The sequence below is a fragment of the Pinus tabuliformis genome, chromosome J, assembly GCF_031772625.1.
Source record: "Pinus tabuliformis cultivar Carrire ecotype Pingquan chromosome J, CPIR1, whole genome shotgun sequence".
NCBI classification, from domain to species: domain Eukaryota; kingdom Viridiplantae; phylum Streptophyta; class Pinopsida; order Pinales; family Pinaceae; genus Pinus; species Pinus tabuliformis.
Window position 1 is genome coordinate 1,325,960,406 of NC_142295.1, and position 72,089 is coordinate 1,326,032,494.

Sequence of the window (72,089 nt, forward strand, 5' to 3'; positions counted from 1 at the left end):
GTTCACCAAGTGTAGCTCCCATTGTGAAGGGTGATAGGTTCAATTTGAACCAATGCTCGAAGAACGACTTTGAAATGGAACAAATGAAGAACATTCCATATGCTTCTGCTATCGGAAGCCTAATGTATGCTTAGGTCTGCACAAGACCTGACATTGCATTTGTTGTGGGAATGTTGGAACGATATCAAAGTGATCTAGGTTTAGACCACTGGAGAGCTACAAAGAAAGTAATGAGGTACCTTCAAGGAACCAAAAACTACATGCTTATGTATAGACGGAGGGACAATTTGGAAGTAATTGGCTACTCAGATTCTAACTTTGCTGGATGTGTTGATTCATGCAAATCAACATCAGGATACATTTTTTTGATGGCCGGTGGAGCTGTATCATGGAGGAGTGCCAAGCAGACCTTGATTGCCACTTCCACTATGGAAGCCAAGTTCGTCTCCTGTTTTGAGGCTACTTTACATGGTGTATGGCTTAAGAGTTTCATTTCTGGGCTTAGAATTTTGGATTCTATCTCTAAGCCATTGAGAATGTATTACGACAATTCAACTACTGCTTTTATGGCTAAAAACAACAAAAGTGGGAGTCGAAATAAACACATTGACATTAAGTAGTTAGCTATAAGAGAATGTGTTAAAGAAAAGAAAGTGGTCATTGAGCACGTCAGCACTGAGTTGATGATCGCTGATCCTTTGACTAAGGGCATGCCACCGTTGAAATTCAAGGATCATGTAATAAATATGGGACTTGGTTACATTATGTAGTTTCTCATTGTATGGACAATGTTATTTTAATGAAGTTCTTAATTATTGTGATGTTTCCTCATATTTATGTGCACCTTAATTTGATTTGAGTGAATTCACCTGTGTAGGACCAAGAATAAACATAAGGTTTATTCATTAAGAAATTGTTGCCACATAAATTATAATAGAAATAAATACATAGTAATACATGGAAGATAATACTCATCATTAGAGGACTTATCACCATGATTCATGTATCTATTACTTAATACAGATTATCAATGGGTTTTAAGATGAGACATTAAGATTGGAAGTATGGACCAAGTGGGAGAATGTTAAGCTCCCTCTCCCAACGGCCACCGATAATCTGGAAATCAACTGCAATCATTTCCTTAAATTATGGAAACCAACTGCAGTTATTTCCTTAAATTACGGAAACCAACTGCAGTTAAATTAATTTCTTGTTGGGAGCTCCTGGAGTGGTCCATTACTCCCTCTGCAGTTCTCTACCATGATCTGTGGAACACTTGACACATAGCCAATAGAAGCTTGATGGAAGCTTGGCTATAAATACTTCTGTTTGGTCCCCAAGCTCACTAACTCAATCCCCTTCAGTCTTACACCATCAAATTAGAGTGTGCAGAGCTTGGAAGTGCCTGAGTTCCAAATTTTCTGTATTCTTTTTCTTTCTGCTTGCGTGAGGATTGTGTTACGATATTTACCTTCATGGCTGTCTACATACCAGGGGCTTCAATGTGTTGTTAGGTTTTGGGCCTCTATAAACGTCGCCCACAGTGGCTAGGAAAGTAGGAGGCATGGATAAAATGAGGCTTAATGCGGCTTTTGTTCCCGAGAGTCGGTTGTTCTATGCATTTTCATTGAATTCGAGAAGTTTGAACGAAACAGACAGGTTGAAGAAAATATTCTCGTCAAATAGGAGACATCCCAAGTGTGGTTATATTGGAGAAATCAAGAATCTGCATAATGCACAGCTCACAGCAGAGGCTGAATTGATTCGGCAAGTCTGGAATCAGAGTGTGAGTAGCATCAATGGCCGGAGGTATGATTTATCAGGCATTCAAGTTTTCGATTCTTTTAAGTGTTTATTCCGAATAATAGAATCGTTATTAAGCTTACAATACACCATTATTTTGAGATGACTACCAATTCCCAGAGCATATGCCCAAAGGAAGCTCTAAATTAATGAAATAACCATTCCAAAACAATATGTGCCTCTTGTCAGTGATCTTTGGACCGTCAAATAATACAGGCCTATTTTTCAGCCACCGCATGAGTTCTTATCTAAAGGTGAGTTATTCATACCAGCATTGAACATAGGACTCCCAAAAAATCCACGATTATTCTTGAATTTCCAAAACTCATCTTTTGGCCATTGCTTTTGAGGTTGTTGCTCCTGTAAAGAATGCCACATCTCTCTGAAAAAGCCTCTAGGCAAGAAATATATGCTGAACTATAAAGTTATGAATCTAACACCAATACCACTACAAACCATTCTTCTTATCATCTTCGCATGCTCTTTGGAGCCACACCCATGTGAAAACTCTTGTTTGGGAGTCTTGGTATAGCATGATCAAATGTCTGGAAGGACTAGGCAACCTCTGTGTGCCTTGGTTGGGCTGTAGCCTGGGTCTGGGCAAGTATGAGCATACCAATATATATTAGCTGACCTAGTGCATAATCCTTGCTATAAATTTTCTTCCATTCTTGGAATCTTGATCCCAAGCTGTCTGCACACTTAGGACCAAGATCAAGAGGACTGATATAGAGAGGAGGAGACTCCAGAGGACCATAATCCTATACCCAAGAAGAATCCAACTTGATTGAGCATGAGCCCAAGCACCCTTGACGTCCTAAGAAACAATATTTGATGAATCAATACTATCTACAATTTATAAGAATCGTAATTGTTTCTCAACATAGTTGATGCTTTAATTGGACCAATATTGATTTTTTTTAATATTCAAAAAATGTAGATATGTATTACTCACAAAGTTACAAGATGAGTCATGAAGTACTTTATATGTGCATACAAGTGAATCAGATCAGCAGCTGCATCATGTCGGCTTCTTCATGATGATGGGATGACTCGTAGCTCATCTCTTAGCGTATATGCCAAAGCAAAAACACTGAAGGTTGGCAAAAAATGGCAAAATACATACCAGTTAGTTGAAATCAAACATGTAGATTTTTTTGTTTGTGGCTTAGGCAAAGGTGCTTTCACTGAAGATACCAACAGAAGCTTACATTGTTTACTTAAGAAGCCTACACGAGATTTATTATATCTTACCACAATAAAGATGCCCGTAAGCCCTTTTCTACATTTTTATAACCACTAGGGTCATGCGCATGAATTTGTTGCTTCAAGTGGTTCAACTGTCCTACGTCAACATAGGGTCTCATACATCCTAGTAACTCCAAAACTAATGACTGCTCTCCCTTCCATAGTAATGAAACTAACTCTGCAGCCTTGAGCTTTCTGAGCTTTTGTTGGGTCTTGATGGGTTTTTTTTTTCCAAGGAAAAATCGTAATTTTCATTGATATAAGAAAATTACATATTGTAGATGTAGTGTGGCATATGCTATATAGTGAGGTTGTTGGCCTATCAAAAAAGAATGTATCAAAAATGATCTGTTGATTCTCCACGCAGGGAGAACGTGTCTTCTGTGATTTTCAAAGAGATCAAAAAACTCCTCGCAGGGAGTACAACTGTCTGTCTTATATATATAGCAAGTAAATCGAAATATAAATATGTACTGATAAATTAAGCAAAAATATAAAGATATAAATCAAGCTCCTTTGGGCCAGTTATGTTATGTAGTCCATATATAAGTGATAGTAATATTGATAGTATTCACCGTCCCTCTGTTCTTGAATCATCCATATACCACAAAACTTGATGAAACTTTTTTATTATATACCTTAGCTTCAATTCAACCATTTCAGTTATCCATAATCAGATCAAAACATATTGATTACATAGCATGTTAGATTTAGAGGATAGTATTTTAAATGTGAAAACATTTCACTCACCTTATCAAGAGTGATCGAAAGACTCTGAAGTCTTTGATGGTAGACTCCCTCTGTCTATCTCGCAAATAAACATATAGTTAGGTCATCAATAAAATAAAATAAAAATTCCTACGGATAAACTAGTTCCTAAACATTGATTCTTCTTAGTCTTGTACTAGAGATTAGAATCTTTGCATTACTTTTTTCATATTTAAAGAGAATTTCAATATTAATTAATTATTATTATTATTATTATTTATTATTATTATTTAATTTTAAAGTCATGGCCAAGCCAAACACCAAATTGGTATATAAAACCATTTGTTTGTGAGATATGCTTTAATATTTATTCAGAAAGTCTGTTTCTTTAAAAATGTATGAACCTCACCTGGTTTAAAACATCATGCACCAAATAAGTCTACAATAACCATATATTGAAAAACAAAGCTTATAATGTAGAGCAATACAATTCAAAACGCACCACATGAGCTGAAAATGCCACAGCCCAATCAGGCAACCCAGACAGCAGGAAAGTCCCAAGACCTGCACAACGCAAATCACTAATATCTTCTTCAGCGATAGAATTCGTTGTGCAAGCTTCAAGAAGCAATTGATGCCTATGTAGTAAGCCATGTAATTCCTTCGAGACCTGACAGGCATCAGATGACAAAAAAATGTTAGTATATTATGTCCAACACCATCATCTTAGTATACTATGTCCACTATAATCACCATTATATCATGTCACTTGCCAATTCCAAGAGTAAAAAACAGAATGATATATCAACTAAAAACATATGTTTGTTGTTAAAGATAATGGAGAATATCCTAGAATAGGTAGAGTTGGTTCACATAACCTCAGGATAGGAATTAGTTTCTATTTCTTAGGATGCTATTCTAACTTCCCTAAAACCATGTTTTCTATTTAATATGTAATGTGCATGAACAAAGTAGAGCGTTCTGCAGAGCCAGACTCTCTTTCGTAGAGCTGACCAGTGGGTTTTATTTTATTAATACAAACATTGCCATTTTTATCATGGTATCAGAGCGTCAGGGCTGAGGAACTTGTACGCTGGCTGGTGGGTGGTTATTTGAACCGAGATCATCGCAGTTGTGAGGAGGATAACTGTGACAATTCCGAGATCGTCATTGGTTCTGAGTGTACCTCTGCGACGAGGGCACTGTAGCTCCTTCGTGCATATTTTTAACTTTTTCATTGTAGGAAAGACATGTACAGCTGCGATGACGTCGCAGAAAAGACAGGCATATCTGCGACGATCGTGGAAGCCAACAACAAGGTTGTGGCTACGAGGGGAAGCCAAGAACAAGGCTGTAGCTGTCAGAGAAGCTGCGTGGGGAAGCCAAGAACAAGGCTGTAGTTGACAACAGAAGGTTGTCTGGAGGCTGAGAAGAAAGCCACGATGATCTGTGGGTGTGCTGCAAGATCAAACAACATTGAAGAACAATGATCTGTCTCTGTCACAGATCTGGGGTAAATTTAACATCTTTTACCTGTCAATTTTTTCTCTAAATCGCCAAGATGAATAACAATATATTTGAAGCATGCATGAATGAGCATAACAAGCTTGATGGTTCCAATTATGCAAATTGGAAGTTCAAGATGCAGACTCTGCTAGAAGCGCAGAGTGCTTGGACGATTATGAATGGGGATGAGCCGAAGCCCGCGACTGAATCAACATCGATCCCAGATTGTGAGAAATGAGAAAGTAGAGCGAGGACAATGTTAAAAATGTTAGTGAAAGACTATATGATACTGCACATCAGAGAAGGTAAGTCAGCTAACGAGATCTAGGGAATTTTGAAGGAATTGTACGAGATCAGGAATTCAAATCGTCTTTTGTTCCTCAAGAGTAAAACCCTGTCCCTGAAGATGGAGGAGAGTGAAACAATTGCTTCATTCGTAGCAAGGATCAAGGATCTGAGGAACAAACTAGCAGATATTGGTCATACAGTTGACGATACAGATATTGTAACCATTACAATGAATGGTGTCACTGATGATTATCAAATGTTCATCACTGGGATAAATGCCAAAGAGAAGATCCCGCATTTTGAAAAGATGATAGGTATACTAATGCAGGAAGAAGAGAGGAGATTGACTCTGAAGCCCCAGAGTGCCGATCTTGCATTGATGGCGAAGAAAACTTCTACAAAGGGAAAGGAGGTCCACAACAGCAAAACGGAGCAAGTTCACAGAAACGGCCAAATCAGACTCAAGGTATGCATCCCAATAAAAACTACTCTGAAACTAAATGTTTTTATTGTGGAAAATTGGGTCATATTTCCAGGGAGTGTAGGAAAAAGAAATATCATGAAGAACAACAAAAGCCAAAAAAACATGTAGGTCATCTCGTGAATGGTGATCAGGGGTAGAATTTCAGATTGTTCATGGCAGATCGCGATGAAAATGTTGATGCAGACATCTTGTTAGGCCCCTATACTACTAGTGTAACCCCTTATTGTTATTAGTATAACCCACTTATTATGTTGTTGTACCCATGTAGTGCCCATATTGTTACTATTGTGCCCCATAGAAGCCCACTATTGTTATTATTGTGGCTTTATATTATTATTGTTAGGTCGGCTGGATTATATTGTGACTCCTTAGACTCTTATATATAGAAAGGAGGTTTTGTCATTTGAATCATCCAAGAATTGTTCATTTATGTAATGTAAAGGAGGTTGCCCCCTCGAAGAGGCTGAATTCTAAGGCGTGGATCTCTCTTTTCTATCTTTTTGTGAGCTGGTTTCATAACATTTGGTATCAGAGCTTTGGATTCTAGGGTTTCGCTGCTCCAAATAGGTCATCGTGGAATTTTTGCTATAATTTTTTTTCTGTGACGTTTCAGAAGTCTCAAAAAAAACCCATTTGAGAAGAAATTGCGCTGAACCTTGGGTCCGAATTTTAGAGCTTTTCGCGCGACATTTGCGGAGATATGATCTGAGAAAGTTGGTCTTTTTGCAGACTCCCGAATTACACTCAAAACAGGTGACCTGGGGAAAATCGTCATAACTTTCTTTCTGAGCATCGGATTGAAATTTCGCAAGAAGGTACAGAAAGAGGACGGACTGTAGTTTTCTTTTATATATTTTTCAGAGTCAAATCTTGAAACAGTGACACGTGGAACTTCATACAAGTTCGCTCTACTGAACTAGTCTACAATCAGGTCACTGCGGGAGATTGTGTATAACTCTTTCTTGGAGAATCCAATTTGGATCAGACTAGTGGCATTGGAAAGAGGACACATAAGGCTACTACAGGTTGCAATTTCAGAACTTAAAGATTGAAAAGTACAGAGTTACAGTCGTTTCAAGGTCGAGCTCCTAAAATCAAGAAAAAGCAAGATGAGGAAGTTTGATGGCAAGGATCCGGTAAATTGGATACTTCATATGGAGCAATATTTTGATCTACATGGTGTACAACTGTTACAAAAGGTATTTATTGCATCTTCATATTTAGAACCAGATCAATTTTTATGGTACAAAGGGCTTTGTTCTCGTAAACAATTTATCACTTGGGCAATTTTTACGGAAGAATTGATAGCACATTATGAGGATACAAAAAGCAACACTTTTTTTAGCCAATTGATGAATCTCAAACAAAAGGGTTCAATAATGGAGCACATTGAGGAGTTCCAAAAATTGAACATAAGGATAAAAGATATTCCAGAGGAGCATAGGATTGATGTGTTCATAGGGTCTTTAAAGGATAATATCCAACATGATGTGCGCCTTTGGGAACCTGATTCATTAGAGAAGGCATTCAGGTTAGCAAGAAAAATGGAAAGCAAAATTATGGCAAATAGGAAGCATACCATTCACAACTATAAAGATGGAAGTGTTGTTGCCCATAGTCTTCCACAACCTACAAGGTTGACACCGCAACAATTGGAAGAAAAAAGAGCAAAAGGGCTTTGTTACAATTGTGATAGCAAATACACAAAAGGTCATAAGTGTGCTGAGAAGAAATTATTTTACATAGAATATGAAGAGGAGGAAGAAAAGGATCAAGAAACATCAAAAGAAGAAGATATACGCCAGGACCCCACCCCAGAGAAAGAAGAAATGAATCAGACCATATCTTGTAAAGCATTAGAAAGAATTATCACTCCTCAAGCTCTCAAGATAGAAGGACATATCAAGAAGAAAAATGTGCAAGAAGTGAAAGTTCACATCAAGAAAAAAGAAATGAATCCAACCATATCTTGTAATTCATTGTTCGAAATTACCACTCCTCAAACTATCAAGACAGAAGGACATATCAAGAAGAAAAATGTTCAAGAAGTGAAAGATCACATCGAGCATGAAGAAATGAATCCGACCATATCTTGTAAAGGATTGGAAGAAATTACCACTCCTAAAACTCTAGAGATAGAAGGATATATCAAGAAGAAAAAGGTTCAAGCAGTGAAAGATCACATCGAGCATCAACAACAAGTTCTCCAACTTTTAAAGGATAACGCCACTTCGGTGCAAAATCAAATGAAACAACAGGTAGATAAACATTGTAGTGAAAAATGTTTTGATGTAGGTGATTGGGTATTTTTACTGCTACATCTCAAGCAAGCTATTTATGAGAAGGAAATGTTGGCAATACTACATGCACTTAAAAAATGGCGACCTTACCGAATGGGAAGACTCTTCAAGGATGAGAATGTGGAAGCATTGTTTTGTGCTATTTATATTATCCAACTAGATTGGATAAATGAATCAAGGGATGAATGGAAGAAGGACGAAGAAGTATGGCCACTTATTCAAAAGTTGCAAAAGATCCCAATTCAAACAATATTGCCAGAAATTGAAGAGGAAGGAAAAATCATATTGGAACCTGGAGCAATCACAGAAACAAGAACCCCACAGCTACGAAATCGATCAATTTTAGAGTATCTCATCAAGTGGAAGAACTTACTCGCTGAAGATTCCACATGGGAGGACAAGAATTTTCTACAGAAGCATCAAGAACTACTCAAGCGTTGAGGACAACGCTTTTTGAAGGAGAGGGGCATGTTAGGCCCCTATACTACTAGTGTAACCCCTTATTGTTATTAGTATAACCCACTTATTATGTTGTTGTACCCATGTAGTGCCCATATTGTTACTATTGTGCCCCATAGAAGCCCACTATTGTTATTATTGTGGCTTTATATTATTATTGTTAGGTCGGCTGGATTATATTGTGACTCCTTAGACTCTTATATATAGAAAGGAGGTTTTGTCATTTGAATCATCCAAGAATTGTTCATTTATGTAATGTAAAGGAGGTTGCCCCCTCGAAGAGGCTGAATTCTAAGGCGTGGATCTCTCTTTTCTATCTTTTTGTGAGCTGGTTTCATAACACATCTAGTATGTAGATTCAGGAGTGTCAACACATATGACAGTGAATAAGCACTGGCTCAAGGATTTTAAAGAAATCAACGAAGGCGCACAAATTTACCTAGGTGATGACAGAAGTCATCAAAGCAAAGGGTGTGGGAAAGTTTCTGTCATTCTACCTAATGCTAACATCAAACAAATTTATAATGTTATGTATGTGCCTGGTATAACAAAGAACTTGATTTTTGTATCTAGGATTACAGATCAAGATTTGAAAGTTGAATTTTTAAAATCTAACTGTTACATTAAAGATCTGCTAGATGGCATGAAGACAATTGCTACAGGAATCCAATAGGAGGACTATACAATTTGGATGTGAGACCTGCACCGGTTCGAGCATTGACAGTAGCGAGCCTAACTACAGAAGACCTTTGGCATCAGAAATTCGGCCACATCAACTACAATGATTTTTTTGTTATTACAAAATAAGGAAATGGTAAGAGATCTTCCTATGCTAAACCAAGTACATAATGACTATGATGCCTGTACTTTAGGAAAAATGCATAGAGAAGAATTCATTGTTAGAGTAGAAAAGAAACAGAGGGATATACTAAAATTAGTGCACACAAACCTTTGTGGACACATGCGGACAAAATCATTACGAGGTGCACTGTATTTTCTACTGTTTATTGATGACTGTACAAAGTTTTCTTGGGTGTATTTCTTAAGTAAGAAGAGTCATACATTCGAATACTTTAAACAGTTTAAAAATATGATTGAAAGAAAAACAGGGAAAGAGATAAAAATTCTCTGCTCTGATCAAGGGGGAGAATACAGGAAGGATGAGATTATCAGATATTGTAAAGATCATGGAATTTTGTAGCAGTTCACAGTACCCCATACTCCACAGCAGAATGGAGTAACAGAAAGAAAGAACAGAACACTGGTGGAATGTGCTAGAAGTATGCTGAAAGGTAAGAATCTTTTGAATGGTTTTTGGGTTGAAGTAGTGAATACTACGGTTTATTTGAAAAATAGGAGTCCCACAAAAAGTCTTGAGTCTAAAACTCCTTTTGAAGCATTATATGGATATAAACCTGCAGTAAAACACTTAAGAATATTTGGATCTAAAGCATTTTCCCACATTCCAAAGGAAGATAGAAGAAAATTAGATTCAAAAGCCATCAGATGTACTTTTATAGGGTATTGTTCGTCATATAAAGCATAGAGATTATTTAATCCCTCTAATCACAAGATTTTTGTTAGCAGAGATGTTAAATTCCATGAGCAGGATAATGAAGAACCTGATGAGCACTATGAGGAATGGGACATTCTGTACTTTGTGGAAGAAGAAGCAGAGAACAATCAGGGTCAGCAGCAGACTAAGGTAGAGGATGAACAACAACAGTAGCAATAGCAATAGCAGCAACAACAGCAATAGTAACAACAACAGTAGCAACAACAACAACAACAGCAGCAGCAACAGGAAGAAATAAATGATGATCGAATAAGGTTTGAAACCACCACCCCACCACTCAGGAGATCAGGTAGGAAAGCTCAAATGCCTGCAAGATATAGGGAAAATGCTTTTATAACTAGTATGATGAATGTGGTTGAACCGTCTAGTTATAAAGAAGCAAATGAAAGTAGTGAATGGAAAACAACCATGGAACAGGAATATGATTCAATAATTAGAAATAACACTTGGGAATTGGTTGAAATTCCTAGAGGAAAACAAACCATAGGTTGTAAATGGTTATATAAACCGAAAATTAATGCAGATGGAACTATAGAAACGCTGAAAGTTAGGTTGGTTGCAAAGGGGTACACACAAAAAGAAGGGATAGACTTTGAAGAAACCTTCTCCCCTGTAGCTAAATTGAACACTATTAGAATGTTAATCGCTTTAGCTACTAAGAAACATTGGAAGATGCACCAAATAGATGTAAAGTCCGCATTTTTGAATGGAGAACTAAAAGAAGAGGTTTATCTAGAGCAACCAGAAGGGTTTGTCCAGAAGGGAAAAGAACATTTAGTCTGTAGATTGAAGAAAGCACTTTATGGACTAAAACAAGCTCCCAGGTCATGGTATGAGAAAATTGATTCATTTTTTCTACAAGCTGGCTATAATAGAAGTAATAATGACCCTAATATTTACACCATGAAAGATGAACAAGGGTGCGTAGTGTTGATTTCATTATATGTAGATGATTTGATAATTACATGTGATGCTACATATCTAATTGATGAAATCAAGCAACAGATGTCACAGATGTTTGAGATGAAGCACCTTGGTGAACTCAGATACTATTTAGGTCTCGAGATTTGGAGAGATTCAGGTCAAACATTTATATCTCAAGCAAATTATGTCAAAAGCCTGTTAGAAAATCTTAGAATGGATCAGTGTAAGCCTGCACCGGTACCATTGCAACAAAACATCAAATTGCAGTGTGAAGATGGCTCAAAAGCGGCGGATGCAACACTTTACAGATAGCTGGTTGGGAGTCTAATCTACCTAACCACCACTAGACCTGATTTGGCTTATGTAGTTAGTGTGCTAAGCCAATTTATGTCTAAGCCACTTGAAAGCCACTGGAATGTAGCGAAGAGTGTTTTAAGTTATCTACAAGGTACTGTAGATTATGGAATTATTTACACTGACTCTTCTGATGTTAGATTGGTAGGATTTGCAGATTTAGATTGGGCAGGAAATGTAGATGATCGCAGATCTATAACAGGTTATGCATTCAGTCTTGGATCCGGGGTGATCACATGGAGCAGCAAGAAGCAGAACACAGTCTCCTTGTCCTCAGTCGAAGCAGAGTATCAAGCCATGTGTGCAGCAATGTGTGAGGCAATTTGGTTGCGGAGACGTCTCCAGGATGTTGGGGAAGAATAGATAGTCGCAACAACAATCAGATGTGACAATTAGAGTTCAATCAAGCTAGCCAATAATCCAATGTTTCACAAAAACACTAAACATTTTGATACTCAATTCCACTTTGTCAGGGAGAAAGTGCAATCCAAAGAAATTCATCTGGAATATTATAATACATGTGTAATGTTCTAGACATTTTCACTAAGCCTCTTGGAAAAGTTAAGTTTCAAATGTTTAGGGAGATGTTAGGCATATATGTGAACCCATTCTCCATTAAGGGGGAGTGTTGAAGATAATGGAGAATATCCTAGAATAGGTAGAGTTGGTTCACGTAACCTCAGGATAGGAATTAGTTTCTATTTCTTAGGATGCTGTTCTAACTTCCCTAAAACCATGTTTTCTATTTAATGTGTAATGTGCATGAACAATGTAGAGTGTTCTGCAGAGCCAGACTCTCCTGGTTCAGACTCTCTTTTGTAGAGCTGACCAATGGGTTTTATTTTATTAATACAAACATTGCCATTTTTATCATTTGTGTATGTCCATGGGCATGATGAATTCACAAAGGGATGAGTACTTTTTTTTTTTTATCAGAATTTTGATTGTACCTTTTGAAGAGCTCCTGCAACTGCAAGATTAAAATAACTACCCTTGCAACCATGACTACCACATAGAAGTTCTACATATTATTGATTTTCTGCAGATCAATATAGAAAAACTTAGACAAATAAAAAAAATATGAATCACTTACCTCTGTCAGAGAATTATAATCAAATGTGATTTCTTCTCCATATTGTATAGGCCTTAAAGTATATATGCCTATCTGGTATTGGCCATCGACAACAGTAACTCTGTTTAAGAGAATATCATAAAACCAATCAATCAAAGGCATGAAGATCAACGGTAGAAGAAATATCTCTTCTTTTCTCGTATTGGTATGGTCACATGTGAATTTCATAAGGGAAGCTTCACTAATATAATAATCATAAAACAACTGCCACTGTAAAATTCAAGTATACTATTAGCTTGACCCACAACATTTTTGCCCAGGAGCGCCTTGAATATGTAATGGTGTTATTGAAAGTTCTTAATGATATTTAAAACAAGTGCAAATAATATTTCCAATTAATGAATTCACAACTATTTATATTCTTAATCCATTGATCAAAATTTTACACATCGAAATAATCATTCCAATATGAAGGAAGCAGAAATATATCTACAAGAGCCAATTCATGAATTACATATAGAATTTTCCAAGCAAATTTAATTAATCAAATAACATATAAATCTAAAAAAAAAGAGTGTAAATTTACTGGCCATTTCTCATCATAAGTAAACCTTTCAATATTAAATTAGAGATATACTAAAAGTCTAAAACTAACAATATGTGGAATTGTGTGTTCCAATGTGAACCTATCAATATTACATCACTATCATAAGATACAGTCAGATAATTTTATTGGTGTCCACAGATGACCAGAAGAATAGGTCAATACATCAAGTCACAATCTTGATGTGAAAGTGCCAAAGCTACCCTCGAATGACAAAAGAATACGATATACGAGTGAAAATAACACTGTGTAGAAAAGTGTAAACCCTAGAAAAGAGCCACTACTCGGCTTCGAAAGTAAAGGTGGATGTACATGAGGGAGTGGAGCTATCCCTGTCCTCATCTATCATTGGGAAAGTACCAATGCAAAGCCTGATAACATTTTCCAAAGAATGTCCACCACTGAGAGGGCCTCACTGGATGATCCTAAAAGGACCCCAGGAGCTGTCAGAAAGAGCTCTCCTGGCATCTGAGGTTGAAGAGAAAAAATAAGTGATAGGCATCATACCAGTCAAAGAATATTGTTTGCAACTAATGAATCACGCAACTATTTTCTTGCATGAATTACTGAACCAAACCCTAGTGCTGGATGTGCATACATCAAACCCATGGTTCCAGTATAATGTAAACATAAATTCATATGCAATACTAAATATTAAATTCACAACATACATGAAAGGTACTGCCAAGCATTATGAATTAACAAAAGAAGCATATCAATCTTGTCTTATCTAATACCCCCATGAAGGGCGTTCCCCCTTATTTCTCACTAGTTTCAACTGATTAATATGAGCTATAGCTAGCAAAGAGAAAAAATATTTGACATGCTATTCTATTTAGCACCAGGACTCTAAAATTATCCAGATCAGTTTTTCTATGCTATGTTTACTCAAGACAGGATTTGCCCATGACCTGTTTCCTGATTGAACAGTCTATGAGAAAAATCTGGGACTCATCCCAAGACAGATCCCGTCACCAATGGAATTATACCATGTGCATTTTCTCATCTGTATTTGCACTTCTGAAATTATCACATGGTTTTGTTCGGTTCATATCACTTTTGAAAATTCCTATTAAATTCCTAATGAGCCACATATGCTAACATCATGAAAATTTGATGTGTATTCCTAATGAGCCACATATGCTAACATCATGAAAATTTGATGTTCTGATACCCATTTCTGTATCCACACTTATGAGTGATATCCATAAAATACAAAGATAACCATTTAACCAAATGCTTGAAAATAAATATTGTTGCATCTAATCTTGAATATTTTTCCTGATTGAAATTTCAACATTTTGAAAATTCAGCTTTCAACCAAACCATAAAAATGCAGTTTTTTGCATCTAAGCATGGACATTTTTGGTTGATAGTGAATCCAACTTTTGGAAATAATGAAAAAGAATGAACTAGAGTCTGGAAAAGTTATAGAGTAACACCACCAATGTTGAATAGATATTCAAACATAGCAAAACACCACTCAACTGCATATTCTCTTTGAGGGTTACACAAAGGTACCAGTAAAGGTAGAACTTTGTGGTGATATTCAGTACTGTAAAACCTAGATAAAATGAACTGAATAATAATAAATACAAAACAAATTTTGCAACACAGAAATAACATGCATTGTTGCATGACTGCACAAAAACAATAATCTAACAAAAACATTTTCATTTCTAAGTCCTATCATGTGATTATTATTAGTACATGGAAGTCCAAGCAACTAAGCAGTAGTTGATCGAAGTCTATATGTTAATTTCTTTGAAACTTTGCACACTACTTACATGAATTACTAAAAACAAGGCAACTAAAAACTGAAACCAAATTTACTTTCACCAAGATACAGAGTTTCTTAACTTTCAACATGTAGTAGAAAATAATTGAGATAAAAAACACATGCACACAAAATTGACACGCTTGTTTTACCCAGGAAACCCAAAAGGGAAAACCTGCTTTCTTTGTTGTGGTATTTTATTGATTGTTCTTTGAGCAAGTGGATCTATAACAATTCACGTTTCTACTGCAACCAACAATCTATCTTTGAGAAAGCGCTGGGCTTCTCCTCACTATTATCAGCTCTATAATTGTTCTTGGCCTTGCTCTTGGCTCTTCCCTACACACTTGATCTCTGCTGAAGATAGTCTCGACCTGCCTTGAGAATATTGATCCCTTAGCTCCACAATCCTTGCACACTTTTACTCCAAAATCCTTGCACACTTGGGGATCCTAAATCTTTGTGCACTTAGGCTCCTAAATCATTGTGCACAATTGCTCCTCAACCAATGCACATTCTACAATAAAGAATGATCTGTGATCTTGTGCCTTCGTCTTTCTCTTTATAGAAAGAATTGGATGCATGCAAGGAGGCCTAGTTGAATGCTAGTTCACACTACTTCCATGAGTTTCCTTTGTTAGTTAACCGGAGCAAGTCCCCATTACACTTGGACTAGCTCTCAGTTAACTAGCTCGAGTTCCTCCTTGAATTACTCTAGTTGTGATTGCGAGTTAACTTAGAACTCAACTCGTTTTCTCTCCAATCAACACTGAAATCTTAACTTGTTCTAACTCAATTTGTCACTACCACCTCATCTTGTAGTATAACTGAAGAAGACTCCAACTAACTGAAGCTACAAATCTACGCATGCAAACTTGATGACCATTCCAGTAAACTGGAAATCAACTCATCGAAACTAAAGTCTAACTCGTGAACTCGCATAAATGCTAGAGAAAGAGAAAGTCAAGGTCTTCATTGGCTAAGGAACAAGTCAGAAGACCTTCCATCGTTACATTTTCAGTACTCCCTCTTAGCAAGGAAGGGATTTTGTACAACTCCCAACTTATCTTTGAAAAACACAAACTTGCCTTTGACTAAGGCCTTTGTCAGAATATTTGCAACTTGCTCATATGTTGGAATATATAGTAGCTTTGCTATTCCTCTCTACATATAGTCCTTGAGATGATGATACCTGATTTAGATATGCTTGGAGCGATCATGAAACACTAGATTCTCAGAGAGCTTAACGCAACTATGATTTTCATAATGGATCACAGTGAATTCCATCCTATTGGAAAATGTAACTAGTTTCGGTCTTCATAATTGTCAACGTACTCATGTCATTATGTATATCTTATGTTACAAGAAAAATAAGAAAGAAAAATATTATTTCAAGCTTGAGTTTCATGCTCCATTTGTTGGTCAATCTAAGTCAAGCATGCTCTTCATGCTTCTAGGGTTTGTCAAGTCAAAATAATATCTTTATTGAGTCAAAAGAGTCTATATCATTTGTATAAGACTCTATTAGGAAAGTTGTAACATGTAAAATATATTAATTATGAGTCTAGAAAGTTCTACAAGCCTCCTAGCACAAGTTAGCCTAGAAGAGGCTATTCGAGCTATGAAAACCCTATAAATAGAAGTAGCTTCGACCTCATTTAGCACCGGTTCGATCATCTCAAGAAAGAAGTTTGATCTAAACCAAGGAACATCAAGGAAGCTGGAGCGAAGATCAAGGAAGCAAGAAGAAGAAATAGTCTATTTTTGGGCCATATTCTCTCACATGTGAGAAGGATCTAGGGTTTCTGGTGTTGCTACAAGGCTGAAATTGCATACCTAATTGTAGGTCTGAAATTTTGTTGTAGGAAGGACTAGAATTGGAGGTTAAAGTCTCCAATAGAAGAAGCAAGCTAGAACAAAGGAAGGAGACCTAAAATCTACACACATTTGTGATGCTAAGGTTTCTAAAGGACCGAAAATTTGCAGGTTGAGTTGCAGATCCAAGTTGTAGGGCTGAAAGATGGACTAGGGTTGATTTGAAGGAAGTTGACCCTTATTGACTTTGGAAGATTCTGTCCAATTGGATGGTCTTCTTGGAGGGCTGACTTGGTGCTTGGAGGAGAACTTGGTCTAGGGTTTTTGATCTTGGTTTTATCATTTGAAGCAGATTCTATAAGAAGAGAAGAGATTATTTCTAGAGTTTCCCCTTGGAGGGGTTTTGCCCTGGCTTGGAGCTTAATATTTGTGTCCATTGTCTTTACTATTTTTGTTCTTGATAATTGTTTGATGAGAAGATCTAATAAAGAAACATAAGAAGATAAATAAAGTTCACAAGAGATTATTAAGGTTAAGGAGAAATTGAATTAATAGCTGCCTTACTGTATTCTCCAACATGGTATCAGAGCTAAGGTGAACAAAAAAAGGCATTTTAAAAATCATCTTGAAGGGATTGTTTGTCAAGAGGAATCATTTTCAAAATGAAACATATAGATAAGAAGAAGATCTATTGACCTAGAAGGAAAATAACTACATCAAGTTTTCATTGAAGAGGACCTCATCTTCAATCTCTCATTGAAGGAAGGAAGGACAAGTTCTTATTGAAGATTCACTAGTCCATCATCTTGAAAAAGAGGAATCATCAAAGAATCTTGGGATCATCATTCAAAATTTGAATCTATTCAAAGACACCATTGTTGAATGCATCCTAGAAGTCATCATTCTAGGGCATCATTGAAGTCTCCTTGAAGGTCTTGAAAACATCAATATAGTTGGAGACATCATCAAAAGGGAGGACTCTTGGTTGACAAGTAAGTATTATATTGTCTTCTATGTCTCAATCTACAAATCATATGGCTACATTCTACAAGGAAAGAAACAAACTCATTGGATCAAAAAACTTCCTTGCATGGAAGAAGAGGATTGAATTAGCACTCACTGAAAATCAAGTCATGGAATATGTCCTTGGTGAAGTAGTTGTACCAGACAAAGAAAAGACTCAAGAGTTAGAAAAATACAAGAAGGGAGAAGTAAGAGCACAAAGGATCATTGTTGAATCTATTAAGGATCATCTTGTTCCCTTTATTGTTGATTTGAAGACATCCAAGGCTATGTATGATAAGTTGGTAAAGTTGTATGCTATAAGTACATCAAGTCAAAAGATTTCCTTGAGGAATCAACTATATAGAATAAGGAAGTCAAAAGATGAAGACATGACCACTTATCTTATGAAGATCTCACAAATAAGGGATCAATTGCAAGGGCTTGGGTATTAAATGCTTTTCCACCTGATTGGAGTAGTTTTGTTATTAGCATCTATTCAAAGAAGGACATTACACCTTGTGATGAGTTTTGGGCTCAATGTATCTTGGAAGAATCAAGGATCAAGGCACATGATGACACTGAATCAAATGAAAGGTCTCAAGCTTTTAATGCAAGATCCAAGAAGTTGAAGAAAGGGAAGTTTGGAAAGTCCAACAAGAAACAAATATGTCCAAGATTCAATGCTTTGGTTGCAATGAGTATGGACACTTTAAGAGGGATTGTCCAAAAAAGCAGGACAACAAAAAGGAAAGAAGCGAAGCTCACATAACTGAAGAAAAAGGAGAACCTGAGAAGAAGCCGAAAGGAGAATATCCCAAGGATCTTTACCACTAAAGGAAGTTCCATCTCGGTTATATTCTTTATGAAATTTGTCTTTCTTTTATTAAATAGCAAGTAGAGTAATATGCATTGATAAAAGAGTCTTGGTTGTTGTAAACACATGGCATCATAGAATTAAGCATGTGATGATAGAAGAATTAGAGTCTACTTGATTAAGTTGCTTTGGAAGGAATTATATAGCTTTTAAGAAGGAGAAGATTGGGACCATATTGCATATTATAGTTCATCCAAATTCTAACATCATGTTAAAGGTAGTCATTTTTGAAAAGAGGGATCATTAAGATCCTATAAGAACCATCATTTTGGGGGTTTCTTGGAAAGAGCATAATGACATGACTAGTATATATTTGATCTAGTATGTAAACAATACCCTTGAAGGATGAAGGAATGCAAATGGTCTAACTGAAGAAGACTCCAACTAAGTGAAGCTCCAACTCTACATATGCAAACTTGATGACCATTCCAGTAAACTAGAAATCAACTCATTGACACTGAAGTCTATCTCATGAACTCACATTCATGCTAGATAAAGACTAAGTTGAGGTCTTCACCGGCCAAGGCACAAGCCAAAAGAACTTCCATCACTACATTTTCAACACTATAGGAAGCAATCTCCACTTTAACTTACACTTACTGATTAGCACTATGAATTTGTAAATTTCAAGCTCATATTCTCCAGGCCATATTAATAGATACCGCAAGACCTGTGATAAATCAAGATGCTATGTTTTTAAACAATTCCTATAATTTTCTTAACATGTTAGAAATTCCAAAACAGATACGCATTTCACCCTTGAAATCATGTTGTAGGCAAACATCTATGCAATCATTTAAATGCATTAGGCAAAGTATCCCAAAAGCTTGCTCATTATTATGTTCTTACAAACTGTTCCAAAAATGCAATGTCATATATGTGCACCACCGATACTAACATGCTAAGCATAGAAGTGGCAGAAAGCTTACTTGGCTTCACAATTAGGTCAACAAGAATGACAAATACGACTGGCATAATTACCCTTGTGCATGGCATTAGCTACAAATAAATCATATCCTGCACCATCAGCTTGCAAACAGACACCATAACAAAATAATTTAATGTATAGATTAAAGCACTTGTCATCATGAACATTTCAATTTTGAAAACCCTTTGTAACTCTAGACCATACTATGAAAAAATAAGCAGTCCAAATCCTTGCCTTTGGTTTCTCCAAAAAGATATTATAGAACTCGGGTGCAGGGTATTTACTGTTCTTCTGCAAAGACTTGATTCCATCCTGCTTTTAAAACCACCTCCAAGCAGGATAAACCTACAACAATGATGAATCATGACACTATTAATCAATTATTTTTATCAAATATATATAAAAAAAGTAAAAACATTGGAAACAATCCAATACTAAGAATAAATAGGCATGACTCATTAATCATAATATATGACAATAAGAACTATTTTATAAGAATCCTCTGTTCCACTTTGAAATATGTGCATATTGCAAACCCTGCTTCCTATGAAGATACTAGGTAGTATCCTACTTTAGTGAAGTTTTTGTTAGATTGCAGAACCAGAATTTGACCCACAGTAGTATCCATCATGTTGATTGAAAATACCATTTTACTTTTGTTGGTTACCGTAGGAAGTTGTTCAAACTTCATGCATTATTTGTCTTAATACAGAGTATCATGTTCATAGACTCTTGACAAGACAGTCACAACCAGAAAAATCCTTAAATGAGAATATTGTGCTACTAGTACAAGTATTACTTATTGTAACTTGTGGAAATGAGTGTTGGCTGGTGTAACTTGTGCAAGTGAATATTGGCTAGCTAGACTCCTTAGCATGCCACACCACTCAACAAATCAACATCACCAGAAAAGTGGACCATTGATTAATCTATTCTGCAACTTGGCCATGAGGCTAGATAAATCCTTATTTTTTCCATATTCTTTGTGAACTTGTATCATCCACTCTATGGTATAGAACAAAGCAATATGTAATAGCAAACCTCCCCATCTTCATAGAATATAGAAACAATTCTCCTTGATTGTAAGCCATCTTAAAATCAATTATTGTGCCAAGAAGTTAGAATATTACACAACCATAAGTATAGGCCCTATTGCCAACACTTCACCAATTTTCAAGTGAAAATTTTGATATTCTTCAAAATAAGAACATTAGCCAAAACATTCCCACATTTCTGAGTCAACCAACCTTTCAACCAATCCTTAAACAGTATCTGCCTTTTTCTAAAGGGGATTAATAAAATTAAAAAATATTAAATGGATAAACCAAAAAAAGAATAAAACATCCACATATGTATAACATGACCATATATTCAATCAAATTCTCCAATTAAAAAATATGTGCAAATGGTTAAATTTCCACTTTGAGAATTCGAACCTGGCTGCTAAGTTTATAGTTCAAGGAAAGCCTTTATGAATAACTAATTTGAAACACTAACAAAACATCCATTGTCTTGTGTATGATACTGGAACCTGGATTTGAAAGCATGGATTTTGTAATGAAAACTTGGCTTTAGGGAGCTTAAAAGAAAAGCAATGAGTATTAAAAAAAAAAGATATTGCCATGTAGAAAATAAACAACATTTAGTACTCTTGATATATTTACTTAAGCAATTTCGAACAATAAAAATAAATATCACTACAACCATAATCACCATAAGACATACCTTGCCCAAGAACTCAACTACAAGTTCATCATTCTCAACGCTGCACTTTTTGCTGCAAACAACTCCAAGCCCCTCATAAAGGAAATAAACATCAATCACTACTTTATATTGAATGAAAATGAGGTGGATATTTTTATATAAGCTTCAAAGACTTATTTCAGACCTTCCTATAAACAACATATTTATCAATGCATTGATGGCTCTGCGAGGCCTTTAAAATACCTTAAAAAATGTGTGCATATGACTATCACAAGCTTTTTCAGCATCTTCTATCATCCTTTCAAGGAAATTTTGCAGGATACTCCATGGGAGTATTTCTAGTGCCTGTAAAATCCTTAACTTTTTCATTTAGAACCTGAAGAAGTACCTGCAAAGTTTCTACCATGGCCATTAGTTCCAATGATGATAAGAATTTTACTATAGAAGCAACATCATTAAGCAAGAAGCATAACAATTTCACATACCTCTTCGATTATGGCATGCTTCTTTTGAAGGGAGAAGTTTGACCCTTTTGGCATGGTTTCTAATAGAATATTATGCGTACATGGATCAATGCCATAAACTTCCTACTCCAAAACCTCATCTCCAAGTCATTTTCTAGGTTTGTACTCTTTTAATTTTGGAATTTCAAGATGTGTAGACTCAATTTCTCTCCTATCTTTTGTTGCAGTAAGATTTTTTTCATAATATTTGGGTAAACAAACCCTCATTTTTTAGCTTAATTCATCCTCGTCTGCCACTATAACATACTCTTCAATCACCTCATATTTTTGGGTAACTGGAGGAACCAAACTTGCACTTGTCATTCTAGCCCCCCACTCACGAACACCAGACTGAGTGTCCAGCCAGAGCCCATCACCTTCCATTGCATATTTTTGTTCACCAAAGTATCCATCTTCACCTTCAACTCCAAATTTCATATCTAGATCAGAGTCTTCCATATCATTGTTATCATCTTATTTCTCTTGAAATTGCTCCTCCAGGAAGCTCGAACTCTCTGATGTTTCAGTCTCTGAATCAGACCAACACCTTTTCTTGTTTTTTGAAATTCTCTTGCTTTCACGGTCTGACACATCCCCCTCAATTGAAACACTTCAATCATTCTAAGACATGTCTCTCCTCCTCTTGGTTCTCTTCGTCCTTGTGTCTACGACCCTCATAAGTCTCTTCTTTACATTTAAACTCAAAGAATATAAGGCACCTTGAGATTTATCCTTTCCTAGTCTCAAGATATCTTTTGCATGTGCTGACTTCTGATGGTATGTGTCCACAAAAGTTAAATTTCAAACTTCTTTTCTAGGTTGGATATGTAAAGATGAGCTATTTCGAATATTTCCTCTACTGCAAGATGTGTTGGACTATCTCTCTTGTGTTTTTCATTGACAACCAATGAAAACACAATAAACAATAGAATTGTTAATAATCAATATTTAAAAAAAATGCTCCAAATGGAAACAAACCAAACACAAAGAGCATTTCACCTTCCAGCACAGTAATTAAACAAATTTCCTACAAAAAAGAACTAATTAGATGTAAAAAAAATGAAATTTATTCATATTGGACTGCTTTTCTTCAGAAGAATAAAACATCATCTTGAAAGGAATTTAAACCCGCCCGAATATCTCCAGAATAACTCCCACCTTTGATTTTGTCCTCAATCTCTGCTGCATGTAGACTCAAGAATGTAAAATCTACTCGAAGGAGACTCTTCCAAACTAATAGAGGTAAAGTTGAAATGAATATACCTCATGTGAAAAAAAATTCTTCATATTGACACCCATTATTTCCTTCAGGGTAGTTGCTACTAGCGAGATGCTTCTCAATTCTCTTATCCAATCCCCTATGATATCCAGTAGCAGACTTCGTATAAACCTCTTCCCTCAAACTATCATCCTCAAGATGGCATTTAGCAGATCTCCCACTACTAGATAGTTTGATGCGATTAGGATAATGGGAACACTGGTGGATAGCACTTACAATGACTTTACTCTCTACTTGAAAATCATCCATGTCCATGGGATCTCCTTGATCAGTGTCGTGTGGAGGAGGCATAAATATATCTCTTCCTGCATAATCATCTGACATATCAATATCCAGAGTCCTAGAAGACTTACTTATTCCATAAACTTTGTCATTTATTTGTTTAAGGCTTTTGAAATTTGCAGTGTGTCTCTTCACTTGGATCCCTGCTGCAGCTAGGACCAAAATTTGACATGGATAAACCTGTAATTAATAGGAGGAACATTAAAAAATATGAAGAAAAAAGGAACAACAAGAAATATGTATGAGAAATGTTTTGGAAATAGAAACAAATGAAGGTGTACCTGAACGTGAAAAGACGTAATTGATACTAGGTTAATATGTAATTGTGTTACTGGATATTTCACCTAACTTCACTTTTGAGGTCTATAGGTCAACATGTTTATTCATGTGATTTGATGTGACAACATTATCTGATGTGGAAGTAGGTGGTGTTAGTAAATGACTGAAAATCCGTGTGTCCATGGAGTTCTTTGATTGCTTAGGGGCCATCCAAGTATCCAACCTCTCCCCTATAACTGTTGAAAAATCCCTACTCTTATAAAATTTCATAACATGTTCATGTAACTTCCCTCTTGCATATGCCACAAACTGAGGATAAAGTGTATGAAAACAAGTATCAACGTGGCTTGTTGAACAACCCTCAAGCTTAGACTGCTCTAAAATGCTACAAATAGGATTAGCGGTGCCAAGAGATTTGAACGAGGAATCAACAGGTAAAATTTCCTTTGAATGAAGAGTTGCAAATATGTCATGTGAAACTGGAACCCAAGTATTATCAGTCTTCCTGTATACATTGCTACCTTTATGTAGGTTGCCTTCAGAAACAAGCATTTGAAGCTCTATGAATGTTAATAGACCCTTTTCATGGCTAGCACCATCACAATAATACCACTCTCCCATATGTAGTTTGAGATCATTTACATTTCTCACATGTCTTGAAAAAATCCTTGATTTGGCTTAACTGCTTGTTATTGTGTTTTCTTCCCAAGTGTGTATGAAAAAAACCACTTTAGGTTGTGGATGACAAACAACCCTAACAATGAAAATGGATGCTAAACATTGTAGATCTGCAGCAAATGATAAAAAAAAAACTTGCCAAAGCCCTGATCTATGCCACAATCATAGTTAAACAACAAAATGGAATATTAAAATAAGTGCAAGTAACTCCAATAATTCAATGGAAACCAGATATATAAAGAATATATTTTATTTAACAATGCATGTGAAGGGAATAAATAATGTTACCAGTCCCCCTTTACGGGATGGGTTCTTGGCTATCCTCAAATGTCCTTAGCTTTTTTAGAGTCTCTCTCCTCTATAATGTGTAAAACCCAACAAATAAAATGTTTGAGCTCAATGAGAACTCAAATGTAAAAGAAAAATGGTGTGCGATAGTGATAATAATTAGAGTTACAAAAATGAGTGAAACAATGAAAATAATCGAAAGTGAATAATGAATGGAAAACCCTTCTATTTATAACAAAATATTAGGTTATCCTTGAATAATGAGCAATAATAAAATATTATTAACCCCATTCTAGAAATAACCATTTGGAATATTTTACTATATTTGGTTAGAGGCAACAAGTATTTAAACTTTTATTTATAAATAATAAATAAATGATTTATCTATCATCTCAAGAAATATGGTTAAGGAATAATAAACAAATAATGATTTATTTAATTATTCTTAAGGGATTTGGTCAAACTTGACAAGGAATAATAACTAATTAGTGATTAATTAATTATTCCTAGATAAGATAATTAATGATTTATCTATTTATTTCTCATAATTGGGTCAAATGTGACAAGGAATATTAATTAAACAATGATTTAATTAATTATTCCCAGAAGATAATTAAATAAATAGTGGTTTATTAAGTGATTTCTCATAGTGAAAGTAATTTTACTATGGTAAAATTGGCCCTATATGGTGTACTTCGATCCATCTAGTAAATTATGGCTAGATGACCAATTTTTGTGATAATAGATTTCCCCCCAACGTACGAGTGTTAAGAGAAAAACATATTACCGAAGTGCATTGTAAGGACACAATCACTAGACAACGAAGTGGAGAGAGAGAATGCGAGAGAGAGAGAGAGAGAGAGAGAGAGAGAGAGAGAGAGAGAGAGAGACCAATGGCGCTGAATCGAAAGAGGATAGTGACAGAGGGGGCGAGACCAATGCAAGTCTCCTTTTATGTTGTGGCACCAGATCTCAGTGAGGTAGGGGAGGCATACCTACACCTGCCAAGATAGCTTGGTACAAAAATAATAATGCGTCCAGAAACATGAAACTGAGCAATAAAATACATGCTAAATGGTACATGGCATGCTGTCATAACTAAGTGAAAAAATAATATAATGTATCCCATATACATAATGCACCTGGAAAAACATGAGCCATGATTGAATACAATAACATTTGAGTACATGAGATATAATGGCCCTTCCCTAAAAAAATGGGTGGGAGGGAGGGTAGAACAACCAAAGAAGCCCTGTTGAACAGGAATAGGCTCTTCAAAACTGAATGGATCATCTGAAGGAGATGTGCATACTATGAATATTGCAAGTGGCTGGAACCAAACCCATCAAACCTGTGGAACTGCATATGAGGCTATAGAATAGTAGGAAGGTATCCGGGCATGTGGGGGGCTACCTGAAGGGCCACCCCTTCATGAGGTCTGAAACATCTCACACACACCCGGGAATCATTGGTATAATCTACAACATCACTAGATCGTCAAGTGTATAAATCACGAGCATGAAGCAACCAAGTTGAAGGGAAATGATGATTCCATTTGCTTGATCTGAGGCACTCAAAAAGAGTGGAAGATGGAACTAAGATACACTGCCTTCTAGGTCGTTCTTCTGGAATAGATGTGCTGATGTCGACAGAATAGGGCACGCCATAGGTGAGGCAATGAGGATCCTCAACTAAGGCACGAGGGGAAATAGTAATGTGACTGATGGACTGACACCAAGGACAATGGGAAAAATGGGACTGAGGGACAAACAAATGACTTCCCTTGTTAGAGCATAAAGTGCATGGTTGACCTGGCAGTGACTGACTCGACTCTGGAGGGGATGGTGGATAGTATGACTGAAGGCCAAAATGGGCAACACGGGATGAATGGTATGCAAAGATGGATGTAATACTGTGACATGATACAATGGGATGTGAAACAAACTCCATGGATGCAAGGGTGACTCATCGCGGATGCTCTAAACAAGGGTGACTTGATGACACTGCCACACAGAATAAGCCTGGTGGGGACCATGAAAACATGATAAAATGATGGTTTCTCATGAAGAAAATCAACACGTGAGATGACAAGCACTAAGGGAAGGTGGTCCCCAAAGTACAAGCGTCGCATATGAAGAAATTCGATTTTGAGAGGCGACAAAGTGACCCTTCTTGGAAAAATGGCTTCCTGGTGAAGTGTCAAATCATCAAAAAATAAGAGAGGCCCATTATAGAACTTGATGAGAGCTTTCCAATGGTGCTAATGGTTCGTCAAATTGAGCTACGATTTGGTCACAAGGGGCGACATAAAAAATGTGGGTTTTCCTATAAAAAGGTGTTTTTCCTCCAATTTGAGAGGAGGAGAAGGCCCTAAATCTTGTGGAGATTGTAGTGGAAAAACCAACCATCAAAATCAAGATCTTTGAATTTTAGGCAAGTGGCCTTAATTTTTTAAAGATGGCCTTAATGCTTCTTGGAATGATGGTTCCTGGTGAAGAATTAAGGGAAGAGGAAAACGAGAATGAACTACTAGAGGAGGTTTAGAATCGTCCTCACCCATTAAGTAAAACATGGGGACTGTATGGTAAAGGTGGTATGACATAGAGTAAAATATTTGAAGATATGGTATCAAACATCTACGGTATGTGATGTGAATATGGATCATCGGAGAGGGCGGTAGGACAAACTATCCAAGGAATGGGAGGATAATCGACCATACCTAGATTCGGTGGGATCTAGGCTGAGACTTATGTTAATCAGTTGAGAAGATGGCCAGGGGAAAAACATCATGCCCCAAGCATGGGATATTGCCTGCAAACATATGTGATGGAGGGGATTGATTTTGTATGCAAAGGTGGAAATGATGCCCCCTAGAAGGAGGAGTTTGTGAAGCGCCATTGTATCTCGAGTGCTCGAAAAATGGATTCAAGCATCTCGGCCCAACTTGGCATGAGATCCTCCAAAGGATGATAAGGAGATGTAGGGGCCTATGTGCCCCCTGTATGCTATGGGCGTACTAGATGTATTTAGAGTGGTGGACTCCAAATATGGAAGGAAGTACGCACGATGGTGCATATTGTCCCAAGGATAATTAGGGGCAGTCATGGCTTCCATGATGTCCTCATTGGAATGGAAGATGGGGGGATGGGAGGAAGATTGACTACATGACACAGAGGCGGTACCTTGTGCATCATCCTGAGAAAGAAGGTTCACATACACATCATCTGAAATGGTAGACGATGAGCTAGTAGATGGAAAATCTATCGATGTTGAGACCTGGATTTCCAATGAAGGAGGTTCGATAGAAGTGTGAGAAGAAACCTTAGAAAGGTTTGTCTGCAAGGAACTCAAGGATTACGATAGGTAAAGGATATGGATTGTGGATTCCATCATCTTGACATTGGGGGATGGATCGCGATGGTGGGACCATAGTCCCCCTGTTTTGGTATACTAGCGGTACCAGAATCCACAGGTAGAGGAGTAGGTGATCCACTACGAGTGGCCTCATATTCGCAAAACACTTGAAGGAAATCATGAAATTCGTCGAGATGAGGGAAACAATGGGAATAGTGACCATATTGATCACACAAGGCACAAGGGTTATTTGTGTGCAACATTTTGAGTTTCTTGGCTTGTCTCGATAAGGTAACTTGGACCTTAGGGATCTTTGACTCAGGGAATGTTTCATGAACTAAAGGCTAGAGACGAGGAAGCTCATGGCAGTTATTGGTGGCATGCCCAACAACCTCACACACATCGCACATAGGGGGTGGATTTTAAGCTTTGGGAGCTGGAGATGCTTGGGGAGACTTGTCCTTAGGTTCCTTTATCTTGGCTTTGCCCCTCTGTCTAGATGCTTTTGCGACAAGAGTGGGTACCTGTTGAGGCGACAGTGGAACTTGAGTAGTGATAGGGGTCGTAGGGACTGGTTGAACCAAGGTCAAAGCATGATACTATCTGGGTTGACCAAGCATAATGTTTGCAAGGGGATCAATATACCACACTGGGATCCCTAAAGTCATATTAGGAAGGACCAACGAAGCCATGACAGGGACATAAAAGATTCCTGGAGGAGGAAACAAGAAAGGTATATGTCCTGCAGGGTAATGTCCTGGTGGAATAACTCCTAGATGGTTGAGACCTGAAGGAACAGTTCCTGATGGGAACAAAGAGGAGGCACCCACAAAAGGAGGAGGTCCTGTTGCGGTGGATCCAGATGGTCTGACTGAGATGGTAACCACGGGGTGTTGAGGAGCTGGTTGCAGATAAGATGTACTAAGCTACTTTTGAGCTGCCCGTGATGCTTGTAACATGCAAACACTCAAAGAGATAGGCTTAGAGATAGGAGGGGGAGGATGAGGGAAAGCACCCAATAATGAGGAATCTTTGTAGACTCTGGGTGAAACACTAGTGAGAGGGGTAGAAGACTGCTTGTCGTACATCAACGAGATAATGGATTCAGGGGAGGTCAAGGATGATGGCTCATAGTATGTCAACTGATTGATGGTGATGATCTTCCCTTCATGGGGGAAGCACATCTTGTGGAAAATTGTAGATGCGACGACTGACATGGCATAAGTGTAACTACGACCCAAGAGAATGTTTTAATCTAGAGGGGCATCAATAACCTCAATGTCGACATGAACAGTCTTGCTCACAAGAGTCACTGGACAATTGTGATACATGCCGAGAGGCTGGGAGGAGTGACCGTCCCAAGCACTCAAAGTGATGATGGATGGGGACAACTCTGGTGACTTGATATGCTTCCAAATAGTAGCAGACATCACACAGGTGGATGATCCTTCATCAATAATGCATTGGGAGATGATGGCATTACAGACTCAGACTAGTATTTGGAATGCAACGGATGGAGGTAATGGGGGATGTTGACATATTAACGGGGAAGACAATTAAATAATTGTCTGAAGGATCTACTGCAACCAAATAAGTTAGTAGAGCTTTCTTTTGAGATGGGCAAGATTGGAGGATTTCCAACGTTGACATGGCAACAATTGATTGTGCCAAGTCCTCTACTATGATGTACGTATGGGAAACTCGGTTAGAAGCTGTGTTACAGCATAATGGTCCCTTTGGGATCTTGGGAATTGAATCAACTTTAGGTTGAAGGATCTGTAGCGGACCATTTGGTGTCGTAAGAGGCTCAGTAGATGCTTTGGTTTTGGACTTAGTGGTGGATGAAGTCGATGGCTTGTCATATTAACGCGACTGAGTTTGCAAGTTGACATCAGAGGTATTGACCTCGTCAGAATTCATCATGAGGATCTGGTAGTCACTAGGACCAGAAGGTTGGGGAAGGTGAGTTGCTTGACCTGGCTGAGGTTGAGCAGTAATAAATCCTTGCTGAGGGAAAGGATTTGTGAGCACGTTCGGTTGAGATGGCACATAATTTTGAGGCAGTTGACCTCCAGAAGCTGCTTGGGCATCCCACATTTGGCGCTTCTGGGTAAGAGGGGACACTCATGAGTATAATTTCCATGTACACCACAACATGCACAAGGCTTGTTCGTACGAATAACCTTGTTCTACTTGGGTTGGTCACCCTGTTGCTGGTTATTGGTGTTAGGCTAGTTCCCTTGGGGTTCATTAGGTTGATTACCTTGGTTACCCTGGTTACCCTTGTTACCTTCCCCTTATTCTTTTTCTTCGAATTTTGGGGATTGGTCGCACTTTGTTGTGCAAACACTTGACCCTGAGGGGGTGGTGGTTACTAGGGTTGAGGATGCATGGGAGGCTGCGGTGCTAATGCCTGAGGGGCTAGAGTGCTTGGCGGTGCATAAGTATAAGATGGTGAAGGGGCAACAGTCTAGTAGACAGGTTGAGCACTAGCTAGCCCTAACATCTGTTGATGTGGATGGGTAAATGAATAAAATTTACTTTGTTTTGAATACACATTTCTAGCAGGAGGGGCATAAGCGTTAGAGGAACTGGAGCCCCCCTGCAGATAGCCATAACTCTACTGAGTATATGGTGAAGGATGTGAAATAGCTCCAACGATACTGTCAACGACATGAGATTCCCCTGGTGCATTGGCACCACCAGGATGGGGGAGGTTTGGTATCACGGTATAGACATAACCAGATTTAGCATAAATCAAGTCATATCTCAGAGAAGTCTGGAGAGCCTCTTCCTCTATTTGAGGAAAATGAGACGCAACATATTTGGAAATAGGCGATAAAAGAGTCCTAAGAAACTAATTGAGGTAGACATGGTCTTCGAAGGGTGGAGCACGACACATGCTCCTCCTTCTATGCCATTCTTGGACATGATTGGAAAGATGGGTGGCAGAGGACTGACAGAATGTGGTTAAGAGCTCTGTACCAGTGTCGTATCAGAGAGGTAACTGAAAATATGAGAGGAACACTTTAGCAAGCATCGCGAAAATGGAATGAGAGGCGACAGGCTGGTCAACATACCACTTCGCAGCGTCGTTAGAGAGCATGAGTTGGAACAACTGAAGACGAATGGAATCATCAGTGATGGAATTCGATGAATACCACATACGGAAGGAGTGGATGTGATTGGTAGGGTCTTCTCTAGAATTACCCTCAAACTTGGGAATGGCGTAGGGAAGATTAGTGGGCATAGCTGACCAACTAGCATCGTGGTGTATAAGGTCTTTGATCAACTGGATAAAATACAAGAGGCTTAACCCGACCATGAAAGATAGCATGGGAGCTGCTGGAATGGTTCCTGAGATGGTTCTGCTAGATGTGACCACCGGGGTAGAACCAGAGCCAACACTAGGTTGGGTTCCTACACCTGTAGTGGGTCCTAACATGATGACGGTATGCAATGAAGGAGACTTGGAATCAAATGAGGAATCAGATGAACGAGAAGAGGAGTCGGTATGGGGACTCGGGGGACTATGAACTCGAACCCTGTGGGGGGGAGTAATATACCCAAGCGGAAATTGGGGATGAATGCCTAAGAGTCTCCACAACAAACGCCTTGGTGGCGCAATGGTTGGAAGACACAAGTGACACGAAAATGGTGAAGGGAGATCAACTAGATGCTTTTGTCTTTGTGTGGCGAGATTAATTAATTAAGTTAAGTCTTGGCTTGGTGGTGTAAACCAAGTACCCTTCGCTTAAGGTGTGCTTGTGTGTGTAAGTGTGTTTATTAATTAATCCTAGATCATGTTTGAAAAAAGAAAAATATTGTTGAAATAAACTGAAATTAAAAACAGAAAATGAATAACAAATCAACTTTCTAAACCCTACCCAAACTAGGTTTGTAAACACTGTGCTGGTTGGTGGCGAAATCAACTGAAAAAAAATGAAAAAAGCCAAGAGATCTAAGTTTCGGTGTGACTGGGATCAAATGACACTATGCTGCTAGAAAGTGGTGCAACAACAACAAAAAACTAGAGAGGAAAATTGTTGCAAAAAGATAGGGAGATGGGTGTGAAAGCTAAGGCAACTAATGGGACCCTAAGGAAAATGAAAAAACAACTGGTTTAAGATGAAACTTTGGATGGAAACAACCTATCTTTGAAAATCTGAAACAGTAAGGTACAGATCTGAAAAATATGGCTGAAAGCTTTGTAAAAACTTTGGCTTCTTACTCAGCTCAACTCCTCCTATAAAGGTGGAAGCATACTAGAAGCCCTAAGGGGCTAAATTCCACATCAACGAGTAAATCATAGTAGATCAAGGCCTAAGCAAGGTGAGATAGTGGCAAACCAACCCAACAGACAGCTCTCGGAAAAAACCTAGAAATAGATCGAAAAAAATCCTAGAAAACCTAAAATCGCAGGGACTGACCTGATTCCTAGGATATCACACATTTTGGGCCAGAAAGTGCGCTCTGGGCCTCCAGATCATATTTTTGGGGTAGAAAAGTGCAATTTCTTCTCCTTTATTCTCAGTCGGCAAGTCTCAGAAAAAATTGTCATCTCTGTCGCGACTGGTTCTTGTGACCTGCGGAAAAGACCAGAAAACTTGCAGAAGTTAGAAATTTGACTAATATAGGGTTAAAAAGCTAGTAAACAACATTAAGAGACTGAAAAAGAAAAACCCTAAGCTGAAAACCAAAGGTCACCTAGATTTTTAGATCAGAACTAAAAACGCAGTGGAGTCGCCAATTTGTTATCAACAATTAGAAATCCCCAGTGGAGTTGCCAAAGTGTTATTGTGTTTTCTTCTCGAATGTGTACGAAAAAACCACTTTAGTTTGTGGATGACAAACAACCCTAACAATGAAAATGGCTGATAAACATTGTAGATATGCAGTAAATGATAAAAACAAAACTTGCCAAAGCCCTGATCTATGCCACAATCATAGTTAAACAACAAAATGGAATAGTAAAATAAGTGAAAATAACTCCAATAATCCAATGGAAACCAGATATATAAAGAATATATTTTATTAAACAACACTTGTGAAGGGAACAAATAATGTTATCAGTCCCCCTCTATGGAATGGGTTCTTGGCTATCCTCAAATGTCTTAAGCTTTTGTAGAGTCTCTCTCCTCTATAATGTGTAAAACCCAACAAATAAAATGTTTGATCTCAGTGAAAACTCAAATGGAAAAGAAAAATGGTGTGTGACAATGATAATTATCAGAGTTACAACAATGAGTGCAACAATGGAACTAATCGAAAGTGAATAATGAATGGAAAACCCTTCTGTTTATAACAAAATATTAGGTTATCCTAGAATAATGAGAAATAATAAAATATTATTAACCCCATTCTAGAAATAACCATTTAGAATATTTTATTATATTTGGTTAGAGGGAAAAAATATTTAAACTTTTATTTAGAAATAATAAATAGATAAATGATTTATTTATCATCTCAAGAAATATGGTTAAGGAATATAAAAAAACAATGATTTATTTAATTATTCATAAGGGATTTGGTCAAACTTGACGAGGAATAATAACTAATTAGTGATTAATTAATTATTCCTAGAGAAAAAACAAGATAATTAATAATTTATCTATTTATTTCTCTAAATTTGTCAAATGTGACAAGGAATATTAATTAAACAATGGTTTAATTAATTATTTATAGAAGATAATTAAATAAATAGTTATTTATTTAATTATTCTTCATGTGTTTAATTATACATGACTTAACAAATGTGGTTTATTAAGTAATTTATCACAGTGAAAGTAATTTTACTATGGTAAGACACTTCGATCCATCTAGTAAATTATGGCTAGATGATCAATTTTTTGTGATAACACTGCTTCAGCTTCAGGCATAGGAGGCATGCCTGGCTTATGAACCTTAGATGGTGGACATTAATTTCCTCCACAAGATGCTCACATGTATTGAAAATTTCATGTTGATGTAATCGTTGACCTGCAACATGTTCAAACATCACAATATCGTGTCCCGTATAGTGGTTGTTAGTGCATAGCTCCCAAGATGAAGAGCTAGATTCTTTAAAAACTGTTGAATTGTTCTTCAGTACAGATTTCATTTCAAACTGATATTACATTGCAACTTTGCAGACATTCGAGCCTTTTTCTACTACAAACATCTATGAATTTGATTTGTTTCCTATGATACCGTTACTCAAATCCCCATTGTTTGGTTTTGCTGTTTTCAACCAATCATAGCCACAAATAGTGACAATAGATCCCCTTGGTGTTGAAATCTAAGTAATTGGATAGAAACTTGTGACTTTGGTGTATAGGCGTGTGAGTTTGGTGTTACACTTGATGCCTGACCTACCTGCATGTGGAAATCAAGAGAATTATCCATCCTATGTATGGGATCACTTCTCTCTTCTTGCTAGCGATAAGCCCAAGCAGGCAGTTCTAGCCACCTAAGATGTGTTGCATAAGAAGGAGCTTCTCTACGTGAATCCAACAGTCCAGACTTCCAAATGTCACATAGTAGAACCCCATCATTGAGAACCACTTTTTTCCTCAAAGGCCTGTCAGAACCAACTACATTTTGACTTCGTGGAAAGTTTTCCACTTCACCTATCCGCTTCCAATCACCACCTTTAGAGGGCCATCTGCCATAATCTTGAGAAGATCCTTCGTTGCCAAGGAATGTACCCATAGTATTAGAAACATCCTTTCCATAATCAAACTCCTCGTCCATTGTTTCCCCTGACGTAGTTGTCATCTTAGACACATTACACGCATTTACGAACCCCCTTCCCAGCTCTGCCTCTCTCCAATGATTGCAGTACTCACGATATCCATTTATAAGCCCTAGAGATCCTGCACATATTGTCACATATTCAACTTCTTCACCAAGTGACATTTCATTGCTTGAACAATAAACTCTTATAAATCTCTTTAAGCCTCATGCAAGGGCCACTCTACCATCAAAAGCTCACAAAATTGCCAAGAACATGCAGAATGGTTAGAATAATTAAAGAAGAACAAAGTGAAAGAGAAATGCATAGATTACACCTTCCCATTTTTCTATGTGTTTCCATGTCACAATTTACATGTCGAGTTGCATGGCATAGATCTTCTACAAGAATAAATGTGTGTAGGCTTGTAACATAAAAAATGTTTGAAAAAACTGACAAATGAAAGCCTAGTGAATTGGACAGAAATGAGGAAGAAATCAACCTGTTACAAAAAGTCAACTAAAATTAGCATTGTAACTAACTAATTGCCTAATATTAAACTAAAAATACTGGGGTTTATGAAATCGTACTCTATTCTTCCCATGAAAGAGCGAAACAGATGGAGCAATACTTGAAACTATCTCATTCTCCCTGCCTGGAATCAGACAGAATCCTTGCCTAAGTTTTTCTACTCTTTTTTCAAAGTGAACACCTTCAATCCTATCATTATTAAAATCATCCCACTGGATAAAAATTGTGCTCTCCCTCTTTTCCATACCCTGTACATTTCTACCGGCATTTGCTGCCACCCTAGGTTTTATTCATTAAAGTTTCATCAAACTCCCTAATCTGAGACTATATGAAGCCCCTGGAAGTTGATAGTGATAGACTGCCAAAGGGCATAGGAGATGCAACATGCTCTATAGTTACCCATTCATTGGTTCCCTCTCGCTTGATCAAGTGATCAAATTGAGGTAGTCCATCTTCAACATGTCTTTTCAAGTCCCCAAGTTTTAAGGGCCTTCGTTCAAATCCCAAATGATCAATATAGAAACACCCATGACATCTTGGTTCTTCAAAAATGAAAATTTCTTCTGGTAAAGCATTTTGTTCACTAAAGTGAGCACTGTTTTTATCCTTTTGCAATTCATTTGGAACATTCTCCAACTGTTCTGATGCAAGAGTTTAGGAAGGTGATATACTCGGCTGAGCTTCTGTTGGGAATTTCTGATGATTCCAAACAAAAGATGAATAGAGAATAATACTCTGTTTTTACCACAGGATCAAACATTTGTTTGCTGAAGACAGAGATTTACACATGCACAAAGAACACTTGTATTCATTAAAAATACTGGCTGTTACAAAACATTCTTCCTCTAATAGAAGGATTCTCCAAGACTGCTTCAGATGCAGTTAAAAAAAATTACTCTGTTTCACCTTGCAAATCTTCACACTGTTGTGTAAAAAAAATTCCTTACATATGCCCTGCTGTGTTCCTCACATTACATTTCAACTACAAAAGAAACATTCACACTAGCGCTACTGCGCATTCCCATTACATATGTTCAACAATAAAAAAAACATTACATTACATTCGCTGCTGCGAATTTTCTTTCGTTTTCACTCAACGAAGAAGTTTCTTCACGCTGCTGCATTTTTACTTACATTACATATGCAATAAGACACAAAAACATGACAATACATATGTTTTACTTGTGCCATAAAACCAAAAAACTACACCCGTGGATAAAAAACTAATAAAATTAAAAACTTACCTACATTTACCAACCCATAGTAAATTTCATTAAATGTTTTACTGGCGGTCAAAATGAAACTTTTACTCCACGTCAATTTCATGTTGCAGGCCTGTACATTCAATTTTGGTTTCAATCATTGACCTCCATCGAATGGCTTCAAACCAAGATTTCAATCGAACAGTTATCGCTCGCTCAATCCACACGAACTTTATGCTCCGATGAAAACCTCTTTTGCAAAACTGTTGTGCACGTGTCAGCTGGTGTACATTATCGCTGCCCCTCTGAGAAATACCACTGCTCGGTGAAAAGCGGTGCGATAAGAGACTGGCGGTTTTCCGGAATTAATAACGCGGCAGGGGAAATTATATTATTTCAACACTCCCCTTTAATTTCAACTGCTGGGTTATCAATCATACCCAAACATTTCCTCAAAAACTCAAAACTTTTTTGTCCCAATGGCTTGGTCAGAATGTCTGCAACCTACTCCTGAGTTCTGCAGTGTTCTAAAACAATTTCTCCATTGTTTACCAATTCCCTGATGTAATGAAACTTTGTGTCAATGTGTTTCGTTCTCTTATGAAACACAAAATTCTTGGATAATGCAATAGCTGAGCTATTGTAACAAAAAGTCACTCTTTTCTTTAGCCAGCCATATTACAAGCTAAAAACAAATTATTTTGGCTGATATTTTCTCTAGTGAAATTTGCACTAGTTCTATTACTCATATTATGCTGCTTCTTCCTACATTCATTTGCATAATGCCCATATTTTTTACGATAGTGACATTGGACATTGGATTTATCATACCTTTGTTCTTGACCATGATGTTGTCGACTTTGTTGGCTGCTGCCTTGACCTTGGTTCTGATTTGGATTGCTACCTCTTCCTTGAGCATTTGTTGGACTGTTTCTTCCACCTCTGTTTTGGCTTCTGCCACTTCCTCTCTTGTTTCTTCTGCCTTGACCTCTTCCTCTTCTAAAGAACATCTAGGTCTTAAAGGCATGTTCTAGAGATGAGTTTTCATTTCACTCAATCTCTGTTCATGTGTTATCAGTGATGCATGTAGTTCATCAACTGAAAAGTTTGTGAGATCCTTTATCTCTTCTATGGTGGTGAAAATCACATCAAACCTTGAGGGTAGGATCCTCAATAGTTTCTCCACAATCCTCCTTTCTTCAAGAATCTCTTCATGAGACCTTATCTGTGTGACCAGACCAATCACATGTGTGAAGAATGAGTCAATATTATCTGACTCCTTCATGCATAGATTCTCAAAATCTCTCCTCAACAACTGTAGTTTTGCCAGTTTTCACTTTCTCCATGCCTTGATAGGCTATCTTGAGAGTTTTCCATGCTTCTTTGGATCTCTTAGCTACTGCTATCCTTGGAAACACACTCTCATGCACTGCTTGATACAAAAAGTAGAGGGCTTTTGAATCCTTCTTCTTATTTCTCTTCAACAGATCTTTCTCTGCTTAAGTTAAATTATTAAACTCATTTTCATCTGCTGGTTCTTCAAAACCATCCTCAACAAATTCACATAGGTCTTGGGAAGCAAGCAAAGCTTTTATAGTTATTGCCCAATAGTCATAGTTTTTCCCATTAAATTGTGGGAGCTGAGTATTATAGATACCCATGCTAGTGCTGGCTCCAGCCATTCTTGCACTCTTCAAAATACTTGACTGTGTATTTAAAATCACTGACTGTATTCAACAGTAACACAAAAATTAACTTGAGAAATACCTTGGATTTTTTGACTGAGTCTTCACTCTGCTGGAGAAGTTGCTGCAGCAAGAAGTCCTTCCTTCAGCTTCTTTGACCCCTTCAAAGAGCCTGGACAAGCTCTGATACCATGTTGGGAATTTCTGATGATTCCAAACAAAAGATGAATAGAGAATAATACTCTGTTTTTACCACAGGATCAAAAATTTGTTTGCTGAAGACAAAGATTTACACATGCACAAAGAACACTTGTATTTATTAAAAATACTGGCTATTACAAAACATTCTTCCTCCAACAGAGGGATTCTCCAAGATTGGTTCAGATGCAGTTAAAAAAAATTACTCTGTTTCACCTTGCAAATCTTCACACTGCTGTGTAAAAAAAAATTCCTTACATATGCCTTGGTGCGTTCCTCACATTACATTTCAACTACAAAAGAAACATTCACACTAGCACTGCTGCGCATTTCCATTACATATGTTCAACAATAAAAAAAAACATTACATTACATTCGTGCTGCGAATTTATTTCACTCAACGAAGAAGTTTCTTCACGCTGCTGTGTTTTTTACTTACATTACATATGCAATAATACACAAAAACATGACAATAAATATGTTTTACTTGTGCCATAAAACCAAAAAACTACACCCGTGGATAAAAAACTAATAAAATTAAAAACTTACCTACATTTACCAACCCATAGTAAATTTCATTAAATGTTTTACTGGCAATCAAAATGAAACTTTTACTCCACGTCAATTTCATGTTGCAAGCCTGTACATTCCATTTTGGTTTCAATCGTTGACCTCCATCGAACAGCTTCCAACCAAGATTTCAATCGAATGGTTATCGCTCGCTCAATCCACACGAACTTTATTCTCCGATGAAAACCTCTTTTGCAAAACTGTTGTGCACGTGTCAGCTGGTGTACATTATCGTTGCCCCTCCAAGAAATACCACTGCTCGGTGAAAAGCGGTGTGATTAGAGATTGGCGGTTTTTCGGAATTAATAACGCGACAGGGGAAATTATATTATTTCAACAGCTTCCACATCCTTGGACCTTGAATCCTTTGTGATGCTGGAAAAAGATGGATATAACCCTAAAGTGACTCGTAACACGTTCCGTACAATCCTCAGAAAGGTGGTCAATCCGACCAGTCTAAGATCATTTATAGTTTGAATGTCGACGATTCTCTCTCCATTGAACATCCCTATGATATCGCCTATCCTCATGGGTTTGGCTGGAGTGGATGGTGTGTTTGCTGTGGCTTTTTTCCCCACCACTCTTCTTAAATCCATTCCTCTCCTCGTGCAACCATCCGCGATCATGAGAACTTATTTTAGGATAGCCTTTGTCCATGCTCCCAGACCTTCGTGAAAACTCGTCGTGACTCCTAAAATATGGAAATTCATAATGTTGTGAATAACTAATATAGTAAGTTTTGGAAGACTTATGATGAATCGAATGCCTATCAACTGATATTCTCGATAAAGTCGATTCGAAATGCCCCTAGCGTGAATGTACCTCATCCAAAATGCTCCTACTCTTTGAACCACCTCATGCATCCAACCTATCACTCTGATTCACAAGATGTTATTTTGGATCATCCTTAAATGCTTCCATTCCCAATTCATCCTCTTGCACACTGCCCTTGACAGGCCTATCATCTCCACCACCATGCTTATACAAACCTAGTCCTACTCCTAATTCATTTTTGTCGATCCTCAAATTCCCTACATTATCTTCAACAACATCCCATCTCGAGTATTTCTTCAGCCTATCTACATGCTTAACAACAAAAGAAGCAACATTAGTACAAGTAGTAGCAATAACACTAGCACTAGTACTTCACGACTTAGATAATTCTTTCACACTACTCCCTTCCTTGACACTCCGTGAGTTGCTAATATTCCTATTATTTTCTTGAAGCTTCTATTCCGAGAAATTTACAGAATTTGACTTTATGTCGAATTTGTGAATGTTATTGATAGTATTGTTCCCACAAAAGGGCTTGGATTTGGAAAATTGTTCCATAACATACAGTCACGCCACGCAGGCAACTCCTCCATCTCCCATGGGTTATTAAAACTCCTCTTTATAAAGGAAAAGTAAGAGAAACAAAATCAACCCACTTCTGGGCTGTCGATGCTCATCATGAATTAAATATCTTTTACCTATCACAGGAAATAAGTTTAAATTCCTAAGAAACTTAGAGAAGGGGAAAAACACTACAAAGGAGAGAGAATGATATAAAGGGTTGGCATTACAAAAAAAAAAGGTAAAGATAAAAATCAGTTTAAAGCCATATAAAATAGATGCCGATAAAGACAAAGTAGCCAAGCATTGTCAATTGGGTGTGGTTGTAGCTCAAGAGGTTGAGAGTTGTTATCATCCCTGTTTCAGGTTCAATTCTCACTTTGTAATGTGTCATGCTTTCCCTCTTAGTGAGAAGAGAGAACATAGAATTGTTGACCATTGCCTTCAACACTAAAGATTCTGTTTTAGCCCGAGTACCATCCTCGGAATGAGAGAAAATACAAGGTCACCTGGTGGTATTTCAAAGGAAATGCATTGAAAAAAAACAACAAAAAGAGTAGCCAAGCACCATGAATTAATACGACAATATTTGTCGAAAATGTAAGGAAATTTGAAGATCAACACACATATCTGGCCAGGAAAATATTTTGTAAGACGAACAACTAAGAGATAGATCTACATCAAACTGATAGATCTAGGGGCGACTATCCACTTATAACATAAATTACAAAGACATTCTAAAATTATTTCAATTCCAGTTGCAGGTTTGATTCTTACTTGAAAAGAAAACCAAAACACATGATCAAAATCCTAAATGGCATCAAGGGACGTAGAAAGAAAGAAAGAAAGAAAATTATTTTAACATCCACAAGGCTAAAGATAGCCAATGGGACAGATTTTTTCTTCATCTCCTTGATGTATTTGGCCCTTTTTCTATGAAGCCTCACAATAAATGCTTCCAGGTTCTCGGCAAACCCCTCGCTAAATAGATTATCCCAAGAGCTAGCTTCCAGCATATCTGCATAATTTTCCCTGTTGTCTTTGAAGGCCTCACATTCTAAAATGAAATGATTTTTTGTTTCCACTTTTCCAGAAGAACAAAAAATGCATACTCTTTCCTCCCACACTTCTTTTGGCCTTTTATAGTGCCCTGTTTCACAACAGAGTTGATGAGAATTAGTCCTTACCTGAGCAATAAGAATTTTGGCTCTCCAAGAGATATTGTCCTCTATGTATGCTTTTGGTTGATGACATTGAGTGGGATTAAACACTTCAATATGGTACTTTTTATTTATTCCTAGCTCCTTATCCCAAGTACAGTTGTGGAACATATCCATAACAAAAGCTTGTATCTCTGTGTTGTTTACGGGACACATTTTCAAGCAAATACTCCATTTAGTAAACCATTTGTTATTTTGCTACATCCAAGTATTTTTTCTGTTGCACAATATGTCATTAAAGACAACCTTAGGCCATCTACCCTCTTCCATTTGCTCAATTTTTTTTAAATACCTTATGACTAGCACCATAGCGATTGCTTCAATAGGAGCAGACCCTGTTTCACTTAACAATATAGCATAAGGAATTTCACTTTTAATCTTGAATTTGTTTATAATCAAACGCTTCTGAATTTTCTCAATTTGTTTCCATTGCATGTCGTATGTACTACTAACCCATAGTTTACAACTATAGAGAATCACCAGAATCACTAGAAGCCCAAAAAGAGTTTGAGGGGTTTTCTAGTCCCATAACCTTGTCTCTCTTCACCTATTTTGAAAAGCATAAAATGTTTTCCAACCCCAAAAAGTTCTTTTCATTCTACAAAAATCCCAACTTAGATTTTTTTTGAAGTCAATTCCGAGGTATTTGTAATCCTCAACTTCTTCCAGGATGTTGCCTTCAAAGTAGAACTTATGGTGGTTATGTTTTCTTTTTTTAGAGAAAACCACAACTTTCATTTTGCTGATATTGACTTGCATCTCCACACTTCTACAAAAATGCTCAAGGGATAGTAATTTCTCTTGCAAACCAAGAGTTGATTTAGCAATCAGAATAAGTTCATCTGCATACAAAGAAGCCTCATAACAAAATTCCCCAAATAGATACCATCACCCTCTTGCGAATTTAACCAATCCTTAAGCTTGTCGATATATAAACCAAAAAGGGCAAGAGACAATGGGCAACCTTACTTGACCCCGATATCACTTCTAAAACTTTTAGAAATTCTTGTTGAAGTTCTAATTTTGGTTTTCACCTCTTCATATAGCCTATGCACAACTGCTCTCAAATGTTTAGGAACCCCAAGTTCCTCCATTCTATGCCAAAGCTTATCCCTAGGAACTGTGTTAAATGCTTTTCTGAAATCAACAAAGCAACAAAATATTTCTTCCTTTTTCTCCCAAATTTTTGCAATGATGTGCCTTAAATTTATACAATGATCAACTATGTAATGTTTAGGTCTAAATCTTGCTTTCCCTTTAGCACACTTATCTCTTTCTTCTGCCCACTTGCTAATTTTATTTTCTAGCATGCTTCCAAATAGCTTTGCAAAAAAATGGTTTATCATGGTTGTCCTATAATTGTAGGGATTATTGATGTCATCACTCTTGAAAAGAGGTATATCCAGACTAGTTGTCCAATCTGAGGGAAGCCCCTGTTGTATGATGTTGTTGAATATTTTCGTAATGTGAGGTGCAAGAATCTTTGAGCCCCACTTTAGATATTCTTCTTGGAGTTCAGCTAAGTCCTTTGCTTTTCCAACACCCAACTTCTTGATACCAATCTCTACCTCTTGCATCGTGAAGAGTTCAGTATCAATGTTGACCAAGGGGGAGGGTCAACCTTGGGATCTTGCTCATAGAGTTGTCTTTCATAATCAAACCATTTAGAAGTGGTAATACTATTTCCAGTTTGTTTCTTTCTTAGTTGGAGCTCCTTCCAAAATAATTTGGGATTATTTTTCCCAAGGAAGATTAGTTATTCCCTCCTTGAAACGATGAAATCGACCTTTTCTTGCTTAATAATTGCTTGTAAGCTTTGAGCTTTATATTATCCTTGTTTGACTCTTTCCACATTCTCCTTGCCTTTTTGCATTCTCGTCAAACCAAACATTAACTAGAAAGAAATTTGTTTTAGACTTCTTAATTTTTTCTCTTTTCACTCTGTAAGTGCACATTGAATTAAATGTGTTAATTCATGACTATGAAGGCAGTGAATTGTGATTTTTGCCTTCTAGAAGAGTCTCTCTAGCGTCATTTTGAAGGTATCACAATTTTCTGGAGTCAAAAGAAGCCCTTTGGGAGATTTTGTTGGACATGTTGAATTTTTTACTCTAATTGTTTCTTTCCAGTCCAAGAGAAACTTAAATAAACTGGCTTGTGATCTGATTTCAAGTCCCAAACTTGATCTCCAATCAAAATTTCCTCCATTTTCACATACAAACCATGCAATAAAATTACATAATCTACTACACTTGCTCCATTGTAAGTACTGCAAGTGAAATTACCAGACTTTTCCCATCTAGTCAAGCCATTACAAATGACCAAATCAAAGGCTCCACATTGTTCACCAAAGAGATTGTAACCCTTGTCCTCTAAAATTCTTTCCCACTGATGATTACTCTCTTCTGTAAGCCAAATAGGGTCGCAGTCTTCTTTACAACAAAGAATGCTAGTTTGCTCACTTGCAATCCTAGCATTGAAATCACCCACTATAAGGACTTCACTTAGCTGAGAATATGTTGCGATATCTTCTTTTAAGGCTGTAAATGGATCTTTGTGGTCAAGTCCTCTACCTTTGTAGATTTTTCAAACTTGTAGTGAAAAATAGCATGTTGCAATTCTGATGTGGTTTCCATTTTCTGATATTTTAAACCAAATTAATTGCATATTTGAGTCTTCTTTTTCTAATTGAATGAGATGACCTTCTTTTGTTGAAAAGTGTGCAACAAGAAATGCTTGTTGAGAATGCAACAAGATGATGGAGCTTAGTGAAAAGAGTCGCCTTCACTAAGTGGGCCCGTAGGCAAATTATGGCGCAAGTTCTATTTTTGATCCCAGCAGGGATGATCACAGTATGGGTGATCACAGTATGGGTGATCACAGTATGGGTGACCAAAGTATGGGTGACCACAGTATGGGTGACCACAGTATGAGTGACCACAGTATGAGTGATCAAAGTCTATTTTTAGACTGGCTGTCAAAAATAGAAAAGTCAAATATTATTGTTTCATAATAATATTTGGACTATAAACTTGATCTTATTCTCTTGGAGCACTTCAGGATGAGCTACAGATGTGGTACATGCAGATCCCAGAAGGAAATACGTGGTTACCTATGGGATGACTAATATTTGCATGCAGGACTTCAGTTAGAACTCAAGTGAGTCGAGTTTAGTGGATTGGAGGTGCAGTTGATAGAGTTGTGTTCAGATTAACTTTGTTAAACTAGTTGTATTTAGTTTAACTGATCAATAGACTAGAGATGAGTTGGGTGAATTAGTTATTAATTAATTCACAAGTTATTAACTCATAATGCAACTATAGAATACATCAGTTAACTCAGTTACATGTCAGTGCATGTTCAGTTCAGCAGGGACAGGTGTTAGAGGATCAGATTGCTATCAGTTGTGACTATAGCTGTGCATGATGATTTGCACAATCAAAGGGATTAGGTATGCCAATGAATTGGCCAATACCAATAATTGTAGCCTGTGCTCACGTCCAACACAGTGTGAGTGATTATTTGCAGGTCAAATACGAGTTTGGTAAACCATTCTCATCAATTCTTGAGCAGGTATTGAGCTGTGGAGGCAGGCAAGCAGCGGGGGAGATTTGGAGATTAGATCTGAGCTGTATTGTGTGCAGCATGAGGAGATAGTACTGAGTACTTGGGATGAGTATTGTACTATGTATTGTTACATGATTTAATCACTATAATATACAGATAGTTGGGGTTTTTAGCGAGATGCTTTCCCCGGGAAAATACTGTGTTGATATGTGTGATTGATGCTTCTATGTACGCCTGTGAATGTTTCTGCTTCTGTAAATTGATGATCAACGTAAAGGAGGTTATGTATTATGCATGTTCTGCTTATAAGTGTATAATCAGGATAATCTCTTTGAATATGTGTCATATTATTCAAAATTTCTACATGGTATCAGAGCGAGCTGATTTGTAGAAGAAGTTCTACATGATATCAGTGCTGTATTGATCATCAGATCTATTATTCAAGAAGTGTTTACATTTTATTTCTTCAGGCAGAGTCTGTGATCGGGCCAGGTAGCCTCTGGATTCATCCTTCTTTTGGAAGGTGAGTGTTATGAAACCAGCTCAAGAAAAGATAGAAAAGATAGATCAACGCCTTAGAATTCAGCCTCTTCGAGGGGGCAACCTCCTTTACATTACATAAATGAACAATTCTTGGATGATACAAATGAAAAGACCTCCTTTCTATATATAGGAGTCTAAGGGGTCATAACATAATCAGAGCCAACATAACAATAATAATGTAAGGGCACAATAATAACAATAGTGGGCTTCTATGGGGCACAATAGTAACAATATGGGCACTACCTGGGTACATCAATATAATAAGTGGGTTATACTAATAACAATAAGGGGTTACACTAGTAGTATAGGGGCCTAACAGTGAGATATCTGGTGAATTCCCAGACAGTCAATCTCTGTACAAGAAATACTTTGTTCTCACGAATTTTGTTGAGATTGCAACAAGATGATGGAGCTTAGTGAAAAGAGTCGCCTTCACTAAGTGGGCCCGCAGGCTATTTTTGGCGCAAGTCTATTTTTAGACTATGTCTATTTTTAGACATATGGATCATGTCTATGGATTGCAGGTTGCGAGTGATCACAGTGTGAGTGATCAAAGTCTATTTTTAGACTGGCTGTCAAAAATAGAAAAGTCAAATATTATTATCTCACAATAATATTTGGACTATAAACTTAATCTTATTCTCTTGGAGCACTTCAGTTTGAGCTACAGAGGTGGCACATGCAGCTGTTAGAAGGAAATACGCTTTTCTTATGAGTCAGTTGAGTTGTTGCATGCATGACTTCAGTTAGAACTCAATCAGTTGAGTTTGGTGGAGTTGATGGAGTTGTGTTCAGTTTAGCTTTGTTAAACTAGTTGTATTTAGTCTAACTGGAAAATAGACTAGAGATGAGTTGGGTAAATTAGTTATTAATTAATTCACAAGTTATTAACTCATAATACAACTAATGAATACATCAGTTAACTCAGTTGCATGTCAGTGCATGTTCAGTTCAACAGGGACAGGTGGTAGAGAATCATATTGCTATCAGTTGTGACTATAGTTGTGCACCAGATCTTGCACAATCAAGGGATTGAGTATGCCAATGAGTTTGCTCACGTATTTGCCCACATTATAGCTTGTGCTCACGTCCAAAAAAGTGTGAGTGACTATTTTGCAGGTGAAAAACGAGTTTGGTGAGCCATTCTCATCAGTTCTTGAGCAGGTATTGAGCAGTGGAGGCAAGCAAGCAGTGGAAGAGATTTGGAGATCAGATCTGAGCTGTATTGTGTGTAACAGAGGTGGAGATACCTGTGAGAAGTATTATGCTGTGTAATGTTACATGACTCAATCATTAATATACAGATAGTTTGGGTTTTTAGCGAGATGCTTTCCCCGGGATACACACTGTGTTAATGTGTGAATGCTCTTGATGTTTTATTGTTATTGATGTTGCTATATTGATGATCAACATAGAGGAGCTTATGTATTGTGTATGTTTTCCGCAATAGTACATGATCAGGATAATCTCCATTGAATATGTGTTAAATTATTCAAAATTTCTACAAATTCTAGATCGGAAGTGGTTGAGTTTTGCGCTGGTGGAATTCAAATTTAATTCCAAAGCAAGAGATAAAACTCAGAAACATTTAGTGTGAGAATGGAGACAGTATGCCCCAGTATCTCACGAAGTTCACCCAATGCCAGGATGAGCTGGGAAGTGTGGGGGTGACTGTCGGGTGAGGATGGTGAGTCTAGCACTCCTTGACCTTCCTAAGAGTTGGCATAGCTACCAGGACTCGGTGAATGGAAGGGAGAAACTGCCAGGATGGGAGAGACTTTGGTCGGATCTTGTGCAGGAGGAGATTAGACGGTGCACCAGAGACAGTTCTTCATCTATGCATGATGAGGAGAACTGTGCCTTAGCGAGTAAGGTGAAGAAGGGGAAGGGGAAGGTTTCTCTTTCCAAATCCAGTTCTTCCAATGATGGGAAGAAGGTTGACAAGGCGAAGGTGAGATGCTTTCATTGTCATGAGTTGGGTCATTATGCTACTAATTGTCCAAAGCAGAAGTCCAAGAAGGGATCCGGGGAAGGATCTGAAGGTGAGGCAACCTCACTTGCTTCACAGTTTGAGTTGGACTTCACACTCTTTGCATGCATGGTTTCATCCATGGTGGGAAGTGGTTGGTTTCTTGACAGTGGAGCTTCTTTCCACATGACCGGTGACAAAAGTTTGTTCAGTAGTTTGGAGGAGAAATATCTCCAGATACTCATAGGGATGGGTAATGATGAGAAGTATAGTGTCTCAGGTGTAGGCACGGTTATTTTTCAGAGGGAGCATGGAGCTCACCTTACCTTGACCGATGTAAAGTATGTACCAGGACTGAAGAGAAACTTGGTGTCGATCATGATGCTGGAAGACAGAGGCTATGATGTAGTCTTCAGTAAGGGAAAGGTTTTCCTTAGACACATCATCACTAGACAGGTGAAGAAGATTGGTTCACGGGACAAGAACCTGTATGCTCTTGAGGTTCAAGATGCATGCAAAGCCTTGAGCAGCAAGGCAACTGATGGAGACTTGGTGGTTGAGAGGGAGCGTATATTACCTTTCAATATGCAGAGCCAGAAGAAGTCTTAGACGATTGTGGAGGAGCCACGATTGGTGCAGCAGCTTCAAGAGGTTGTGGAGGAGCCACAACAGGGGAAGCTGAGAGGAGATCGAGTACAAACATCTACTCATTCAGAGACCTCCAATAGGGGGAAACTTCGAGCCAGGTGGGCTGAGGGATCGCATGCAGCCATACCTCCAGGTAGGAGGTGGGGTGATGTGGATTGATTGTCCCAAGGAGGAGGGGCAGGATCCTTGAGGTACCCAACCTCTTGGATGAGACCTTGCTACGGGAGCCTCAATGTGTAGTAGCAGGAACTGATTGATTGGGTAGAGACAGATGCGGATGGAGTGGCAGAGAGAGTGACAGTGCAGGGAATCCCAGGACAACGCATAGCTAGCAGGCTACAGCAATGCGAGAGGCACAAATGTTTTGCACAGTGTTAGGTGGCACAGAGAGGTGTGCAATGGTGCGAGATGCATGGAGATGTTGCAATAGCGCAGATTTCAGAGAGGGAGCACTTGTCAGCAGTAGGTAGAGCTTCAGCATCAGAGGGTGTTTCTAGCCCAACAGGGAGGTCAGTTGGGAGGTGCAGTGCGGATGCAATGCTAGGAGATAGAACTAGCAGCAGCACAGATGCAGTCAGAGATCAAAGTGACATAGGCTAGAGCAGTCAGATACTGAAGAGCACAGAGATGCAGAGTTTTCAGTCGACAGAGGCAATAACAGTCAGAGACTTTGATGACAGAGTAAGTGGACCAGCCATATGTGTTGCATGGAGAACATTCCAGAGTTACAGGATCAGGTTTGAGAGGAAGCCTTTCTTGTTGAGAGGGAGTGTTGAAAAGTGTGCAACAAGAAATGCTTGTTGAGAATGCAACAAGATGATGGAGCTTAGTGAAAAGAGTCGCCTTCACTAAGTGGGCCCGCAGGCAAATTATGGCGCAAATTCTATTTTGATCCCAGCAGGGACGATCATAGTATGGGTGATCACAGTATGAGTGATCACAGTATGGGTGACCACAGTATGGGTGATCACAGTATGAGTGATCAAAGTCTATTTTTAGACTGGCTGTCAAAAATAGAAAAGTCAAATATTATTGTCTCATAATAATATTTGGACTATAAACTTGAACTTATTCTCTTGGAGCACTTCAGGATGAGCTACGGATGTGGTACATGCAGATCCCAGAAGGAAATACGTGGTTACTTATGGGATGACTAATATTTGCATGTAGGACTTCAGTTAGAACTCAAGTGAGTTGAGTTTAGTGGACTGGAGGTGCAGTTGATGGAGTTGTGTTCAATTTATCTTTGTTAAACTAGTTGCATTTAGTCTAACTAATCAATAGACTAGAGATGAGTTGGGTGAATTAGTTATTAATTAATTCACAAGTTATTAACTCATAATGCAACTATAGAATAAATTAGTTAACTCAGTTGCATGTCAGTGCATGTTCAGTTCAGCAGGGACAGGTGTTAGAGGATCAGATTGCTATCAGTTGTGACTATAGCTGTGCATGATGATTTGCACAATCAAAGGGATTGAGTATGCCAATGAATTGGCCAATACCAAGAATTGTAGCCTGTGCTCACGTCCAACATAGTGTGAGTGATTATTTGTAGGTCAAATACGAGTTTGGTAAACCATTCTCATCAATTCTTGAGCAGGTATTGAGCTGTGGAGGCAGGCAAGCAGCGGGGGAGATTTGGAGATCAGATCTGAGCTGTATTGTGTGTAGCATGAGGAGATAGTACTGAGTACTTGGGATGAGTATTGTACTATGTATTGTTACATGATTCAATCACTATAATATACAGATAGTTGGGGTTTTTAGTGAGATGCTTTCCCCGGGAAAATACTGTGTTGATATGTGTGATTGATGCTTCTATGTACGCCTGTGAATGTTTCTTCTTCTGTAAATTGATGATCAACGTAGAGGAGGTTATGTATTATGCATGTTCCACTTATAAGTGTATAATCAGGATAATCTCTGTGAATATGTGTCATATTATTCAAAATTTCTACATCTTTCTCCCTCACTAAAACCATGATACCCCCGTGCCCTTTTCCATTCCCTGTTTCCTTGTTCCACACTGCCATATTCCATTATCCTTCAAATAGAGGTGTCTCGCACCCTTCATACTCATGTGTTTCTATGAGAAAAATTGTGTCTCTATCTTCCGCAATAAGCCCTAACCCAGGTCCTTGTCTCCATGGGTAACCTATGCAGTTCCAACAAACTAATCTTAAGGAAACTTGGATATGGTTTGATTACTATATTTTTGACGTGAAACACTCACATTTGAGTCTTTGTCCCTGCCTTCCCATATTGACCTTGCTCCCTGCTTTCCTATTGAAGAGTTTTTTGCCTCTTCTTTATTACCATCTTGCTACTTTATTTTGGAAGGGGTCCAAATCATGCTATCACAACTTTACCTTTATAAATCCATGCTCTTTTGCCTTCATATCTTGCTGCCCTAACCTTTAACATTTCCTCCCTCCTTTCCTCTTGTTGTCTTACAGTTAAATCTTCTTCTAGAAAAAAGAGAGAACCCCTTAAGATATTTTTCTTGCTTAGAATGATATGTTTATCATGCAAGCGAGGCATGATGAATTTTATGGGTCTAGCTCTCTCACCGTTAAACTTACCCACCCTCCATGTTTGGCATATTTTTCCTTGCCATAACAACTTGTCTTTCAAGAAGTCTCTTGTAATGTCAAGAGTACATTCATTTTTCCTAGTCTTTCACCCCTTTAATAATTATGTTTGTTGCTCTATTTTGTCTTTCCTTGCCTTCTCTATCTTGCATGTTGTCATCCCAAATGTTTGTTTCTCATTCCTTATTAGCAGAATTGCTAATAACTTGAGCCCAAGTTTTGAAAACTTTGGTGGAATCTCCTTTCCTTTCTTCTCTTGCTTTCTCATCATGGTTGTCTATTTGGGAAATCTTTTTCCCTTTATCCTCGGATGATTTCACATTCACCACCTCTGTACTTTCCACTACAGATTTCTTTATGTTTTTCACATCCGCCTTCATTCGTTGCCATTCTGTCTTCCCTATCAGGAGAGCTTCCTGTAGAAATGCCACTTGTTCTTTTAAAACTTTATTTCTTTCTATTAAAGCCTTGTTCTCAAATGTTATTATATGAATTTTATGATCCCTTTCCTACTCTTTAGCTTCTAAAACCTCCAACCTTTTTTTGCATTTAACAATTCTTTCACATAAATATCAGATGACCAAGTGAGAGTTGTGGATGTGGGACTATAGAAGGCAAAATCATCAACTAATTTTCCTTTGGACTTCTTGTTGCCACATGCTTATAGAGGTGATTTCTTTGAATGCCTATTGCAAAGGGCTCGAGTAATTTCCCTTTGAGACCATTTTTCCTTGTCTGCTCCCATTTTAGACAGGTTAGTATTCATTTTAAAATTCCCTGATATTGTTTGGCATTGACCCAAACCTACTTCCCAGCTTTGGTAGATGAGGCAATTTTCACTTGTCCTAAATTATTTGTCCCCATAGGTTCTGAAATTTCTTGTCCCATTGTCATGTTTGAATGCATTTGTCGTCCAACATATTTTGATAAAGATGTAGGTCCAACATATTCCTCACTGTGTGCCCATAGAAATCAGTCTCTGCCCTACTCCTCACTGCTTTTGTTTGAACCCCGTTGCCCCTGTCTGCAGTGATCCATGTATTCAAAAAGAAAAACCTCGACAACAACAACACATCTTTTCCCATGAGCTTCTCGTCCTCCTGAAAGGGCTCCCTCATTCTTAGCTTCTAGTATTATTAATTTTGTGGGCTAATTACCTCACTCGTTAATATTTAATTCTGTAATTTTTATAGCATTGTTCACTAATGATTGATTATATTCTAACTTCTACATATTCGATGAATTATTTATCCATAAGGGATGATGATGGTTATTTTTTCTTAAAACTAGATAACATGCCAAATGAGTTTAACTATGAAAAAACAATGGTCAAGCGAGTTTAACTATTTAAAAACCATGATTAAGTGCACTTGAGCCAACCTCACCTCATACTACCATGGATGTACTTGATTTATTATGATAGTTTCAATCCATTAATGGACAATACTTAATAATGTTTTGCAAATGAGTAACAAGCAAAGTAGAGTTCATATGGAAAAAACTTTATAACTAAGCACACTTGAGCCATAGTTTTATTTAGATGAGTGGCCTTTCAAAGAAGTCTTAGTCGTCAGAGAATTTTTTTGAATTTTTTTAGAAGTAATACCATGTGGTTCATTTCATTAATTTTAATCATAGACTATTGTCATTATAAACTCTATAAATGATATGTAATACCATGTGATTCATTTCACTAATTTCAATTATAAATGACATTCATAAATAAATGAATGGTTTAATATCAATGTAAATATATTTTAAGTATAGACTATTAAGTGTAAAAATGAATCAAATCTTTCTAGTTGAACTTCTTTAAGAGAGTGAAAATTTGAAGAAAGATTCATTTCCAAGGATTGATCCTTCAACATTTGATATTTTGTACTTAAAATAGATTTATAATAGTTAATGATATATTTTGTTATTAGAATTTTTTACACAAAGATACCAACTTAAATCCATTTTAAACTCTAACTTTATTATGCATCAAGAGGGATCAAATCCTTAGAGGTAAAAATATTTCCTCGAAGATTGAGACTTTAAGATGCATCTATGTGAGTTCTTAAAATGTCACGTGTCAACTCCTTGTTGAACACAAAAATAATTACACATCATGTCAACTCCATATTGAGTATGGAAGGAATTACACCTCCCACATTCATTAAAACCCTTTAATTATAAGAATTTTTTAACTTTCAATTACTTTGTCTGTTTCTTATTATTCATATACTCTAGTTGTCATTGAAATATTTTATTTAAGGTGCACTTTTTTTAACATTTTTTTAAATACCAATTGTTAATTTCATGTTGATGAGCATGGAAGGAATTACATATGTCACTCATATTGAGTTGTAAAAGGTGTCTTTCCAATTAAACAAAAAAAAAAGTCAAAATATATGAAGTAAAATATTTGATATTGAAATATTTTATTTAAGATGGACAATTAAAAAGTTTATTTATGAGTCACATTGAAATATTTATTTTGTTGCTAATATTTTCCTAAATGTCACTAGCAAGACCCATATTAATAGTAAAGGAATTCTCCATTTGTATTAGCCCACAAAAATAAGAGGGAATTTGTAATTTAAATTTGAATCTATTTACCCCCAAAAGGTTGAGTCGGTTCCAACTATTCAAGTCAACTTAGCCAAGGAGTGACACCAATTTAGGCTCATTTGATCACTATAAAAAGGCCATTCAATCTCTTCCATTGGACACAATTCGAGTCACTCATAAATCACATGTTCTTCTATTAAGCTATGCGAAGGAGAGAGAATAGAAGAGCCTGAAGTTTGTCCAACACAATATAGTGCTGATCGAGCCTATATTTATCTTTGTTTGACCTCTGTTTGACTTCGCACGTGTAGACCAAAGTCTTTTTGTGTGTTTCTAGGCAACAAACCAAATTTCTGTGGAAGGTATAGGAGGCCAAAATTCAACCTAGTTGGCCCTAGATGATTAGCTGTTGAGGTGGTTGAAAATATCTTAATTTGACCATCTTTGACTTGGGTTTGTTGTTGGCCAATTTGACCTTACTTTATCATAAAAATGAGATTGTATCTCGTGTTGAATTGGAAAAATTTCTCTAAGAAAAGGTTGTTGGGTTTTTTCCCAAGTTAGGGTTTTCCCAAGGTAAAATTTTGTGTCTCTTATGTGTGGCTATCTCTTCAAGATCCTTTTGTCATTATTGCTTTATTGTTGAGATTTTTTATGTGTATTTGTTTAATGATAAATGTGACTCAAGATGAATTAGTTAAAGAATCCTTAGAATTAATTATCATATTAGAAGGCCTTGAAAAATCAACATGGTATTAGAGGGTGGGTAAAAGGGAAACCATTGCAAGAGTAGTCCTAGTTCAGGGTAGGAAACCTTACACTGGAAGAGAAGGAAAGTCAATGATAGCTTTTTGTCAAAGGATATTGTCTGTTGGATAAAAGAAGGAGAAAACTACCAAAATATCTCTATCTAAAATTTGGAAGGGTTAACCAAATAGAGAGTTTGTTGTGACTATGAAAAAGGGCTAAATCCCTAGTTTAGGACTTAAAATGCCTCTTCCAAATTGAAGGGAGACCGAAAATACTTAGGTCAAGAGAAAAAAAAGGGGCCATAGATGTCTGAGGCTCGGTCGTAAGCCTAGAAAGACCCAAAATGCCTCAAACTCTTGAAGTAGATCTAAGATACCTCATAAGGTTAGCCAAGGTGGACATATTTTGCTAATGATTTAGGAAGTCTTGTTTTGACTAAGCATATCGTGACTCCATACATAGTAGGTTAATGAGTTTATTGAAGAACATATTGTAGCTCCGTATGTAGAAGATATTAGTCATACATGCATCCATCTCACCCACTCAAGAAGACAAGTGTTTGGAAAGACTTTTTAGGACTATTTGGAGAATGAATTCTAGACTGTAGAAATATTCTAGCAACAAACCTAGGCCTAAGTTTAATAGAAAAGAAATGGTGGTCAAAGGAATTAACTAAGACCTATTTCAAGACCTTTCTTAAAGCCTAGTCTGAGTTTAGTTGGGGTATGTTTTAAGGCTCTTATGAATATGGTCAAACTTTGAATCTAAACCAAATTCTAAGAAGTTTGAGGCTCCAAGGTTTCCTGAGGTGTCAAGATCTTATCAGCCTAAAAGGCATATTCAACTTGTAACTACTGCAATCTTTAATATGTAGCAAATGGTATGTACATGCTTTGTGAAAATTGTTTTGGCATTAAGGTTACAAGACATGAGCATATTTGTTACTTCATGACCTTGAGAGGAAAATGCTAATTTGAAGATTCCTTTTATATGTTGTTGAAATTAAAGTAGTATTGGATAATATATGGTGCCATTACTTATCTGGCAGAGTTTTTAGAAACATGCTAATTTTTTATTATTTGAAATTTGATCAAGGTACACATGTCTAATTGATTCACCAAGGAAGTTTTTCCAGGGCCAGAGGGAGTTGAGGAGAAAGGCTCCTTCCTATCAAGTAAGAAAAAAATCTATAAAGATGGTAGACCTAGAAGGGAAATTGGAAATTACAACTTGTATTAAAATCCTAAGGGTTTCTAAAACCCTAGAAAAATTCCTAATGACTTTGTTAAAGGACCAAAGTATGCAAGGCCATCAAATTACCTTTTTGCATGGAAGAATCAGTGGTAAAAAATATTGTCTTTCAGAATTACAGTTTTATGATTCACTTTACCAAGTTATATTTCTTGAAGTTATTCTTTGTACCATGACTGTAAATTGTCCAGATTGAAATGTGGCATCAAATCTTTGTCATATTTAGTTATGGGTTCTCTTTTAAAATTTTGAGAACTAGTAACTGATGCTCATAACAACAAAAATGAATGTTGATGTCAAGGTTTGGAGTTAACATCATGACAAGACCATGTGTTATTTATTTATTTGATGATGAATACAAGGATTTGAATAGGACTATTGCAGAGATCATAATATGCATTTCAAGAAAAATAATAGCCTGGCATAAGAACTAGAAGTCTTAGGGTTTGTAAACCTTGGATAAATTTTTATATAAAATTATTGGATAAGAAAGCCCTAGGGATTATAGAATGAAGCCCTGGACAATGATTTTAAGTGTTGGATACTAGTCTTGGTACATCTTCTTGACAACATAGAAATAATTTAGATTGCAACTATTGATGGAAAATTCATGGATGGAGAAACCCTAGCTCATACATTTCATGCAAGGAAGGAAAGGTAAGATGCATTAGTAGTTGATGATGAGGAAGAGGATGATGAGTTTGCAGTTGGATTTCTATGATTTCTGCAAGAAATCAAGAATCAAGAAGGAGTTGGCAAATTCCATTTAATCCTTAAAGTAAGATTTGTAGGTACATCGTGAAGGTTGCCAATAAATGATTTGAGCATTAGTTGAAAGATTTGGGAAGAATGTAACAAAGTTTATGATAAGAGGATTCTCACAGGATGGAGCACAAATTAGAATGGTTTGTGTTCGAGAGGGAGAAATGGAACAACACATATAGAACCATGCCAAATGACCAGAAGAGCTTCAAGTTCAGAGGGAGTAGTTAGTCAGGGAAATAAGTTTGGAAAAAATATGTGTGGGGAAATTGTGCCAAGACCCGAGGGAAGTCAGTGGTGACTTCTAAGTGGATCTACAAGATCTAGCGTGTAGTAGATTGCAGCATAGGGAAGTACAAAGTGAGATTCGTGATGATTCTCCTAGTAAGAGGGAGAGGACTATGAAGTGGCATTTTCTCCAGTTGTCAGGTACAATTATGTTAGAATTATTATTCCTATTTCTTTTGTTGAAGGTTACATCAAAAGGATGGAGTAATTGAAAAATAAGTGTACATAGATATACCTAAGTGCTTACAGGTACATGAGAGGGAATCTCATGTCTACAGACTGAAGAAAGATTTATATGGATCTCAAGCATTGTATTCTCGAATTGATGGATATCTGATGAGTATTGGTTAATATTTTTATTATATGAGTTGCTTCTAATGGGAGCAGAAGGACTCACGTGACAAAGGGAGCAACAATGGTAGGAAGAGTTTCTTTCATGATAGATGGAGAAATAAAACCCTGCTTTATTGTTAAAAAGACTTGACCTCTGAATTCGAGATGAAGGATTTAGGTATGATGCACTATTACTTAGGATGAATGTTAGAAACCAGGACACTACTGAGTGGGGGGTGAATCCGTAGTGTGATAATTTTAAAATTTTCTTTCACAAGGAAAGAATATTGGGACACTAATAATCACTTTAGCAACCATTCATATAAGAATCACAATAATCAACACAAGAGGCACAAATTAAACACATGAATTCCTCAAACTTCTCTTCATACTTTCAAAAAGGCTTGTTGTTACAAAATTCTCTGGCTACAACTAGAAGGAAGCTACTACTCCCTAATTTATCAGTTGTTACTAAAAGGTGCTACAACCCCTAATTTATCAGTTGCTATTGAAAGAAACTCCAACCCCTAATTGTTTACCAACCACTACTAGAAGGAGATACAACCCTGATCTGCAAGTTACCACTTGCTTGAACTCCTTGATTCATCTTTTGTACTATTTTCAAAGTCAAATCATGAAGACCACTCTTTCATAATTCAGCTAAATTCCTCCTTTATCATATACCATGCACATTGTCAAAATCACATTCAACATCCTTTAATATTTGATTAACACGCATAGCACCAACACCAATAGTCATAACACCAATTTCAACAATTGTTAATAAAAACACTAAGCTGACATATTTAGGTTTAACACTTTGGTAGCTTCAGCTCTTTATCATGCGCAAATCCTTTTTTTTTTTGTCTCACACTTCTATCAAGTTTTCTGAATGTGTTCTTAAAGTATTTTTCAGACGAGGAGGTAACTCCTCAAATGAGAATCTATTTATTCATTTGGGTTGTTCATAGTTATATACATGAGGGAGTGACTCTTGAGTTTCATCTCTTGATGACTCTTCATTTTCCCTTATTTATTATTTAAACTATTTACAATTGTTCACCCAATCCCTATGATTAGGTGTCAACATTCCCCCCCTTAATCTAAAGGGATGTTGGTGAGTCCAAGCATCATTCTGAAACTTTCAAGATTTTCTATTCCAAGCGCTTTGGTGAAGATGTTTTCAATCTGCTCATTAGTGGAATAATGGTGAAGATGGATTGTTTTGGCCTCAACATGATGTCAAATCAGATGATATTTTGTATTGATGTGCTTCATTCGATCATGGAACTTTGGGTTCTTGGCCAGCTTTATTGCAGAGGTGTTTTCAATCATGAGTGGAGTCGAATGTACTTGTTTTACCAGCAAATCTTCCATAATTTTCCTGAGCCACACAATTTCTTTTGTTGCCTCAACTGTTGCCACATATTCTGCCTTTATTGTGGAATCTGCTGGAACTGATTGTTTGTGTGATCTTCAGGATACAACTCCTAATCCAAGATGCATAGCATAACCAGAAGTAGATACCCCAGTTTATTGTCTCCATCAAAGTCTGAATCAGATTATCCAATCAAGCTGAAGTTGCCCACCTGTGTATACTTGAGTCTAAAGTCTTGAGTTCCCTTCAAGTAATTTAGAACTCTTTTTGTAGCAGACCAATGTCCCTTACAAGGCTTTTGCATAAACCTGGAGAGGATTCCAACAACAAACAAAATGTTTGGTCTGGTAGTAGTCAGGTAGTTGAGACTTCCTACAAGCTGTCTATACCTTGTTGCATCCTCAAATTCTTTTCCTTCAATGGATGTGCGATTTAAGTTTTGTTCCATTGGAGTAGTTAGAGGATTGCATTCAGTCATGCCAAACCTGTTCAACAGATCTCCAATGTACTTATTTTGAGAAATGAATATAGACTTCAGACATTGAGTTACTTCAATACCAAGATAGTAATGAACATAGCCCAAATTAGTCATTTCAAAACCTTTCCTCAATTCCTTCTTTATGGATGCAATGTAGCTCTCATTGTTCCATTTTGCCAACTTTCTTGACAAACAAAGTTGCATCATCAAGATCATAGTGTTTGAAATTGAGTGTTAGAAGATGCGCAGTTAATTTTTCATACCACACTCGCAGTGCTTTCTTGAGGCCATACAAGGATTTCACAAGTTTGTATTCTTTATGTTCATGTCATTTCACAACAAATCCTTCAGGATGGGACATAAAAACATTTACTTTTAGATATCCATTCAAGAAATTAGTTTTTACATCCATTTGATGGACTTTCCAACTGTTCTGAGCCGCTAGAGCAAGGAGTGTGTGGATGGTAGCCCATTCTGCCATGGGGAAAAATTATCCCCATAATCGACCCCTTCTTTCTATGCAAAACCTTTTTCCACAAGCCTGGCTTTGTGCTTATCAAGTGAGACATCAACTTTATACTTGTTCTTGTAGACCCACTTGTGGCCAATTGGTTTGGTTCCCAATGGAGGATCAACTAGCTTCCAAGTGCCATTCTTTATCAAGGCATCATACTCCTTTTGCATTGCTTCTTTCCATTCATCATGAGAAGCGGCTTCTTTGAAGAAAAATGGTTCAAAATCTGTAGACAAATTCAATTCACAATCATAAGAACATCCATATCAACAAGTGAATCAGATTCATCTACATCACCTCCATTTTGTCGGGTTGAATTTCTTGTTCCTGTCTTTCCAACCTCATCAGGATGAACACTTTCAAGTGTCTTTGTCAGCCACTTTGGGGTACCTTTCTGAGATGGTCCAGGCTACTCAGTTGTTTGAGTTGGGATTGAATCAAGATTGAGTCTCCCAATTCTGTCAAGAACAACACTTAAAGTATCATCAATGGTTGGAGTTTCATGCGGGGGAGAGAGTGCTTCGGAAGAAGATTTCACAGGTTGATCTAGTATAGGAATCCCCCATTCAAGATTTGGAATCTGATTATCAAATTCTTGAAATGATTTTTCATTTGCGAATCTAGCCAAGCAATCAAGTTGCCACTCAACAACATTGTCAGCTTTGGATGATTCAAGAAAGATTACATCTCTAGATACAACAAACTTTTTATTGGCTTCATCATGGAGACAGTATGCTTTGGAGGTGTTTGAATACCCCAAGAAGATACACTTACGACTCCTTGCACCAATTTTTTTCTATGTACCTTTGGTATCAAGGCATAACAGGTGGAACCAAAGACCCTGAGATGCTTTACTGAAGGAATGTGCCCATACCACATTTCATAAGGAGTCTTGTTTCTAATAGCATTAAATGGACATCTTTTCTTTACATATACAACACATAGAACTGCATCAACCCAAAACATCAATTTTACATTCTTGAAAAACATCATGGAGCGCACCATATTTAAGATTGTCCTATTCATTCTTTCAACTACTATGTTATGTTGGGGATTATAAGGCACAGTTGTTTGATGTTTGATCCCGTGTTGGAGAAGATAGTTTTCAAATTCATTTGAAGTGTATTCTTTTCCATTATCAGTGCGAATAGAGCCAATATGAGATTGTGCATCATTTTCAATCCATGTATGAAAGTTCTTGAATGTTTGAAAAGAATCATATTTGTACTTCAATAAATAAACCCAATACATTCTAGTGTAGTCATCAATAAATGTCATCATATATTTATTTCCATTTGCAGAAGGAATAGGCATTGGACCACATAAATCTGAATTAATGAGTTCAAGTTTTCTATGTGCTCTGGAATGTGAATCATGAAAAGGTTGTTTTCTATGCTTTCCTAGAATGGAAGCATCACATTGCTTAAGTTTCCTAGGAATTGTAGGCAAACCAGTAACACCATTTTTCTTCAACAAGCAGAGGTTGTCATATTTCAAGTGTCCAAATATATCATTCCATAATAAACTTGATGGAAATGTACCTTCATCATAATGAGAATTGTATGAGAAATTTTGTGCACGAGCAGAGGTACCTTGCAGCTTGAGAAGCCTTTCTTCTTCTATCCCCGTCATGACAAGTGAGTGATCTGATGATTTTCTCACCTCAACCTTTCCATCAAACATATGAATGGAGTGTCCTTGCTGGCGGATGTGGACCAAGGACAACAAGTTTCTCCTCAGTTGTGGGAGATATAAAACATCATGCAGAAGAAAGTCTGGAAGACCAGGCAATTTGAGCCTGATTGTGCCAAGCCCTGATGGCTTGAGTTTTGATTTGTTTGCAAAGTATACTGCTCCATCAACATTGTCAGTAAATTCTTCAAAAAATCCTCTTCTAAAATTCATGTGGCAAGTTGCTCCTGAATCAAGCAACCAATCATTTTTCCAAGAAGCAAGTGAAGCATTAAATAAGTCTTCATTTACTCCAATATTACAATGTGCCACAACATAGTGAGTGGATTCAAGTGCTTTACCTTTCTCTTTGTCATTAGTTTTACCTTTAGGTTGATTTATTTCCTGCTCAATTCTATCCCAAGGCAACTTGCATGTGGATGCATCATGTGATCCATCTCTATTGCAACATATGTAATGAAAATCTTATTTTTCTCCTTGAGAATGTTTACCCCCCTGCCTCTGAAATTTCTTTTTCCTCTTCCTCTTCGACCACCTCTTCCTTTGGAAGAATCTTGAGCAAGATTTTTCTCTCTATGTGCAAGACACACAACCTCTTCAGAAGACTGAGGAGTTGTATTCTTCCCAAAATATTTCTCTCTCTCAACAAATTTATTCACAAGGGAATCAAAGGTAATTTCTTTGAGGTTTCCATTTGCTTGCAATGACTCAAGATAATTTGAGTAAGTGGGATAAAGTGCCTTGACAAAAGCTATCAGAGGAATTTCTAGTTCAACATTAGTGACTTTTATATCATGCATAATAGATTTTAATTTTGATGCAAGAGCAAGAGGATCATCATTTTGTAATTCAAGGCTGAACAATTTAATCATGAGTTGAACAACTTCAATTGCAGAGTGTGAATCATAGAGTTCCTTCAGTTTTTTTAGGGCTTCAAAAGCATTTGAAAATGGCGAAATATGGTGACTCACCTCTTCATTTACTGATGCTGCAATCAAGGCATACGCCTTGCTGTTCTTATTTTCCCAAATGGCGAATTCCTTGTCTGAGGTAGGTTGTTTTGGTTCTTTGTCTCTGTCTCCAACACACACTCCTTTCCACAACTCATTAGAAATGAGAGTGTGTTTGATTTTCTGAGACCACTTAGGATATTTCTCCTTCAGATTGAGAACCACTCCCACAATTGATATCAATGAGTGCATTTAAAAAAAAATGTACTATGCTGCCAATATATATATAAAATGCACTTCTGTTGGTTTAAAAAAAATGTAATGTTGGTGATTTAAAAAAAAATGTAGTAAGGGGTGGTGGTATATGGGTGAGGTGTTATATGACTGCACACAAACCAGAGCAGGGATCGTATGTGGAGAGGCCATATGTAAGAGGAACATATATGGAGGAAGGGTTGTATGTCGAGAGGCGGAGTTTAATTATATGACTGCACAAATCGGAATACCAAACAACATGACGAAGGAATACCAAACAACATTGAATGATATGACTACACAAATCTGAATACCAAACAACACGAGGGAGGAATACCAAACAATGTTGAATTATATGATTGCACAAATCTGAATACCAAACAACGTGAGGGAGGAATACCAAACATTGTTGAATTTAGGGGTTGTGTTTAGGAAATTTGAACACCGTGTTCCCATCTTTGAAGGAGGCAATGGGGTTCGTTGTCTTGTAAGCTTCGCAGTCTTGCGAATTCGCTTGCAGCACCGAGTCCTCATTTGGGTTGTACTTGAACATGAGTAGATCCCTGACTTGGAGGCGATTTCGACCGGCCCACTAGTTGTACGACTCCTAAGTTTCGGAGGGATGAACCCACCTGTTTTGGCCTCCTACAGTGAACTGATAAGCTGCGACAACTTGTAAAACCATTAGAAAAATGAGTGTTGTGTATCTATTATAATTGAAAACGTTATGTAGGAAGCGACCAACAGAGAGGACGACCAGCGTTTTAATCAGCCATACAATATTTTATCTCTAGCTAAATGCGCAGTGGAGAGAGCCAGGAGTGAAACTAGAATGGAATTAACACTAACGTAGATACAAAAGGACAGAGAATATGGCAGGATGTAGAAATGTCAGAAGGGGGTTACAAAGGAATACTGGAATGCCAAAAATGGAGTTGGCTCTGATACCATGTCAGGCCATGAGGTAACACGTCAAATGAGAATCTGTTTATTCATTTGGGCTGTTTATAGTTATATACGTGAGGGAGTGACTTTGAGTTTCGTCTCCCGATGACTCTTCATTTTACCATATTTATTATTTTCACTATTTACAATTGTTCACCTAATCCCTATGATTAGGTGTCAACAGTATTCAATCTCAGATCTCCTGTCTCTGTGTGAAAAATTGAGCTAGACTGCTAAAATTTCCTTTAACTTTGTCCATGCCGTCGATTCTCCTGGCAACTCATTGATGTCGTGTTTACCTAAGTTTAGTGGAATTTCGTTTTTAATGGTGAATCATCAAATATGGCCCAAATTGTCAAATTTCAAAGTTGTCAACCTGTTTATGCCTTAGGTCTTTGTTATAGGCCTAAAGGGCTTAACCCCTTTGATAAAATCAACATTGTAATTAACCATGGGCTTAAGGGCTTATCCACATACACACAAAAACCTTCGCAAAACATCATTTAATATATCTTGAAGGCCCAAGGAACTAAGACTCAAGGTGCTTAATTAACCATATCATTTATTTTGTGTCCTCAGTTTATATGCCCACACAGAACCATGTTGTGTAGCAAACCTTTATCCCTCGACTCTATTTCCCCAGGAAAAACTCAATGAGCACCTTTGTTTTCTTTTGGGGGCAATCCTCTGGGGTGATGTATCTTATGAGGACCCACCATGCTTCCACTTTCACACCTATGATTAGTCCTTTTCTTTAGCTTTGTATGCCACTTGTACTCTAGTGTGTCTCAACACCTCATCAGCGTAGAGAAAACACATGTGAATCACTTAGAAATTGTTGGGGTGCCTGGCCTTCCAGGGTCCAAGGTGACATGTCATTGTGGGAACACACACCACACACATGGACCAATCACAAGATATCCAAGATGATTTGTCTTTGCCACTTGGATGCCACCATGTCTTGAAACTAATTCCCTAGACCTTTTTGCCTGTGCACCCTTGTAGACTTCCAGGGTTAATCTTTTGAGATTATGTGTCTCTGTCAAATTATATGCCACCTCTACAAGTATTCCATGGGTCACTCGCTGAGTGGTGCCACATGTCACCCATTTTTGGCCCACTTGGCCACCCCAAAACACAAAATATGCATGCTAAATGTCACACCCTCATTGGTGCCATGTCATGTTGATGTCATCATGCCACTGTGTCTCCATCATGGATCCATGTAACTCCATGCAACCATTGCAATCATTCCATGTGTCTTACTTCAATTTGTGCAAGTGGTCAAGTGCCATGTAATCATATGACAAGAGGATCTAGGGCATTAATTTTTCATGATTTTATTTATAAAATTTAAATCGTGAGGATGTGAATTTATTTTTCAATTGATGAGGATGTTCCCCTCATCTTGATCTATCTCCCTGAAACTTTTCAATAGGCCTCCCTTTAAATCTTCCAAGGAAGCACCTCCAGGGTGATGTGGTTGTGGGGTCCTCCCAGTCTTGCACCTCTGTTAATCACCTCTCGCTCCACCTACCATGTTGTTTAGCCATGTCCTTCTTTCTTCCTATCCTTGGGACTTTCACTTGCGCCTTCCTTCAGAACTCCTAGGAAAATACTTTAGGGGTGAGTTTCCTGGTGGGGCCTCAAGGCTTATTGACTTCCACCAATAAAAACTTCCCCACTACTTAGTCACTTGGTCATGTCCTTCCGGTTCCCTATCACCCGGGAGAAATAATTTGTGCTTGCCATTGAAAACTTCAGGGAAAATTTGTCGAGGTTACGTGTCTTGGGTAGGGACCTCTAGTATTGAATTGTAATTGACTTGAAAAACATTGGGGTGATGTGTTGAGTGCCCAACTCTCCTAAGCTTTCTATTGGTCATGGGAGGTCCACACATGTGTCTATGTAGCTGCCACGTGTAAGTTGACTGTGCACTTTAAATTTTTCATTCATAAATTTAATTGACCATATCTTTCAATCTAGGAGGTCTTTTTAGACTTCAAGATACCTTTGGAAATATCTTTCTGATCTCTATACATCTAAGTAGTTTTCAAGTTCACTTGAGTTGATCTTCTAAACTGGAAATGGCTCCAAGGTCTCTGCTCCTTAACTAATCTTCCCGCATGTGCCTTTGCCATCAATGACAACATATGTCTAGCATTTTTCCCCTTTGGAATTGATGGAAACACCAAAAACACAATCATAAGAACAAAGTTCAATTCTCCTCCTTTTCGTAAGCTTCCCCCTTTGGTGTACTTCTCCCCTTTTGAAATCAATGGAAACAAAAATAATATGCTTCTCCTACAAACAATCTCCCCCTATTTTAATGATATTTTGGACATGGTAGCTCATTTTTAATATGATGTGTGCTTGATGGCTACCTTTCTTCCTCTTGAGGAAGATCTAGTGGAGGGAGATACGAGGAACTACTCCCAATATTTTCCTTAAGTACTCAATTTTACCTCTTGGGAGAGGTTTGGTGAATATGTTAGATACCTACTCTTTTGTAGGTACATAATCCATCTTGACAATATTATTTGAAACTTGCTCTCTTAGAAAATGGTACTTGATTGGAATATGCTTTATTTTTGAAGGAAAAACATGTTTCTTGGACATGTTGATTTCACTTGTATTATCATAGATGATTGGTATATGTTGATAATATATCACTTGCACATCTTGTAAAGTCTACTTCATCCATAGTAGTTGAGTGCAACAAGAAGTTGTTTCTATATATTCTGTGAAATCAGTAGAGAGAGAAATTGAGGCTTCCTTCTTACTTAACCATGAAACAAGACATTCACCAAGAAAGAAATCACCACACTAGTGTTGTTTCTGTCATCTACATTACCTGCCCAATCAACATTAGTAAAAATAGTTAGTGTAAAATATTTACCTTCGGGGTACCAAAATCCATAGTCCTTTATTGCTCTTAGATATTTGAGAATCCTCTTTATTGCTAGAAGATGATTTTGTCAAGGGGCTAGTTGAAATCTTCCAAAAATATCAACTACCTACATGATATTTGTTCTTGAGGCTATCAAATGTAAGAGGCTTCCAGTAATATATCTATATAAACTCTAATCCACCTCTGGTGATTCATTAGTATTTCCAATTTGCAACCTATAACCATTGGAGTGCATACCAAAGAACATTCCTCCATGCCAAATATCTTCAAAACTTCCTTCATATACTTGCCTTCTCAGATAAAAATTCCTTTGGAATATTGTGCAATCTGCAAGCAAAGGAAATAAGAAAGTTCTCCAAACAAAGACATCGTGAACTCTGCCTTCATATCAATTGCAAATTGGAAAGTTAGAGAATCTGAATCACTAGAAAAAATAATATCATCAACATAGACAACCACCACTAACAATTTTCCATCATTATATTTCACATACATGTTACTATCAATTTCACCTCTTTTAAAACCACACTTGAGCAAATAACTATCCAACTTGGAATACTAAGCCCTTGGGGCTTGCTTAAGACCATACAAGGCATTTTTTGACTTGCAAACATAATCAAGCTTATCTAACAACTAGAAACCATCAAATTTCTCAATGTAGACTTCTTGCAATTCTCCATTTAAAAAGGCAGATTTGACATCCATCTAATATATCTTAAATTTCTTGAAACTAGAAAAAGCCAAAAACATGTGAATTGCTTCTAATCAAGAAACATGAAGAAATGTTTCATCAAAGCCCAAACCTTCAATTTGTTCATAGCCCTTGCAAACTAACCTTTCTTTTTTTCTTACCACTTCACATGTTCATTCAATTTGTTCCTAAAAACCCACTTCATGCCAATAACATTCTTATCTGTTGGTCTTGAAACAAGGTCCCAATTCTAATTTTTCTCAATCTAATCAAGCTCTTCATTCATGGCTTTTAACCAATTATCATCTTATCTGTCTTGAGTTGAGAAAAATCCTTTGGTTCCACCATAAATAACACAACTATGTTGAACTATATAGCTTGGGAGGTACTCTACAAGCCTATGAGTTGGGTTTGTGAGAAGTTTGGTCACAAAAGCCTTTGTGGGCAAAGAACCCAAGTAGAGGGGTTTTAGACCCAAGATGGGGTTTAAAATCTAAAAAGAAATGAAAATGAAAATCAATATTTCCTAAGGTCTAAGTGGAAAAAACCCCTAATATCTAGAGGGTGTGAAAATTTCCTTGAAATGAAGCGACTAGAATTTATTCTTCTAATTGATTAAATATGCAATTTATTTTGTTATGACAAAATAATGAATAAATCACACTACAATTTCCTCACCATAAATATACCGTGGAAAAATAAAATTAGAACTGAGAAATATAAATCACACACACAATAAAAATGACATTGTTATATTGGATAAATGTCCTGAGAAAATCCCAATGTGGGAAAATCATGTTGAGAAATCAATACTAGTAAGATTTAGGGTTTGATTCCTCTTTCTTGATAATAACTTGTGAATTATGTTGGCCCCTTTTAATTCTTAATTAATTTATCTTTCATCAAGCAATTACCAAATTATATGTCTATGAATATCACAAGAATGAGAGAGACAAGATGTAGGTGCACAACCGGGGAAAAACCCCTATAAGGGGAAAACCCAGTCAAGAACTCTTCCTTCAATAGATTCAATTCAAGATGAGACACTTCTAGACTTCTTAGACCTAGACAAAGATCTCCTCCAATCACCAAGTCATCCCTTCCTTGCAACATATGATCTTCACAAAATACTCCAAGTGACAGCTCCCTTGCAGCAGCTTCAGTTCAGAGTTTCGGCCCCCCAACAATAGAATTTCGACCCTAGCAAAAAAAAATTGGACATGTAGTAAACATAGATTTTAGAGCCTAGCAACTACCTAGAAACTTCGCACGTGTGATAGATAGATAACCCAAAAACTTCAATTTAGATCTTCCCAACAACTTTTTCCTCTTCCAACTACTTCACACTCTTTTTCTGCTTCACTTTCTTGGAGATCGAACTTGTTTAGTGAATGTGACAAATAGGTCGACTTACCTCTCCTTATATAGGCTTTTTGCTTGGTCAAATTTCCCTTGTGTAGGCCTATTGCCTAGGAATAAGGCCAACTTAGTGTGGAGGTGAAAAATTGCCTTTTTGACTAAAAAATAATTATTTTTACATGATACAAAAGCCCAATAAAGGTCTAATAAAAATGACAATGACTCTAATGACTCAAGACAAAACCTGGAAGCTTTCAATGGAGGCTTTGACCTAAAAAAACTTTGGCCCAAGCATGAAACCCATGCTTTAGTAAGTCATTTTCTTTAATAATTTTTTTTAAACAAGTAAAAATATGAAGACTGAAGCTAGTAACATTCTTCAACACTCCCTCTTAACTAGGGATATATTCATAATTACATATATAAGAGTACATGGAATATTTCAAATGAAATGAACTACGAAGAGTTCTAGCACACTCAGTGTTATGGAATAGATTCTTGACCAAGGTAATCTATACGGGTGGGACTAAGATGGACTAAAGCTTTCAGTCAGTCTAGGTACCATCAGGCTTATTTGCTAACTATCAACCCAGGGATATAGGTGTGTATCCAAGGTTACAGCTCCAAGACCAATGCCACCCTCCCCCTTCAGGATCTAGACATCAACACATAGGTTGACCAGATGTCCTCCCAAGCATCCACCATTAGATGCTTCATCTCTCCCTAATAAACTAGATATATCCATTTGTCCAAGCATGCTTCCAAAGTATTCAACCTTATTGTGGAGAGATTTACCTGTACAAACAAAAACCATAATCAACAATAAACTTTCAAATATACATTCAATTAAACACAAACCTTTGGGGTCCTCAATCATCCTGATGTCTCTTATTCATAGACAAATTGTCAGAATATTTCTTCTTCTTTCGCTTCTTCAACAACATCAAATACATGCTCAGTACATTGCAAATCTATTTTGTAGTTTTTTCATTCATTCTTTGATTTATTCTTCAAGATATCCATCATGACTATCATAAAATGTCCTCCCTCTCAACTAGGGAGATGTACTCTCTCTTCTATCGATGCTCCCTCTCAACTTAGGGAGATTAACAACTTCATAACAGCAGATAAGCTTAATTCTTTCAAGGCTTCATCTTTCTTATGGAATCAAGTTCGTCTTGATCATCATCATTCTTATAGCTTCCTTTCATCATGCTCATTATTATCACAAACATCTTCAACATCTTGAAGATTGTGTATCTGCAACACACTTAACAATAAGTCCACCCAAATACAAACATATAGAAGCATGAAGTTAACTATATCATATTCATATTATTATAATGGAATCATTTTGATTTTATATACCAAATACTTAAACCTAGTTAGCTTCATAATTGATAAGAGACACGTCTTTTACATACCAAACTTCAACTTATTGCTAGGGTTTTTGTCATAAACCCTAAGCTCCATCTTTTGAGACACAAAGCCTTAGATATCAATAATTAAATCAAATAACAATTCTATTATACATCCAAGGTTTCAACACTATGTTGTTACATGTCAAACTTCTATTAGGGTTAGTTGCAAACCTTAGATTTTATCATCAAAATTAAATCATATCGAAAATTAAAAACAACATCATCATCTCCTATAATATCAATGTCTACTGGAGTTTTATAGACTCTAGATCTTACAAAATAAAACATGAGTATCACTAATTAGGTTATCATACTCGCATAAACATATCTAGGATTTTATGCACTAACATCTCATATCAACATTCATACGAACTAGGTAAACCCAAGACACAAACATCAATACATCAAAGTTAGATATACACCAATTTTTATTCAGACTAGGGTTTCGAATGTATACCTAGGGTTTCATTCCTAGGATCTTACTATAAAGCTTTTGTTCACGAACCCTAAAAATATAGGGTTTCATTATATAACCTAGACACTAACAACAAAACCTAAAGGACTAGGGTTTTTACCAAGACATTATCAAAACCCTAAACTTTTAAAAGAATAGGATCTCACTATATGTTCTAGACTTTATCAACAACCCTTAAGTAGACAAGGGTTTTAATATTAAGAATGATATACCCTTAAGTTAGGGTTTTATAGTGAACCCTAAGAGTTCGGGTTCCACAATAATGATAAAATGATAATATAATGAGGGTAGATACCCTAACAAGAATATTTATGATTCAAAATCCTATACATAACAATTTCAGTAATGTAAAGAAAATTTTAAAAGAGAATGGACATACATTTTCTATGAAGAGAACCTTGTAACAAAATTTGTAGTTTAATACATACCTTGAGTTTTTCTTTAACAAACCTTGTAGGACATCAATTCTTAAAAGATTTCCTTTGCAACAAAACTTCTTCAATGCTTCAAGTCTATCCTTTGAAGTCTCCTTCATAACCTTTGTGCATACTATAATATTTTCTACTAAGGAAAATATAAAGAGAAGGTTATTAGCATATAATACAAACAAATATTGATATTAGAGGGAAAGCAAACATAACAAAGGAAACAAGGAACACGATACTTATCTTTTGGTAAAATGGTAGAAGCTCCCTCCTAATCTGGTCCTTAATGCTTTCGTCAATGGTTATATTATTTCTTCTTGAAATTCCATTTTGCTCGAGGTTGTAGGGAACAATGAGTTCCCTCTTACTACCTGCTTCTTTACAATATGCAATCAATTATTTTGAAGTGTATTCCCTTCCATTGTTAGATCTAAAAGTTTTTATCTTTCTTTCGGTTAAGGCCTCCACTCCAGATCTAAATTCCTTGAACTTTTTAAATAGAGCCATGTCTTTCTAGAGTGATCATCAATTAAGGTCACATAATAAAGATGACCTCCAAAATATTTTTTGTTCATTGGCCCACACACATCGGAATGAACGAGATCTAAGATCTCCTTGTATTACTTCTTGTAAAAGGTTTCTTTGTATTCTTTCCCAAAGAATATCCCTTGCACACTCCTTCATGATCTTCCTTGATGGTGGGGATGCCCTTTACCATTTGACTAGTTGAGGGTTTTATCTTGTAATGAATATGCACATATCTTATATGCCAAAGTTCGATAGGATTGATCTCCATGTGAACTAGGGCTTGAGGAGATGGTGTTATAACTCTATATAGCCTTCCTTCACATACTCCAATAGCTTTTGCCTTGTCAATGCTTAAATATTTTTCCCAAACCAAAACTTTACCATCTACAAAGGCAACCCTATCTCATTTATCTTCTAAACAGGAAAATGAAAGTAAATTATTTTTCAAACATGGAACATAAAGTATATTTTTGAGGTGTAGCTTTTCTCCACTTTCCAGCTTCAATGATGTAGATCCAAGGCCCTTGATTTCATAAACGTTGTTGTATCCTAGTTCTAATTCATGAGATGATGGTTCCTTTGGTAGAATATGAAGTTTTCCACTTTCTCCCATCATATTTCTTGATTCTCCACTATCAATGATCCATGAATTGTCATCATCAAGAGTACCTATAAGTGCAACCATGAATCCTTCACTCTTGACTCTCATAAATAGATTGTATAGGATTCTTCCAATCCATCTTCCTGCAATTCTCACAATATTGATTCCCATCTTCAAGTAAATTTCCATAGAGGGAGTAACATTTTCTTCCAAAATTTCTTTTCGTTTCTTCAATTAATTGCAAACAAAGTGATCTTCAACCTTCTTTGACCTTAGATCTGATACCATGTTGAGAAATCAATACTAGTAGGATTTAAGGTTTGATTCCTCTTTCTTGATAATCACTTGTGAATTATGTTGGACTCTTTAGCTTCTTAATTAGTTTATCTTTCATCAAGAAATTACCAAATTATGTGTCTATGAAGGTCACAAGATCAAGAGACATAAGATGTTGGCATACAACCAGGCCAAAACCCTTATAAGGGGAAAACCTAGTCAAGAACTCTTGCTTCAGTAGATTCAATTCAAGATGAGACACTTCCAAACTTCTTAGCCCTATACAAAGACATCCTCCAACCACCAAGTCATCCCTTCCCTGCAACTAATGATCTTCACAATGCACTCCAAGTGACAGCTCCCCAACAAAAGCTTCAGTTTATAATT

General features: G+C 37.0%; 2 pseudogenes; both read right to left on the bottom strand.

The window, feature by feature from the left end:
- Nucleotides 1-1,909: 1,909 nt before the first annotated feature.
- LOC149232156 (histone-lysine N-methyltransferase ATXR3-like) lies at nucleotides 1,910-36,459 on the bottom strand (annotated as a pseudogene).
- Nucleotides 36,460-39,452: 2,993 nt separating this feature from the next.
- LOC149232157 (uncharacterized) lies at nucleotides 39,453-40,364 on the bottom strand (annotated as a pseudogene).
- Nucleotides 40,365-72,089: the final 31,725 nt, after the last annotated feature.